Source organism: Eucalyptus grandis, chromosome 6 (assembly GCF_016545825.1).
Source record: "Eucalyptus grandis isolate ANBG69807.140 chromosome 6, ASM1654582v1, whole genome shotgun sequence".
NCBI classification, from domain to species: Eukaryota; Viridiplantae; Streptophyta; class Magnoliopsida; order Myrtales; family Myrtaceae; genus Eucalyptus; species Eucalyptus grandis.
The window spans coordinates 17,438,023-17,510,111 of NC_052617.1; the positions used below are offsets into that span (position 1 = coordinate 17,438,023).

The 72,089-nt window shown below is 38.6% G+C and overlaps 2 protein-coding genes and 1 pseudogene across 4 annotated transcripts; 1 reads left to right on the forward strand and 2 right to left on the reverse strand.

Moving 5' to 3' along the window:
* Window positions 1–7,953: 7,953 nt before the first annotated feature.
* LOC104437132 (formin-like protein 6) lies at window positions 7,954–22,401 on the forward strand. 3 transcript variants are annotated; one of them, XM_010050019.3, is made up of 17 exons: window positions 7,954–8,432; window positions 9,378–10,078; window positions 10,968–11,189; window positions 11,277–13,390; window positions 13,499–13,616; window positions 14,196–14,267; window positions 15,617–15,715; window positions 15,837–15,878; window positions 16,759–16,839; window positions 16,935–16,985; window positions 17,073–17,154; window positions 18,097–18,191; window positions 19,589–19,660; window positions 19,741–19,857; window positions 20,680–20,747; window positions 20,859–20,925; window positions 21,647–22,401. In XM_010050019.3, the coding sequence occupies exons 1-15, from the start codon at window positions 8,360–8,362 to the stop codon at window positions 20,695–20,697; spliced, it is 3,957 nt and encodes a 1,318-aa protein (XP_010048321.2). In that variant the 5' UTR covers window positions 7,954–8,359; the 3' UTR covers window positions 20,698–20,747; window positions 20,859–20,925; window positions 21,647–22,401. The 3 variants fall into 3 exon arrangements, with proteins under 3 accessions (XP_010048321.2, XP_039171926.1, XP_039171927.1); XM_039315992.1 differs by having other exon boundaries at window positions 16,935–17,154; XM_039315993.1 differs by lacking the exons at window positions 16,759–16,839; window positions 16,935–16,985; window positions 17,073–17,154; ... (4 more) ...; window positions 20,859–20,925; window positions 21,647–22,401 and having other exon boundaries at window positions 14,182–14,267; window positions 15,837–15,875.
* Window positions 22,402–26,707: 4,306 nt separating this feature from the next.
* LOC104439451 (probable WRKY transcription factor 40) lies at window positions 26,708–28,914 on the reverse strand. Its single transcript, XM_039315183.1, has 3 exons — window positions 27,808–28,914; window positions 27,553–27,669; window positions 26,708–27,406 (listed from the first exon to the last, which is right to left on the reverse strand). The coding sequence occupies exons 1-3, from the start codon at window positions 28,087–28,089 to the stop codon at window positions 27,035–27,037; spliced, it is 771 nt and encodes a 256-aa protein (XP_039171117.1). The 5' UTR covers window positions 28,090–28,914; the 3' UTR covers window positions 26,708–27,034.
* Window positions 28,915–44,932: 16,018 nt separating this feature from the next.
* Window positions 44,933–46,012, reverse strand: LOC104439452 (annotated as a pseudogene).
* Between the last annotated feature and the right edge of the window lie 26,077 nt (window positions 46,013–72,089).

The window sequence follows — 72,089 nt, forward strand, 5'->3', positions numbered from 1 at the left end:
TTTAATTTTTTTAAATTTTAAGTTTTTTAAATTTTAATTTTTTTAAATTTTAAGTTTTTTAAATTTTAATTTTTTTAAATTTTAATTTTTTTAAATTTTAAGTTTTTAAATTTTAAGTTTTTTAAATTTTAAGTTTTTTAAATTTTAAGTTTTTTGAATTTTAAGTTTTTTAATTTTAAGTTTTTTTAATTTTAAATTTTTTAATTTTAATTTTTTTAAATTTAAGTTTTTTTTTTTTAATTTTTTTTTTTTTTAAGTTTTTTTTTTATTTTAGAATATTATAAATAATATTAAGTTTAAATTTACTTTAATTCATTTTTATATTAATTATTTACATATCGACATAAAATGACGTCGTTTTTAGCATTTTCTCGCCACGTCGGCGTTGTTTTGCACCTAACTCGCTGGAAAATTGTCACGTCGGCCATTTGGCCGGATTTTGGCCGGAGTGGTACTTAAGTGTTCCACTTTACTCTGAAACCCGCACTTAAGTGTGCGCTTTTCTCAAGTTATGACACTTTCAAGTATCCTCCGTCTTGAGTTATGGCACTTGGAGTACACTATTTCCCTATTTTATGTATCTATTGAGTTCTTGTGACACTTGAATTTTCTCGATAGTCAAGTTGTAAGCATTTGCAATTCAAGATTTTCAATTGCGGCGAGTCTTGTTTCTTGACCAAAAAGTTAGCTAGGCGTCATTAGTATTATCATTCTGTATAGGTGTCGATTTAACATAGACATAAGAATTAGACCTTTAGATTTCAAATTTTCATAAAAATTGGACTGAGGCTGACTTTTTGGTCAAACCAAAGACAAAGAATCAACCTTCAAAAAATTATTAGAATTCCACTAGTTTTTAATTTTTTTTAGATATTCGATTTACGGACAGCGAAATTTAAGTATCTCAGACTGAATTTAAAAAATTTCAACCTATGAAGCCGGTCAATAATTTGGAACACGATACTTGACATCAGAAGATCTAATCACTTAACCGTACACTTCTCGTGATCACGCCAAGTGACGCAAGGACACGAAACCCTATATAAGGCCTATCATATTCTTTAGAGGTAATAAAGGTAGCGGCTAAGAGGGAGAACCCACCACATTTTGTAAAATTGAGAGGAAAGAAAATATGAAGAAGGGGATTATTAACATGATCCCACCTTTATAATCAAAAGGCCTTTTTCATGAGGGGGTCTCTTACGGACACAAAAGGGGAGAGGAAGAGAAAGGAGAAGATAGCTCTCGAGTTTTTTTTCCCTGCGGAACCCCACGCCCACCTCCTTCGTCTTGCTCGACTGGCCACCTCCACCGTCGCCGTACGATGACCACCAGTGAATAGCGTCCCTCAAATGATCTTCTCTCTCCCAATCCCCTGTTGCTCAGCCTTGTTTCGGTTAAGGATGGGCTGAGCTCGTTTCTTTTGGTTCCCACCCGATTTGTGTCCAACTAAGTCGATTCCTTTGGGGTTGAGCATTTAGCGTGTCAGTTTGGGTTTAGACCCGAGTTCCGATTCTAAAAATGGCCATGTCCTGCTACATAACCAGCCGCACATAACCTATTCGATGATGCCTCGATGAAGTTGTGATACATTTTCCGTGAAAGAGTTGCTTATATTAGTTTGCTGAAGTGTTCACCACTCGTTGAAATCACAATAGGAACCTTATTTTATAAAATCCAAATCCGAAACCGAGAATAACCCATGTATTTCTCTGTTCTGAACGTCACATTTCCATGGTGTTCAATGCTGCTACGTTCTTCTTGTCCTTTCTTTCTTTTTGTTTTGGTTGTGTCGTGGCTGAATGTGCGAGCGATGGACAGCTGGTGGTCAAAATGGTAGTCGATGCACAGAAGCCAAGTAGTATATGAACGTAGGCAGCAGTGACTGTGTGGTGATAGGTGAGACTTGACACTGGTTCGGTGTTCGAGTTGCCAGGATGATGGTAGCTGTCGGAGGTGAAGTTTGTTTTTAATTTCTTGACACCCAAAATTACCCTTACAATCACGAGAGACGAAAACAATCAAAATCATTCTCGCTGTCACATGCAGGCTGTAATTAACATCAACCAGCCCATGTAAGTCATGGAAACGAAGGATGGCCAAGGATTTCAAGAGTCCTTGGACTAGGTTTCGATGGACCCACAAGTGGAGATACACGATTCGATAATAAAAGAGTTGATTGCCACATATCCAAGTCAAGAGATGCCACTGAAGGCATATAATTTAGATGGAATTGATGTCAAGATTTAGGTGGGAACGGTTGATGCTTGAAAAGGCACACAAAGTCTAAGGATCACTTAAAACTTACTGGACAAGTCATGTGAGTATTGTCAAATAAGTCAAAAGATAACAAGATATGGATAAAACAGTTAAGCAAAGAACATAGAGTAACTTTTATGGATGAAGCAACCGACCATTGACGCTTACCAAATTGGCCTATAAATATCATAGGCAATCCAACAGAGAAGCACTCCCCCCCCCCCCCACCCCCACCCCCACCCCCTCTTTTCGGCAACACACAAAATTCTTTTATCTTACCATTTTAGTTATCTTAACCTAGATTAGTTTATCAATAACTTCAGATTTCCATCGTAAATTCAATTCTGGCAAATGTCTATATCCTAGGTAGTGCTATTGATTAAGTTCTAGTGTTGTCCTACTGTCTAGCATTGTCGATTGGATTCTAACGTTGTGTCCCCATATCTATCTAGGAACGATACTTACCGAGTGTTGTTTTCATTGTCCAGTGTAGTCAATTAGATTTTGATATTGTAACTGTCCAACGTTGTCACTCAGGTTTTGATGTTGTGTCCTCGAGCCCAATTAAGAGCGGTGCCTTCCCGATATTGTTGTTAATGTCCAATGTTGTCAAATCATCTTGGATATTGTATAAACTACTTTGATCTTAATGGGTTTTTATTAGTATGTTGAAGTGAATTTGGATGGAACTATTGATTAGATTTTGACATTAGTTATCATTAATTTCAAGCTTGTACTAAGCGATTCCATTAGATTCGGAATCATATATATATATTGCAATTAGTATTTGATCATCTCTACCAATACTAGCACAGAACCTAAGTCTCTTCTAATAAAAAATAAAATATAACACTCGGTGAAAATTATTTTGTTGCGGGATTCAAAATCCACAAAACACGGCAATATTTCAAGACGGTGGTGAGCGATTGTCTGGTGGTGCTCGTGATTCGGTGAAGGCCAAGAATGGCCGGGGACAGAGTCTGGTCTGGATCTCTCGTTCACGGCCTGGAGTGGCCAGAGGCATGAGCTATAGTGGAATAAGGGCATAAAGACGATAATAGGAGTGTGTTTGGGTTTATTTGGTTTAAGTGGGTCCAGGTTTGGAGTGGGCTTAGTTCCGGTTTTGAGGTGCTGCGTAGCCGAGTTGGGCTTTAGCACATGAGCCCATTCTCTCTTTTAGATCGTTTGTGTTTTACCTAGCCTAGGTCCGAGGCTCACAAAACTAGAGTTTAGCCCATTTTCTGAATTAAATAATTTAAAAAAAAAAATTAAAATTTTTAAAAATAATAATAGACAAATTCGAAAATAAAAAATATTAGAAAATTCTTAGAAATAGGCCTTTATTAGATTTTTAAGCTTTAGCACTAAATTTAGCTTAGTTTGATATGGTTTAGCCTTAGTTGACTTTTCTCTTGGAAATGAAGCTGAACTTAATTATTTTTCTTAAAAAAAAAAACTTAATTGGAATTTAGCTCATGGAGGATCATGTCGTAAGGCTTAAACATGACCATATGGATATATTATTCGCTTGATTTGTATTGAATTTTCTTTTCCGCATTTACTTTAAATTTATTCCAATACTTGAGTGTTTCTTTGTCGCACTACACTTAAATATATTAATTGTTCATTTCTTTTCTAGATTAGATTAGGATTAGTTTAAAAATAAGAGAAAACAAACCCACACAAACATATGCATGAATACTTAGTGGCTTTTAATATCTTTAGGATCATAATTAGTAAAAACAATGCATGATCACTTAGATAACAACCTTCCTAGTTGTAGGTATAAAAGGATGTTGATAGAAATATTAAGGTAATCAAATCCTTAAATTTAGAATCTCTGGTTCTGTAGGATATGAGGCAAACTTCCTATATCTCATTTAATTTCTAGCCAACCCCAAATGACTAGAGTCGGGTGCTGCAAAGGGGTGAGGAGGCAGTGGCGGTGGAGATCTAGTATTGCCGACCAAGAGGGCCCTTGGCCATTGTTGGTTGTCGACATTGAAGGAGGAGGAGTACAAGATGAGAAACCCTCATCCTTCGTCCGGGGGTGCTTGGCCCTTGTTGATCATGGGCATCGAAGGAGAAGGAGGACGAGATCAAAAACCTTGGGTTTCGTGAGGGTGGAGATCGGGCACCGCCAGACGAGGGGGCGCTCCGTTGTTGTTGATCATCGATGTCAAAGGAGGAGGAGGATGAGATCATAAACCCTAGGTTTCGTGAGAAAGAAGGCAAAAATGGCAGTTGAGTAACTGAGTAAGGAAAGAGGGGGAAAACAAGATTGGGCGAGAGCAAGGTAAGGATGAGAAAATCATTTTCCACAATTTTAGAAGGAGATTTTCCATTGACTTGAAAATACTTTCTTTGGCCACTCATTTTCTGCCTCCCGAACACCGGAAACTCTAGAAAATATTCTCTTTTGGAAGTTGTTTTCCACAAAACAAATGAACCTTAAGTCTTTTTAATCAATTTAGCATCATGATCCATGGGTGAATTGCTGAGAACATCGTGATAGCATAAACATCATTTTCATCATCCTAAGTGGCCGCATGACATTAACAATCGAATCAAAGTGACTTAGTATCACCCATTGAATGCCATTAAGAATCTCAATGGTTAGATTGATAATGTTTAGTTTCGACCAGAAGCATGGGCACAACGGAATGTCGTGCGTGGGGGCACGACAGGAAATAATCTCAACGGTTAGATCGATGTGAATAACCATGTCACCATGTCTCTGAGGATTGCGTCATTGTTCGTTGCTGTGTGTAGTTGAGCATGTTCCTCTAACATCATTTCCTCTCCAAGCCAAGAGGTGCGGATGACGGTCATTTCCACATTTCTGTCACTCTATCTTTGCCTATTGCCCCGTAATGATCCGTCCGCCTACTAAAGGTGGACTCTGTCAGTATGGTTGATGCTGGTGGTGTGATCATGGCATGAGCCACCATGGAACGAATAGGAAAGCAATGAAGCTTTGGCTTCCCACCATGGCAAAACATCAACTTTTCTTCCCCTACTTTTTCAATGGAGTCCTTGTTGGAAAAATAGAAGGGCAGAAGAAGAAACGTACTGGGGAAGAACACGTAACATTGTTTGTTATAACCAGAAAAATAATTTGAGAAAGTGATAACAAAATGAACATGAATTAGAGGTGAGATACGGCTAACCGAGTCCCTTAAAGATGATTAGTTCCATCTACGGTATTAAGTATATTCACGACTTCGTCTCCCAAGATAAAATACCTCGAATCCGTTGGTATTAGCACTATACGAACAGGACTTTATCGAACATTTCTTAAAACCGGCACACTTACATAAACTTGAAGAGAGGAGATGTGGGCGTTTTCGCATCTTCTTTGGAATGAAGATTTTGAAATCCATTTATAGAGTTTTTGATGAGTATGTCTTAAATTTTTTATGGGCTTGGGCCAACTTTAGGGCTTGGGGTCATTATAAATATTATTTTTCTAAAGTTATTAGGTCAAGAAGTTAAGACAAAAAGAGTCTTAGTTCTTCATAGCCAGATTTTGTATTCCTTGAATTTTTATGGTGGATTTTGCTTCTCTTCTCCTCATGATTTTTTCAACAAGGATTTTCCACATAAATCTAGTGTTCTTTTATTCTTCTTAATTTTAATTTTGTTATAGTTTCCACATATGCCATTACAATATGATATCAAAGCCCTGGGTTTTTTTTTTGTCCTTGATCTTTCTGGTTATTGCTTCAAGTTCAACTATGAAATTTTAATTGAGGAGTTTGATGGGAGCAACAGTTTCAACCTGCCATAGGTTCTTATGTTGGCCATTTTTATGTAGTAGGGTTTCAAGAAAACTCTAATTGGGTAAGGAAGAAATAAAAAAAACATGTCAGATGAAACATGGGAAGAATTGGATGAAAAGGCCGAGATTGCTATTCATTTGTGTCTCACGAATGAGGTTCTGTAGGAGACACTATATCAGAAAATAGCTACAGGTTTATGGAATAAATTAGGGAGTATTTTTTTTTTTTGACAAAATCCCTTACTAATCGTTTAAGAGTCAAGCAACAACTCTTCACTCTTCATATGGTTGAAGGTGCTTCTCTTAAATTTAATATTTCCGAGTTCAATGCTATTATATTTGAATTAAGAGTATTGACATATTGTTAGTTTCACTATCTTTCTCTTATAAGAATTTTAGAGAAACCTAATCTTTGTGTAATAGCTACCAATTTTTGCATAATTGTCAAAGTCTTTTAAAACAACCTATTCACCCTTCTTTAGGTTGTATTGTTAGCCCCAATATTTTAAATCTATTGCATTGGTGCTAATTCAATTCTAAATCTTTCAATTTGATCAATTTATACATAAATCTTTCATATTGGTACAGATTTAGTCCATCCGGCTAATTTAAGTTGGATTGCTGACATGGATATTTTTCTAGATTTAAAAAAAAATTTCTAAATTTTGTAAGCTTTTTTTTTTTTACTCTTTAGGCCGATAACATCACTGACCACAAGCAAAGGTTGGCAGGTTTGGGCAAGGGCCTTCATGCCATCGCCTAAATCTAGGTGAGGGTCGAGATGCCCTTGCTTGGTCTTGCAAGGGGCAGAGCCCTTGCGCGAAACTTGCTTGTGGCCAATGAGAGTTGTTTGGCGACCTCATTGGTCCACCATTGGGAAAAAAAAAAAAAAAGGAAAAGAAAAAAAAGAAAAGAAAAAAAGTAATAATAAATTCTAAAAAATAAAAGATTTATATTAAAAATTTTGGAAATAGTTCACATTAGCGTCATTTATATCATGTAGGATGACCAACAATTATGCAAGCAATTTGTGACCTAAATTGGAGGATGGACTAAATTGTTTGGTTTATAATTAAATTGATCTATACTTAGAACTGAATTGGTATTAATGTAATAATTTTAGATTTTTTTGGTATTTTTCTCGTTCAAATACACAAATCAAGTCAAATAATTCAATATTGTAACTATGTTTTAATTTTGTGTTTATTGAGTTTGGAATGTCCTTTAGAAACTTTCTTTTAAACTATATATCTTCTTCTTAACTTTTAAAGTCTAAACTTACAAATGAAGGTATAAATTTTTTTTCTATAAATATCCGATAAATTACTAAACAATTTATACAAACATTAAAAATACTTTCAAAAGTCAAAGAATGATTGCAACTTCTCCCATCGAGAAAGCCTTAGAAAGCTCTAAAAATTGTTGGTTTGGTCACTTCATGCGATCAGGATTAGACATGATGTGACAAGCGATACATGTCCGCTCTCAAAATATAAGAATTTAATGTAGAACTCATATGAACTAATGTGAATTTCAAATGAGGATGTCTCAAATATGATAGAAATTATCCATGGTGGAATCATGCAACAACAAATTGATGGGACGTGCCAATGCAGAAAAAAAGGGGGGGTGTGCTTGCATGTCCACAGAAAAGGTGATGTAATGCCTCCCGAGAGACAGAAAATGAAACACAGAAAAGGATACATCATTATCAGCCTCAACTGAGGAATAAACAGAAACGAAAGCAAGAAAACAAAGAACAACAAAGGGCCGGAAAAAGAGAGAAAAAACAATAGAACAGAAAGCAACGACGTCACACACTCGCATTACAGACAGGGACAAAGCTCGAATCTTTGTTCCCCGCATTCCCCTAACGACGTCCCTAATCTTCCCATGCCCGTATCACAGTTTCTCTCTCCTCTCTGAAAACTGAATGATATCCCCACCTGTCTCTCTCTCCACCCCCACCCTTCTCTCTCTTCTGGGTCTTTCACTTTCCATGGATTGAAAGCTAAGTCTCTCTCTCTCGCTGACGCGCGAAAGCGAAAGTGTGGATGCGAAGCCAAAAATTTGTACCCAGAAGAAGGAGTTTTAACCTTCAAAGACCCGGCAACAATCCATGCCACATGCCCCCTCCACCCGTTCGCAGTCCCTGCCTCCAAGGCCATCATTGTCGTGTCTCGACGTTCTCGTCTTGTCTCTGTCTCCGTGACATCGTTCCTGCGATCCGACTATATATTGCCGACATGGGTTTTCGTTTCTTGTGATATTTGGGCGTCTGAATGTGTTCTTTTCTTGGTTCATAGCCCTCGATAGGCAATGGGGTTGTTCAGGAAGTTCTTTTACAAGAAGCCGCCCGATGGGCTCTTGGAGATTTCTGAAAGAGTTTACGGTGAGCTTTTCTTTGTAGGGTGAATTATTGGTAGGTTTCACTTTTAGGAGCTTCTTTTCAGTTCATTTTAGACTGTTGGTTGTCGATGGATTGAAGTGGTGTTAAAGGAGATAGCTTGTATGGTAATTGTTAGTTGCTTCTTTTCCCGCTATCACCATCTTATTAGGTATTCGGAGAAGCTATTTTGTTTTGTGCACGTATCCGCCAGCGGTGGCAGAATCTGCTTGGTCTAATGAGACATATGTATTTGTGGAATGATAAGAAATTACCTTAAATTTGAGCCCATGGGACATGCCAATTGTTTACCACTGCCTGGGGAAAGAGTTTCTGTGATGGTTTTTATAACTGAAATGCATAAGGCTAATTCTTCCTTAATTTTGCTTTTTAAGTGCTGTTGGGGAACTGAGGGAGTCTAGTCTTGTGGACTACGGAAGTGCAGTTGTTCCTTTAACGGTGGATTCTTTGTTTGTCAGGAATTCAAATAAAATCTCGTGAAAAGGAATTACTCATGAGGTTGCAATTATGCATCATCTCTGGTCGAGTAGTTTCTTTTTGTGACTTTAAGGTGTAGAGATCAACTGTCTACGTATTCTACATGGATGATGCGTTCTAACGTAACTTGCGCTGAAAGGATTTCTACAATGAAAGGGTGTAGTTGTCTTGCCATGAATGGATTTCCTGCAACAAAGGACTGTTGCAGGCCCTCGCTTGATGTTCTTTTTTCCTATCCTTTTTAAGTAAATTCTAATCATTGTCAACATAGCTCACAGTTCTTTCTCCTCCATTTTTCTGAGATGTGCGTAACCTGCGGATTCACCATTGGTCCTCTAGGGAGTTGATTCATTTGTGTCCTGTTATCTTTTCAGATGTATCTTGCTTTTTATCATCTTCTCTAGGAAAAATATTCACCAGTCTTGTTCATTTATGGTGGAATTGTAACTGCAGTGTTTGATTACTGTTTTACCACTGATGCTTTGGAGGAGGATGAATATAAAGTATACATTGGAGGTGTAGTAAGTGAGCTCTGTGACCATTCCCCTGATGCCTCTTTCATGGTGTTCAATTTCCGGGAAGGAGAGAACCAAAGCCATATTGCCAAATTATTGTCTGAATATGATATGACTGTCATGGATTACCCTCGACATTATGAAGGTTGCCCCGTACTTACAATGGAGATGATCCATCACTTCTTAAGATCCTCCGAGAGCTGGTTGTTACTTGGGCAACAGAATGTGCTACTGATGCACTGTGAAAGAGGTGGGTGGCCAGTTTTGGCATTCATGTTGGCGGCACTTCTAATTTATAGGAAGCAATATACAGGAGAGCAGAAAACATTGGATATGGTTTACAAGCAAGCGCCTCGTGAACTCTTGCAACTGATGTCACCTCTCAATCCATTGCCTTCACAGTTGAGATATCTGCAGTATGTATCAAGAAGAAATGTTGGCTCAGAGTGGCCTCCACTGGATAGGGCTCTCACATTAGACTGCATTATACTAAGATTAATTCCTACTTTGGATGCTGAAGGGGGCTGCCGTCCCATCTTCAGGATATTTGGACAGGACCCATTTATGATCGCTGATAAAACTCCCAAAGTCCTGTTTTCGACACCAAAACGGAGCAAACTTGTTAGGCATTACAAGCAGGTAGCTTTGCTTTTATTCTGCTTCATGGAATAACCTTATATCATCATATTTCAGAATTCATCATCTACTATTATCGCTATGTCTTAATTTCCTTGTGCTTTGTTTGGATTCTCAAATCCTGCCTTAGACCCTAAAAATTGGATTGCAACCTCGCTTGTGGGAGAGCAGCTGATGCACCTGCACTATTACTGATACTTCTTCAATTTTTAAATGGCTTTCATGCTTCTCTTCTCTGCAGAAATTTTCTTTGAATTTTCTTCATGATGAGCAGCTAATTTGAACAAAAGGATTTGTTCATACGAAAATGGACAGTTCATGCTGAGTACATGCCAATCTATGATTAAACTCAGTTTCTTGTCTCTGATTTGCTATGGTCAAAATTATACATCATCTAGAGCCTATAGAGTCTTGCGAATAGCCTGGAGGTCACACCATTGTGACTTGGATGCCATACCTGGAAACAGCCTTTCTACAGAAGCAGGGGAAAGGCATACACTCAACCTCCCCAGACACAATGCAGGAGTCTCGTGCACTAAAACACCTTGTATTTAGAGTGGAGACAGAGTCAAAGAAAGTCTAAGTAACAGCATGATGGGAGCTTGAACTTGGAACTTCAAGAAAAACTGCTGTATCTCTAACTGCATGAATGTATACAACCATGTTGTGGTGGTCTTGGTTCAGATAATTGTTTCAGTCGTATCCATTTCCTCCCATGATGGTAGAGCCAATTTTATTTGCTTCAAGGCACTTTATGAGGGCCATTGGAGAGTCCTCAATCATTAATCTTTTTTCTTTTTAATTACATCAACTACATTAGTGCTGATCCATGCTTGCATTTCATAATAAAGTCAGCACAACATGAATGTAATATGCATATATCCCAATGCAGGCAGACTGTGAGCTAGTTAAAATTGATATCCATTGCTACATTCAAGGTGATGTTGTCCTTGAGTGTATTAGCCTGGATGATGATCTTGATCATGAAGAAATGATGTTCAGAGTGATGTTTAACACAGCTTTCATAAGGGCAAATATCTTGATGCTTAACCGTGATGAAATTGATGTGTTATGGAATTCCAAAGATCAGTATCCCAAGGATTTTAGAGCAGAGGTATGGCGTGTACCCTAAATTAATTATAAACTGATGCGAACTTGTTTTGCTTACAACAATTTGTGTTCTTTAATTTGATTTTGTTAGATTCTTTTCTCGGACATGGATGCTGCTTCTTCTCTTATCCCAGTTGAGTTGCCCAGTAATGAGGAGAAAGAAGGCCTGCCTGTGGAAGCATTTGCTAAAGTACGAGAAATTTTCAGCAGTGTGGACTGGACTGATCGAAAAGCAGATGTAGCACTTAATGTGCTCCACCAAATCCAGGCAACAAGTGTCCTTTCTGAAAACCTGAAAAGTGGTGGTGCTCAGTATGATATAACAAATTTGTTGTTGGACTCAAGTCCGATGAAGGAAACCAAAACGCAGAAAGAACCTGCAGACAGAAGTGGAGATGAAGCCCCTGTGAAACACTCAATGTCTCCTTCAGAACCATCTGAAGATGATCGTACAACTATCAAGAAAGTGGAAGCACAAGAAGAACAGGCCCTCAAGCAGAGACCCATCTCTACCTTGGAACCATCTCAAGATGCTGGCTTAATTGTTCAAAAGGTTGAGGTTAAAGAAACACAGGTTTCTGCCCAGCGACCTGATCCAGCAAAGCTTATTTCACAAAGATTATCTCGCAGTTCTCTGTCTGCTCCTGTTTTGAATGCTAATTTATTGCAAGGATCGTCTATTCCTGTGTCAAGGTATCATAGTGCACCTTCAGCTCTCGGCATTACAGCTTTGTTGCAAGACCATGCTGCCTCCCAGACTGATGAAATCATCGATCCATTGACAAAATCGTCTATCTCAGCTATTTCCTCTCCCATGTTAAGCATTTCTAGGCCAATGCATTCCCATACAGTGTTAAATCCACTTTTGCCACAACCATTACTGGTACTGCCACGGCAGCCACCTCTATCTAGTAATTCAGTTGGGCCACACACAGCTGTAGATAAGCTTTCTCAAAATGCTCAATTAACCATGGAATCAGAAGACTCCTTGCTAAGTGAAACCATTGGGCCAACCCTATCTCCATTAGATGACAATGCACTTGAGCATGGTGGTCGGTCATCAATTTTATCCAATCTTTCACCTCAATCCTCTTTATCAGGACCATTTGATTTTCCTGCTACCAAGATCTCATCTCTGCTTCCTTCTCCTCCTGTTCTGGCTTCTCCATCCCAAGTGGAATCTTTATCCAACATTGCAAAAAGCTTGTCTTCAAATGCCTCTTCTCCAACCCATGTCATTTCAACCGTTGCATCATTGATTGGCAATAACTCCTCTCCATCTCCTCCCCTTCCAGCATCTGAAGTTTCTGCATCAGCTGCTTCCCTCATTTCCAGGGTGCCCTCCACAAAGAGCTTGGCAGTTATTTCCAAGCCCCAATCCTTCCCCCACCCCCCCCCGCCCCCGCCCCCACCTCCATCTCCATCTCCATCTCCACATCCTCGTACTGCCTTGGGTTCTGGGTCTGCAGCTCTAGTGCCTCCACCTCCACCTCCACCTCCACCACCGCCGTGTACTGAACCTGCCTCAGGTTTCATGACTGCGCCTCCACATCCACCTCCGCTTCCTCCTAGTTCTGACCCTGTTTCTGGTTTCGTGACTACACCTCCACCTCCTTTTTCTCGTTCTGACCCTGCTTCAGGTTTTGTGAGTACACCTCCAGCACCTCCACCTACCCCTCCACTTCCTTCTTATTCTGGCAGAGCCTTAGGTTCTATGGCTGCGCCTCCTGTGCCTCTGCTTCCCTCTCCTCGATCTGCACCTCTGCCAGGTTCTATGGTTACACCTCCCCCTCCCCCACCTCAGTCTGGCTTTCTGCCAGGTTCAACTGTCACAGCTCCAGCAGCTCCACCTCTCTCTCCTCTGGGTTCTGGACCTGTGTCAGGTTCTATATCAACACCTTCAGCACCACCTCCTCCACCTCCTCCTGGTTTGACACAGAAAGCATCCATTTCTAAGAATTCTGCAACCATTCCACCACCCCCTCCACAACCTCTCACTGGAGGGAATATTGGACCTGTACCTGCAACTCCTAATCCTCCAACTCCACCATTTCACCCAAAGGGGCGGATTTTATCACGTTCAGGTCCAAGAAACCAGGTTCAACAAAAAAAAGCAAACCTGAAGCCTTATCATTGGTTAAAACTAACCAGGGCTATGCAGGGAAGCTTATGGGCGGAGGCACAAAAGTCAGATGATTCTTTAAAGTGAGAACTGTTCAATTTTCACTTTTCTTTTACCCATTAGCCAATTTCCATGCAGCCTTTATTCTTTTTTTCCCAAGGTTTTTATATCTATTTGTTAATCTTATACAGGGCTCCAGAGTTTGACATGTCAGAGATCGAAAGCCTTTTTTCAGTAGCTTCAACTTCAGATAGCACTCATGGAAAATCAAGTCGTGCTTCTGGACGTAAATCTGATAAAATTCAACTGGTACTTCTGCTTTTGCTGTCTTATTATGTAATTTCGAACATCTTTTCCATTGTTTGTATGTCTTATACCTACTACATCTGTTGGCCATACACTAATTGCTTGACTTCCTATTTGCTATTTGTTTTAAGTAACCATAACCAACCTCGTATCATCTTAAGTTCAAGCGGATCTCATTGACCTGATGTCTGCTGAATTTTGCTGATCCCTTTTTTTACAAGTTTTGCATGATGATTTTGAAGAAAATTCCCCTATTGTATCTGTTGGGTTGATGAGTATTGGTAATCTTGGATGGAAATGAGGCTACAGTAAGCTAAGATCATCTGCAGCTGCCAAATTGGCTGCGTGTTGGTTTGAGGAGGAACTAGATTCTTGGCAATTTTAACGTAACTTATAAGTTAAAATGTATCTTGGCAGCTGCCAATGCCACTGCCTTTATTGCCCAAAAAGAGATAATTCTTGTGTTATAGGATGGACACATATGTTTTATGGTCTTCTGCATATTTATTACTTTTTTACTATCTTGTCAGCGGTTTTTTGCTGGTAAGATTTCTGATGAAGTTAGAAGACTGTTTCTCACAGATTGATCTTCGGAGGGCATACAACTGTGAGATTATGCTTACAAAGGTCAAAGTTCCCTTGCCTGATTTGATGGTAAGCCAAATCTGAAATAATTAAGCAATTATTTGGAAGTCAAGAGCCTGGATGGGAAAAAGTGTTTCTGTGGAGTCTATTGGTGCCGTGATTTAGATATTTCCCTTCCATATGAAAAGGTGTTGTCATATCATAAGCTAATCATTACACTATCTGATATATGTCAAGAAGTTGAAAAGTTGGGCTGGAAATGTGTTTCTGTGAGAAATAAAGTTTATCTGATGAGGTGATGCTGTTATCAGGTTATCAAGGAAACTGATGGTTTTATCATCTTTCTGAGAAATGATGTGTTTCTGATCCCTTCTCCAGTTGTTAACTAAATGGGCTGCTTTTACTTGTATTCATGTGTGGCATCATAGCAGATTGAGATTAATTATATTATGATAAAGATCTGTAATCCATAAATTTTGAGTAATGTTCCATAATGGGCTGCCATGGTTTTATACAGGGAGATGACAATAAGATGACTTTTGCTTAATTGAATGGTGTAAATTTTAATACAGAACACATTCTGTTTGGCATGTAGCAGAATGTAGAGGGATACCAGGTGATGTTTACTCTTGGGAAGAAAACTGGGCTGGCAAAGTCTAACAAGGCAAGATAATATGACCTGAGTGGGAAAACTTACCTGAACATACTGAGAGAGAGAAAATTGGAATGGAATGCAAGATGATATTTTAACCCAATGACTTGAATGTCAACACGAACTGACGCGTATATAACTTGTTAAGACTAAAATTTTGACATTCAGTGTTAACAAAAATCGACACTAATAAGAAAGAACCTCTAGCACGGTAACTTAAATTATTGCCATCCTTACAGTAAACTTGATTGACACATCGCATTGTGCATTCCCATATAGGAGATTCTCACAGATCTTATGAAGGCAGTTTGAAGAAACAATAACTTCAACTTATGCTAAATTGCAGCTCTGAATTATGATTTTTTTCCCCTGAAAGGAAAGATAGATGTACCACAAACAGTGGAGTTTTTTGGTAATGCTGTGTTGACCCTGCCTGAGGTATGATGGATATTGGGTAGTATACTAAAATTCGTGACCATTTAGAACCATGGCTAGCAGAAGTTATTTTGCTAATAAAAAATTAGTGACTTGCCAATAGTTTGATTTGCATTGACACTGCTTTTGCTATCTAATTTGTGTAAACCAATAATGAACTGATGGAATTTACTTCAACCTTGGCTGAAAGTTGTATCAAATCTCATTTTGATTGACATGGCTGCTTCTCTTCCTAGATAGCTCTTATCAAAACTTAGCAAAATATGGTTACTGGAGGAATTTTCACGTGTCCTTTTCTCATTTGATGCACATGCATTCAAACGTCATGCAGAGTTTTGTCCTTGCCCTAGATGATTCAGCATTAGATGTGGATCAGGTCGATAACCTTATAAAGTTCTGCCCAACAAAAGAAGAGATTGAGTTACTCAAGGTACCTTATGATATATGTACTCTGTCAACATGATTCTCTCCTTTTTATCCTTGAAAATGAAGTTGTTGCATATTGATTATTTCGGTCATTTCTTTTATGGCTTATTGTTTTCCTATTCAAGGGTTATAATGGAGACAAGGAAGCCCTGGGCAAATGCGAGCAGGTTGGCAATTTTCATCGTCATTTGGCTAATTGTGATATGAGTAAACACAAGATCACAGCTTCATGTCCACTATTTATTGTTCTTCAAACTTTCTTCTTGCAAATATTTATAATGATTATAAGACACCATTCAGTATAAGGCTATAGCAAATCATTTTATTAAATGGAAATCACCTTTATACTGAAAACCACTGTTGAATGTGGATCTCCATGGTTGCAAATCTGGTAAAAGTCAAGTTCCTTGGCTATACCATTTTGCGTCATTTGATAATGCTTTCATATAAGGGGAATGTTGATGGCATTTCCCAAATATATATGGATTATATAACAAAGACTTTTGGAGAAAGGACATTTTAGATAGCAAAGCAGTTTAAAAAATCCAGAAGAAAAGGAAAGTGCTGTTCTGTTTCTACAGAACTGATTCTATTCATTCATTCATTCCTTTTCGTCCTTTCTCCATGTAGAATCCATATGATAGAAACAAGCACCGTACAAGATAATTCTTCCAAAACTGCCTTCCTTAAGATATTGTGATGATGAATGGCCTAGGATAGATCTTACCATACAGATCCGTATGGATCCATACTAAACAATACTATTGGCATGGGCTGTAGTTATAAATCATTTCGTTGTCAATATGGTGAATATTAATTGCTAATTGCAAACGCTTACTTGAAAATTGGAATCCTTGTCAAGCATTGATATTGGTATCCATCTCCTTACTTTTTGAAGATACTTTGGTATATTGATGATAAGTTGATTCCTTTCCTTTTTTGGTGGTTCTGGTTTTGTAGATGTTCATGATTGTGCAACAAACCTCTTGCATATATTCATGTAATAACAAATACTTTGGTTTCAACTGTCTTGTTTATTATTAACAGTTCTTCCTAGAATTGATGAAAGTTCCGCGAGTAGAGGCCAAGCTTAGGGTTTTCTCATTTAAGATACAATTTCATTCCCAGGTTAGATTCTTATTTGTGGCTTAGCTGTGCCACTCATTTACAAACTTTAGTTCTATACTCTTTCTAGCTTTGTTTGGTTTACTTCATCTTTCCAGGTTTCAGATCTGAGTAGTAGTTTGAATGTTGTGAATGCTGCATCGGAAGAGGCAAGCCTTTTCTCCTTCCATCTTCTATCTCTTCTAGCGAAAGCTTTAACAATTTGCATAAATATAACTCTTCTCCAATCTGATCAGATCAGGAACTCAGTCAAACTAAAGAGAATTATGCAGACAATTCTTTCCTTGGGCAATGCGTTAAACCAAGGAACTGCACGGGGTAAGCAAAATGTATAAGTTGATTCTTATTTTGTTAATCCTGCACTATATCAGAAACACTGCCAACCGCCTTGATTAAAAGCAAAGAAGCATTACCACTCATGCTTTAGTAGAAAGAAAAAAGCCTGAATTTGAACATCTAAATGATGATAAAAAGCATTACAACTTCGTGTTGTTAATTTCTCTGTTGCTTTGCCAAGAATTATTGAATACGTGGGTCTGTGTTTGGACTCATTGAAGGAAAAACAAGGCAATTTCAATAAACTTTGTAAAGCATTAGATGTATCCAATAATTACCTTACAGTATCAATAATGCAAAGTAAATTGACAACCCAATACTAAAATGATATAAAAAATAGTCTTCGATCAATGCAACTGCATGAGCAACTTGCTAGTGAAAATATATATAATTGGGGAGGCAAATAAGAGTCCAGGAAGATTTTCACTTGAAACTTTTTTCTAATACAATGTATAGATCTTCACTCAGAACCTTTTGTTTTGATACCACGTAAAATTCTGTGGAAGAAGAACCAAATTCTCTAAAAGCTTAAGAGTATGAAGGTATGGTTTTAATATTTTAATGTTGTAGTAACAGCCTTTGCTCTTCTCTCTTCTACTTTAAGTAAATTATTCTATTTGTCTTTTTGGTTCTCTTCGGTAGCTATGTGCAATAACAGCTCAAGTAATTGACCTTGTTAGTTTATTTTTCATGATTCATTACTCTGCCCAAGCAGTATTTCTCACATTAAAGTACATGGCATGTGAATCACTTATGTGTTTATGTGCTGAGCATGTGTCTATTGAGATTGATAGGGGAAGTGATCTTAACTTATTGATTAATTTGGCTCAACTTTATGGCATTATAGCTTTGTTTTGCATTATTTCTCTGAAATTCAGCTTCTACCTGCTAACAATTTTGTTGATATAATTCTGACTTGTGTAGGTTCTGCAATTGGATTCCGATTGGATAGCCTCCTTAAACTCACCGATACACGGGCCAAGAACAACAAGATAACTCTCATGCATTATCTTTGTAAGGTAGAACCCCTGGTATTCCCCTCATTTAACTGATATTTTTTTTACCCTTATTAGTTTCAAGTTCATTGACTTGAATGACATTTCCTGGAAGTGGTTGGGTTGGAGCAGTTAAAATTAACTAATGGAGTTAAAAAACTTGATTATTGTTTTCTTAGCTCTTTGCTTGAACTTTCCTGAGCTAGGCTGTGACCAATTAGATAAATAAGAGGTGATGCACAAGGCAAACATGCATCCTGTATTATGCATTAAGCTAAAGAGAGAGTGCTTCTGAAACACTTCAGCATAATACTTAAAAAGTTCTTACTAGAACAGAACTTTGTAATCAGTAAAAAAGATCGTGGAAAGATATTATGAGTATTGTGCCTCTCCATGTTTGCCTGTACCGAGAAGGTTTACTGAGATAGACCTGCACTGGCAGTGTTATTTTTTATGCTCAATGTAGTCAAATATTCATGATCAACTGGTCTGGGGGAACACCTTCCAAGTACGTCTTACAACGGAGGAACTCATGTATTATGAAATTGCAAGATTTTTTTTTCCATTCTTATTTGCCCTTTTGGTGGGAATTAGAGCATCACCATAATAATAATAATGAGAGATTTCTTAGAAGAAAACTATGGGGGTAGTACTGAGTACAGCTATGATGAAAGGTTATAAATTTATGAGAGAGTAATGCACTAAGAAATTTTACTAAGAACCTTTTTACTAAGTGTTGGTGCAATTTCTTATTGGCTGTTTAAAGAAGCCAATCATTCACTTCACTGGTCTTGCTAATTTCAATATCCACATGAAACTTGGCAAATCACTTAGTAAGTTTTGATAGAATTCGTAGTACATTTAGCATGATCCTTTACAGAAATAACAGGTTGATATAATTTTTTAAAGTGTTTCTGGTAGAGAGACAGCTTAGATCGACTAAATTAGCAGATGATATGCTTACATCTGCTTGTTTATACGGATTAGTGAGGAGAAATCTCATCCACCTATTGCATTTTTCTTTAATTAGTACTTCATTTGGGTAAATGTCAAATTACCCTTGCTATGTGCAAAATAAAGAAAAAGCGACATAATTCTATGAAGCTCAATTTTATTTAATTATAATGAGATGGTACTGCAAGAATCCCGATCATTGACAATAGAAAGCAGCTGATTTTAGTTTTTTCTTGCTTCATTACACATTGATATGTTCACGCTCTGGGTATTATCCAATGAACAAGAATATATTATCTCCTTTTGAACGGTCAATTTTCTTTGTACATCTCTGCGCTGGCTCCAATAAGGGTTATCTTAAATTCAGCTTCTGATGAACATAGTTTGAACTTTGCCCCCTTCCCTAATACTTTAGCTTGGTAAGTGCCATGGGCCTTGTTTTAATCAATTTGTTGGATAAACTTTAGGTGCTTGCGGAGAAGCTGCCAGAAGTTATAGACTTTCCCAAAGACCTTACACATCTAGAGGCTTCAACAAAGGTGCTTATTTGTTCCTCATTTCTAATGTAACAAAGTTGTATTTTGTGTTTGCATTAAAGGCAATAACTTGTAATTTGCAGATACAATTGAAGTTCTTGGCAGAAGAAATGCAAGCCATTAGTAAGGGGCTTGAAAAAGTTGTGCAGGAATTGGCTGCCTCTGAAAATGATGGACCTGTATCAAAAAACTTTTGTGAGGTTATTTTCTGCATCTGCTCATTCTGTCCTACTTGATTTTATGTGTGGGGTGGTCCTGAAGTGGAGTATTGGACAGCATGATGCATGTAAGTGGCATGATGCATCCTGGTCATATGTGCAATTTGCACCGAGTTTTGTCATCAATCTCCGGGATTTATTTTCCTCAATGTGGTAAGGCTAACAGGGGCATGCTGAAGGGCATCGTTGTTGGTGCAACGTATGCTAATATTGCAAGAGACCTAATTGGTTGTGATGTCATTCACTGAATCAGAGGTGCAACTTGTTTTCTTGACATGACATAGCTTATGTAATTTGACTATTGAACCAGTAATATCGATTGTGAACTTGATAACAGTAGCACGCTACATGTCCATCACATTAAGTGCAAATGTAATGACCAAAGTCATGTGATGAACTCTGGCTCTGTTCAATGCTCAGTAAAGTGAGTTTGACACTAGCCTACTTTTTACTAGTTCAGTGAAAATATGAGTTCCAGGAATGGTGTGTAGGTAAATGAAGACTATAAGATATCTTTTATTATCTCAAATTGGGTTTTAGGCTTCCAGATAGGTTAGAGCAATGGCAATAGACTATTGAACAAAATCCCATTGTATTGTTAAGGGAAGGAATTATAAGTAATATCCCAAGAACATTCACGTAGACCATCAATGGAAACTAACTATCGGTTTGTGCTTGAGTTATTTCTTTGTTTGATTTGAAAATGGAAAGAGAATCGTTTGCCATTTTAGGCATGTGTTGGTTTCTCGTCTTTGCTTTCGTTTCCTTGTACAGGACCTCACCTTTTTACATTGGAACCTTCAGAATCTGAAGAGTTTCTAGGAAATGCTGAGGCGGAGGTGAGGTCGTTGGCTTTGCTTTATTCGAGTGTGGTATGTATCTACATTGTTTGTTCAAAATGCTTATAGGTAATGATGTGGTATAATTGAGATGAATAATATTCATTGACAACTAAGTGAACTTGCATTTGTCAATCTTTTCAGGGTAGAAGTGCAGATGCATTGGCCCTCTATTTTGGGGAAGATCCAGCTCGTTGCCCATTTGAGCAAGGTTATTTTAATTTTCTGGTTTTACCGAGTGCCATTTTGCATCTCTAGTGCAAGCACTTTACTTTTTTTGAGCTCATATGTTGGGAGATTTGGGTTGGTCCATTGCAAACTTTGCCAAAGAGGACATGTTTGGATAAGAAGTGCACTTTTTATGTTACATAGCTTTGCAAGTATCTTTATTTTGCATAGAGCTATGGATCAATGGTAAAATAGCTTTAAAGCTTCAGTAATCAGTGAGGTTTCAGTATTTCTCCTGGAATTTGTCTGAGGAGAATGTGAGAAACTAGCATTTTACCAGTAGCTGCATAACTCTCAACTTTGTGTGATTTGCATCTGCACAATAAAATTTCAGGCTAAAGAGGTGGAAAAATTAATTTTATTAGGACATTTTTAAGGTAGATTTGTGACAGAAGGGCGTTTCGTTTTCCCCATCTGCATCTTGTTTCGGCAGATCAGGCAGAAAAATGATGTGTCAATCAAAAGAAATAATCTTCACACCATAATGATGTGTGCATTGGAAAGATATCTTGAGGATCCTTCAATGAATACTCTTTTGTTCTTTCCCCCGAAGAGCCTGAAATTTGATTTCTTGCATGCACTTCTTTATCATTCTTTCTGATTATAAACTTCCTTCATTTAGACACATGGCTGTCAAGTTTTGTGTCATCTAATATTCCTTCTTTAGCTTTTTTTCAATTTCAGCTTTCTTGAATTCTTTGCAGTTGTGTCGACTCTGCTCAATTTCGTCAGAACGTTTATACGGGCACATGACGAAAACTGCAAGCAGTTAGAACTTGAAAAGAGGAAAATGCAGAAAGAGGCTGAGACACCTAAAGTGAAGACGGGTGCTCTTGAGGCAGCTTGAAGTGTTGAAGATCATTTGAGGAATTGCAAAATGCAAAGTGAGGATGGGCGACCTTGGCAACTGCTTGGTCTGGACTTGGCATATTGAAAATAAGTGGTGTCTATCAAACTGTGACAGTGTGAAAGTGCATTCTCATCTCAAGGATTAGAAGATGCTTTTGCACTTGAGAGAGATTCTCAATACGTGTGCAAGGTGAATGGCTGGCAAGTATACATAGTGAAATGTGCAATCCGAACTGACATTCGTGGCAGATAGGAGTAGATCTGACAGCAAGAACAAGCCGTAGAGAAGACAAAAGTAGCTTCTCAGATTGACAGAAAACATGATCGCTTCCTGAGTAACAAGCTTATCAACGTAGCCATTTTGCTATGGTACCATTTGGGCGATACAGATCCGCCCGGTAAATAATAGTTAATTTGCTTCTCGATTGGCTCAACCACCATATATCTGATTTTGTTGTAAAAGTGTTAGCATCAGCAATGATCTTGTTCTTTATCCATTTTTTTGTTTGGTAATTCGTTTAGTGTCCATTCTGTGTATCAAGCAAATTTTGCCACGAGAATTTCATCAAATGGTGAATAGCCAAGCAAGTATGCAGTTTTGATCTTCGAACATTAGTTTCAAATGACTTCGTTTGGATGCCAAGTTTCAGAGTCATCTAAAAATCAGGTAGTTTTTGGATGATTGCTCCCTCTAATAATGAGGCATTGCTTGGGAATCCAATAGTGTTGGTACATTAGCTTAATTGGAGCTCCACATTGGGATCTGCGAAACGACGAAGCCAAGCTCAAGTCAACCATATGTAAGTTCACTGAAATATTCGTAGACAATCATCAGTTGTTGATGATGGATACAAAATAAAGGGATATAAATGTTGAGATTATAGTCCGTTTTTCTTTTGGTCTAGGCAATATTGTCCGTGGATTCAATCAACTCATTGATTCTTTTCTTACGCTGAAGCATCCGAGTAATTGATCTAATTGATCAGTTCAGGGAAATGAGACAATCGTGTGAGAAATATGCAAATTTGGAGAAAACAGAAATTGACCGCAGGAGCGAGCTATCTCTGCCCGTGTAATAAACGCGCAATCAGCGATCTCGAAAGCTTGGATCGATACAAGGAACCAGCACATGCTTGTCCTCAGCGAGCAAGGAAGAGCCGTATCTGCAAGGAATGATGCATGTGGCGACGTCCCTCATTCAAATTTTCAAGTAATTTCCGACGTCTCATTCAAGAAAAAACATGAAGGTTTAGACAAGGACCTTGCTTTGTTCTCGGTCAGTCTTTTCTCCTTGGAGGGGCTTGCGCTGATTGCCCGCGTTTCGTGTTCTCTCGGGCAAAAAACTGCAAAAAGTCCTGAGAAACCCAAAAGTCAAGAAGTCAAGCCATAGGAACGGGACCTCTCTCTCTCTCTCTCTCTCTCTCAAGGACAAGAACCAAGAAACAAGACGACGACCAGACCAAGAAGTGGGAAAGATGTGATCGTCGGTGAAGTCAACATATGCGGCTGATGCGCGTTTCTTTTCCTACAATGGTCAATGGAGAAACATCCTTGAGTTCCTTTTCCTTTTTTCGTTGGTTGTTGACTTCTTGGGGTTCTAGGCGGGACCAATCATGAAAGAGAGAATCGATGAGTGTCGTGTTGTTCTTGGCCATGCGTGACCGATCCGGCGAGATTCCAATTGGCTCCACGTCTCTTCGCTCCAAGTTTGTGGGGGATGTTTCCCTAGTGAAAAAGGGGTCCCCCTTGCCACTGTCCATCCACAGGAATACGACCCCTAGGAATGGCCACCGCCTGCCACGACCCCTCCGCCATGGACCTCGTGGTTGCACTTGTCGGATTGCCCTGTTTCTGGAGCCACATGCAAATACCAGCGTTCGAGGAAATTCCTAAGGTCGATCGATGTGACATGCACATTTGATGGTTAAGATTTGTTGACTGATTGGTTGTTTATTCATCGCTCGATGTCATTCAACGGCTAGAATCAATGTTCTTCTTTTTTCTTTTTGTTAATGTATGAGCTCTGTCAAATTTATAATACGTGTGAATATTCGGTCGCCATTGTCGTCTAACGAGATCAGTGGTGCTTGGGTCTAGAGAAAAAATGATTTCCCCATTGTCAGCAATACGTGAAGGAAATTCCAATAGGAGGAGGTAGGGAGGGATGTCACTTGAGCTCTTCCTTGGACTTCTATAAAAAGATCAAGGTAGAATTCTTCATCCTAACTAGATGAGAAAAGAAGATTCGATATTTTGTTGGGGAAGTTAGGTAATATCCCCAATAATTGTACAAATGATGTCTTTCAAATGGGTATATAAAGTCATGGAGATTTATTTATCTCATCTGTAAGTCCAACCAATAAGACAATATAGTTTCATTAAGGTATAAGTATATTGGAAGTCCTAAACTTTATCACGGAAGTGCAGTTGAGCTCTAAAATATACAAAGAGTTCAATTAATTCCAAAAACTTATCAAATTAGTATAATAAAGCTCTTCCATTAATTTTGTCTAACCTGACTAACAAATGCTGACAAGGTTGTTTTTTAAATATTTTTTTCTCTCCTACATAATGATTACATGGCTAAAACATTAAACATAAGATTAAAACGACATCATTTTTGACAAAAATATAATTTTTAATACAAAATTTGCTTAAATTAAATTGAAAATAAGCTACATTTAAAAATCTTACAAATTAAAAAAGAGAGGAAGAAGATGTGTGAAATCATAGGGCGAGGGCTTGCATCCCTCACCACTGTTGCCCCATCAAAGCCAAGAAAGGCCGACTAAAGTTGAAAAAGATGGTCAGCAAGGGTTGTCGAGCCTCAACCGGTGGTTGGCAAAGGCAAGGGGCGAAGGGATGAGGGGCAAGGACAAGGGGCGAAGGGATGAGTGGCAGGGGTTGCTGAGCCCCAGCCATTTGCCAGCAAAGGGTGGGGGTGGCCGGCCACCCTCATCGACCATAGGTGAGGAGGCTAAGGGCCTAGGCGAGGGTCGTCGGCCACTAGCTTGGGCCCTATTACCCCTACTAGCCATCCCTTACCGTCGATAACCTTCCTGAAAGTGAAAAGAAGTGCGCACAAAAAAAAAAAAAGAAAGCCGGTGGAGGGAGAAGAAAATGTGAGGAATAAAGAAATGTTAAGGGAAAAGAAAAATAAACCATTGGGTGTTGCCTTAGTTGTCACTCTTCCCATATGAGAAGGGGGAGATGAGGAGCTCGATTCCCTACCTACTTAGGTGGGGCTCGATGTAGAGAGATTTGAATAGAACAGAACAAAAAATAGGGAAAATAAAAATAATTGAAATGACAAATTGGAACATGTTGAATGAGTAGATAGAGGGCCGCGTCTCAACCATACATAGATCTCTCCAAAAGCACCGAAACTTCTTGTATAATATTAGATTAAGGGAAGATTACCAAATTGGTCATAAACATATTATATTGATGTTAATTTAAATCCCGAACTCTTCAACTTGCCCATGTATTCTAGAATGTTATCCAGGAATATAAACATAGTCCTCATCATTTCTGCCCAAAAATATTGATGTGACAGTCCAATCATTACCGATAGTCCTATGTAGCACAACCAATCTGATATGGATAATTTTTTTTAATGACATCATTTTGCTTAATTTTAAAATTTTAAAATTTTAAATTGTCTTTCTTTGTGATTCTTCTTCTTTCTTTCCTCCTCTCTTCTTTTCTCTCTCTATAAAATGACACAAATGGTCATTAAATTATTAATAGATGTGCAATGTGGTCCTTGCAATATAATTTATGAACTTTAGCTTAATGTGCAATATCATCTCTGAACTTTCAATTTATTTGATGTGATTCTTAAACTTTTGGTACATATTTAAAATAGTCCGCAGACTATATGAAAATATTCAATGTTGTCCATAAACTAAATTGATGGAAGGATAGCATTGGTTATTTTCATATAATTTAAAGACTGTTTTCAACATTTATCAAAAGTTTATGGACTACATTAAACAAGTTAAAAGTTCGTGGACGGCAATGCATATTGGGCTAATGTTCAAAGATAATATTGAATAATTCAATGACCACATTACATGTTGAATTAAAGTTTAGAGACTATTTGAATCATTATCCTTTCCCTCTAAATTCGTTATTGTAATCCACCCATGGCAATAGTCACCACCGTCCACCCTACTGCCATGTCCATGCCTTCTCAACCACATCCCGTCTAGTGCTCATCTCCACTGTGAGCCTGTTGCAATGCCACTATGGGCGATCACCCTTGACCGAACCACCTCTCTTTGTCTCTCTCTACCTAAAATCTGTGGCCTAGCCTCCAGGAGCTCTGATTGATGATGAATTGAGGTCATAGACCTTTGGCGAACATCTACTGAGGCCGATCTAAAGCTACCAGTCTCGGGCGACCTCGAATCACCTTGATTGGAGGCCGCGTAAGGAGAGAGGGAGGGAGAGAATGTGTGATGACACTTAATAGAGAGAGAAGAAACCGGTGGCAATACGGACAAAGGGTGTAGATCGGCATTGCGGCTGAGCAATCCATCACGAGGAAGAAGGAATGGGGAGGAGAGAAAGAAGATGAGTACTTACAATGAAAGAAAAGAAAAGAAAAAGAAACAGTTCTGAAAATTTGAAATTTTTAGCAAATGGCTTCACTTAAGTTCTTTATGATAGACATCAGTTGTGCTGTGTATGTGTATAGGACGATTGGCGAGAATTGAACCACCATATAGCATTTTCAAGCGAAAATTAGCTAGAATAATGTTAAAGATTACATTAACAAAATTGGAAAGTATAAGACTGTATTGACATTGATGTCATATGTTAAAGACCGACCTGATAATTTTCAATTAGATTAGTTTTGGTCATATATGCTTGCATGCGAGCTATTGTTATTGTAGTGAATAATGACAAACTTAAGAAGTAAAAATCCCCTCAAATAGATGTAGTATAAGAAGGTGAACGCTCCGTCGTCAAATCACCAGACAAGTTAACATGGAAGCTACTCAAATTCGACTAAACCTCTAAACGATCTAGTCGAGTACAAGTAGCTTGTATGCCGAACTCAAACTAAGCTCATACGCAGATTAACTTGCTTCTTTTGCCAATACTTAAAAGATGAGATGTTCGCGTCTTTAGTAAAAAACCCAACTATCACCACGATCCCACTGTCAAATTTAATCCTCGAACTATATGTAAATCATCCTCAATACACAACTCGGACAAATCAATGCCCTGTCTATTCACCACTTCCCGATCCGGGCTTGGTCAACTAATTTTCCCGATATCGCGGCGGCAAGTGCTGCTGTAAAATTGGGATCTGTTTTCAAGGAAGAGGCCATCTGCTGCACCAGAAACTGTTGAAATGCCGCGGTCACTTCTTCTTCTTGGCCCGTTTTTGCAGATAGAGTGTCACAACCCAAGCGAATCAAATCAGGAGTACTCCTAGGACTAGAAGATCTTGACTTCGAGGGCGATGGAATTGGACGGGTGCCCTGATTCAGTCCCTGTTTGTCAGAACCTAGTGGAATCGCAGGCTGAGATGGGCTCAGGTGGTTGTGTTCTCCTTCATATGTTGCCACAAGGACAGATGGGTCATGAACACTTCTTTGTACCTGAAGATGCAATAAAGCATGAGAGTAAGATTGAATTTGTTTGGCCACTTTTCATCGAACACAGGATTTCTTGATTTATTTTTGGATTGCGAGCGAGCGTGGTCTCCAGAATATAATTTCTAAGAAGTGTAACCGAGATGAGTTACCTTCTTTTTAACAGGGCAAGTTGGGGCAAAGGAACATCTGTAGTAAGCCCTCGGAGATGGGTTGTCTCTTGTGACCTTTTGACCATATTTCCTCCATTGATAACCATCCTTCACTACCTATAGCAAGTACAAATTCATAGAGGAAAAATAAATGGAAAAAGAATCAGTATGTTGGAAGTCACTTCGTACTTAGGGAAGATGAATCTCTTTATGCCAACTATAATCTAGAGAAACACAAAAGAACTAATATCTTACAAGGCTCATGTCGGACACATCAGTTTGGAAGTGGAGTTTAGTGATCATGGGTTTGAAGATGTCCTTTGGCTTCTTGCAGATCCGATCTTCCTCGTAACTGCAACTTTCTGCAGCGATATTAGCTTCATGCTTCCTCTTTCTTGATGCTCCGAGTTCACCGTCGGAGGTTTTATTCTCCAAGACGATCAATTGGTTCTGCAGGGTATTGTAGCTATCGTGCATAAGGGTCAGCATTTCGGTCAACTTCCTGTTCTCGTGGCTGACTCGGCGATACTCCTCCATTAGTGCACCAGCCTATACACAACAAAACAGATCATCTCTCAGGTTTTATTTTTTTGTATTCAAATATTCAGTTTTCAGAATAGGTCACAGGGCTTCTTCAACTTCGTTCTTTTAGGAATCGAGTCTTCTCTATTTTAAGTGAGGTCGGCCACCTACACTTTTCTTGAAGCGCAGGTTTAATTTGACTTTGCCTCTTACCATTTCATTTTCCCTCTTGTGCACTCTTGACTTCAACCGGAGTTGTCTAGAAGTACTAGAAAATTTCGGCTGGTGAACAGCAATACATAGTTGAAAATTTCGCCACGCACTTCGCGTGAAACGCTTATATTCATTTTAAAGGGCAAACATGTTGGTTCGCAGACACATTCTCAGCCACTCCAATAGCTGCCCTGAATTCCAATTTCAGTGACATTCTTATTAACAAAAGCAATCGTGTCATGACCACCGGCCGTTACAGCGTGGATGGTAGATCATTTGTCCTCCACCGAGGAGGCTAAGGTTCGAAACCCCTGCGAAGCAGGGAGGCTGAAGCGCTGTGTAGTGAGTTAAGCGTGGCGTCGGGGTGGTGGTTTCCCCGCTAGCGACACTTGGGGATTTACGTGGCGGCTGTCGGCCAAAATGATTCCTCCAGCGAGCAAAAAAAAAAAGCAATCGTGTCATGCAGATGACCCGAGATTTGGAGCGGAATTTGCCGCACAATTTTGACAGATCAAATCAAATACTCGAGAAGAGACTCTTAGCTCTCATTCTGGACGTTAACTGCGTACGTTAGCCATAAGATCTTCATATCATACTTTCTTAAAAATCTCTATCATTATTCGTGTCTTGATGAACTCACCTCATCTGGTCGCCCTCTTCGAGAGTTATCATTTTCCAGAACAATTTCCTTCTTCTGTTTTGAAAGAAGCGCGAAGAAGAAGACAAAGACTGTGAGCCGAATATCTAAAAATCTTTCATTACCTTTCACCAAAAAACAAACAGATCAGATTAATCGCTGCATATCTTCGGAAAGATAGGTTACCGGATACGATGTGTTAAGCTCTAGGGAAGTGTCCACTATCCAATTCGATCCCATCGGACTTGCACTCGACGCCTTCAAGAACCAGAAAAAAGAAAACCTGAAGTGATGAAGGTTTAGCTCAGAAATCTTCCAAACGGCAGATGAAGGTCCCGGACAGAACAATGGCGTTACAATTTATAGTGGACTTGTCGGGTGAGGGAAGAAGACAGAGAAAATAAAGAAATGAAAAAACAAGAAAGGTTTACACGTTAAGGGAGTTGCCGCGAAGTATCGTTTGGAATAGAAAATTCTAGAACGAGGCGGATTTTATGTTGTCGACCTCTGGAAAACCAAAAAAATAAGAAAAGAGTCAAGCTCAGGTCTGGACCCAAAAAAAAAAAATTAGCTGATTCCAAAATCAATCGGGGCCCAACAATGAAGTTTCCTTTTCGCGGCTTTGATTTATTTATTGACTTGACTTTTAGTTAGCTTCGACCAATAATTTGCACATTCTTTTACAGACATTTGGGCAATATGACCACTTGATTAAGCAAATTATATGTTCGGCCCATCCTGGATTTGCCCTGAGGGTAAGGGTGTTTCCAAGTTACACGCATAAGAAGAGGAGAGGTTTTGCACTAGGAATGTTCATCCGCTTCTAGATTATGGCTATTGTGTCATGATCTCGAGTTCAATTATCAATTCATTCTTTTTTATAATATAAACCGGAAAAATTGTTCAATCAATCCAAAAATTTTGGTTGTAAATGCTAATTCAGCCATAAACTCACAAAATTTAGTCCTAAAGTGCGCAAAATTCCAATGTGATTCTTCTAGCCAATTTTCACGAGAAATCGCGAGAGTGGTGAAAATTGACAAATTGTCATGCATGTAATATGTTTAGGACCAATAAAAAGAAGAGAAACAATATTATCACGTGTTTTCTAGTCCCTTTGCAAGGAGGGCTTGTCTGGGCCTAACATGTAATTTCTCAAAGTGTGAAAGGTATAAACCTAGGTATTTCTTGAGAATATTCAGCAGCACACTTGACGGCTTATACAAGATGTGGCGTGACACCTGCTTATATTTTTCGTCACGCGTTGCCGTGTTTATCCATTTTTCTGCCAATTCACATTAGGCGGTTGACCTTGGGTACGACCCAACCATTGGTCGACATACACAAAGTTGCCGCGGTTAAGATTTGGCTCAGGGTAAATTTGTTTCTCTCATTGCCGAATCTGATTTGTAATGTCACTCTAATCACTTACGCAACAATATTCATCATCTTGCCTAAAATAATTGATCATTTTATTCAATTAAAATTTATAACAAATTGTCTACACAGTTATTGCCAAAAGATTCGAAACCATGTATGTGGTATTTAAAGAGTAGCTTGCTCTCACAAATTAAGGTTCAGGGACCAAAGTGATCGTATATGAGTGATGACTAAGAGAGTGAAACACAGAGTTCAATCGATCGTTTGGCTTATGAATCCCTATGCAAGAACTTAGTAAATAACAAATTGATGAAATATGTTTATTTCTCTCTCATAAACATAGATCTCACGTTACCAATCAAGAGGATGAGTTAGATCTTTTAAAGTGCCAAAATAAGATTCACATATTTCTCATTTACTAACATTCCACATAAATTAGTTGATAGGACTGCTAGAGCATTATAAAAGCTTGATATACTTAGGTGAAAGAATAATAGGAACGGTTGCGTTTTTTTTTTTTTTAAATTCATATAGAAACCGAAATGCAAGTGACCTCTCTTGTTCTGAGTTGAGTGAGCTCTCGTTGTTCTAAAAATATAAACTATAAGAGAGTGACAATATTTAGGTATATTTATTTGAATGAATCAATTTCCCGTGAATCAATTTTCTAAACTTTTACTCGTTTGGTTTGTTAAAAGTCAATTAATGGCAACCATTTATGATTAATAAAAAAGTACATATTAAAGTTAGGAGAATGAATTTTCTAATCTAAAAATGGCAACAACATTTTCCTAAAATCAATATTCCTAGAAACAAACACTTCCTTATTTTTTATCTTATATATAAAAATGTGAAAAAGGGAAAAATGAAAGAAAAGAAGAAGAAGTTATTTCCAAGATAAGTAATCAGAATTGTGAACAATAATCTCCCACAAGTGAATCTAGAAAAAAATGATGCAACTCGAATCTTCGCAGAAAAAGATGGATATGGCGACACAAATGTGTATCGTCTGTTGAAGAGTCTGGAAGGCGCAACACGGTTTTCACTATCATTGCGATGTCAACTGAACCAAGACTGTTTCTAAAAGTTTCCATGTCTTGTTAGGAAGACATGGGAGGCAGTAACGTTGACAGCTTTGTTCCCGTTTCAAAGAGGTTTCGGGCCAGAGACTTTGTATTTGTGGAAATAAATGCCAGGCAGCGATGTTGACATGTTTTGCACCAACCGGCACTCACAATTTCTTACCTGAAAACCTCCAACCTAAATTTCGCTACAACATATAACTTGGAAAAGCTCGTAAGAGGTTTGTATCATACTATATCTTTTGGAGGTTGGTATATTCATCACGATGCTAGTGAATTCCTATACTCACTACCAAAATTTGAAAGAAGTAAGCAATTTACTAACTACACTTGAAAAATTTGGGGAAGGTTTGGAGACTAATTTAATAGGTCTTGGTAAATTCATTTTGGTGACAGGCAGGCCCCATTTTAACTGCTGGCACAGTTTAATGAAAATGGCTCTTTGAAAGAAATTGGTTTAGAATGTCGGTAAGCTCTTCTTAAAGTTGGTATTTGAGGTAGGGGTCTGGTAAATGATGGCAGAAGGGGCAATCGAGGAGGTGGACCTGCTGGTAAAGGCGAGGGGATCATGGCGGAGAGGCTGAGCGAGGAGATAGAGGTGCTGAGGGAGGGAGGGAACTGTTTAGGGTTTTAGATTTCCTGTTCTATGTATGTTTGATGTGTTTCGGGTTAGCTCACGTTGAACCAAACTGTGGAGATATCCATGCATTCTTACTTATTACTCGTACAGGAAGGAGACCCGATCCGAAAAGACATGAAATTTTTTGTTCGGTTCAGTTTAGGCCATTTTTTTTAACACCCCCATTTTACCTACACGACTTGTAAAATTTGAAAGAAGTTGGTAACAGTGTTGGTAGTTTTTGAACCACAATTGTAAAATTTTAAAAAGACGGTTACTCACAAATTTATTGAGATGCTTATGGGTAAAATTTTTATTAAAAATACTTGCAAAGTTTTGAAGAAATTGGTAAATTACTAATTTATTCATGAGTATTGATAATTTTTTAACTACACTTGTAAATTTTGAAATTAAACTTTCGATTAATTTGGAAGATGATAAATTCATGGTAGTGTTGACACGGCTATCTATGATTTTTCGACATTGGGGTTTTCTTTATTGGAAAGTATTAGAAGCTGGGAAATTGTGAAATAATGCTAAAACATCAATGAATATCGTGTGCAATTTGAATCTTCGCAATAGAAGTCAGGTCTGATGCGGATGCTTCATAGACATGTTTATTTATCTTCAGTATATTACGCCTTGAGACAATAGAAAATCTTCAAATGGGTTGGAGCCGACCAAGGAAAGCTGCGAGAGAAATTCGTGGATCGAACAAATTATCAGCTTGAAGATTGAAATCGTAGTCGAAAATTTAATTTTCAATGGGCGGCAATGGTTGAATTATGGATATGTTCGACCAAAAAAAAAAAAGAATTATGGATATGAACTTTGAAGTTTGACCAGTGTGAGAACCGTGGCCACTATCCAAGAGATATTAATAAGAAGGCATGAAAAGTCGGCAGGTCTAATTTCATGCGTCCGCTCTCCCTTTCAAAGACACGTTTTCTCGAACGGAGTGATACATTCCTTAGTTGGTAAGTAGGCCTTCTTTTATGAATTCTCTTTTACTATTTCTCAAGTTGGCTTGAAGTCCTAGACTGGCAATTAGATTTCCTTTTTTTAAAAAATAAAAAATAAAAATCTAGGCGTACATACGCAAAAACCCAACTACCTATAATTTCATAAAATATTATGCAAGCTGAATGAACTGGTCAAATGTAATCGCAATAGCTTCAGAATCCATCCGTGGTATTGTTAAGCCAAACCGTGGTCTCACGATCCAATTTAATGGGCCTTACCCTCCAATTCAATGACATATAGGTCTTGATTTATTATCCTCTAAATAGAAACCTTTCAGTGAGAACAAATTAATACAACGCAATCTTCTTCTTTCTAACCACTGGGGTTTGTCCCAGTAGCCATTCTTCTAATATAGAAGTGGGGTGAGGGGTTCGAATCCTCACATTCTCAGGAGGGGAGGCAAAAGTCTGAGAGTGAGGGTTATAATAGAAATACAGTAGGACTGACAAAAAAAAATCGTCTTCTTTCTAAATTTAAATCCTTTTTCTAAGACTAGAGACCATGTTCAAACTATAATTTAGAAAAAAAAAATTCTCTAATGAGTAAGTTAAGGATATTATGCAAACTCGTATAAAATTTTAAAGTATGGTATTATGTTTTGAATTCTGAGCATAAGAGATTATAAAGAATAAACTGCTTGAGGGCTAGCTATTTTATCTTTACTAGATGATCAGTTTTAAAGTAAAAATGGGTAAAAATGGTATTTTCCTCTTATCAAATGATAGAAATGTATACCATTTTGTAGTATGGTGCCTCTAAGTACAACAAAATTGCCTTTGCAAGGGATGAGCATGGTTATAGAGTAGAGTCTAAAACTTGAGAACTGGATTGGTGGAAACTTGTCCAATTCCAATCTCCAAGTATGCAAAATAGGTTCTAAATTCCAAAAATTGAGAGCTTGTTTCAACGGATAGATTCCAAGTTATAGATTGGTAGAACCAAGAATTCTAACTTGAAACTTGTAACTTAGAACTAGAATTTTTTTTTTTTTTTACCTATGTTTTCGTTTGATCCTACAGTGTCCTATATAATCTAATCTTTTATTTTATAATTGAGACTTTTACTTAATTAATATTTTATATATTTTCGTATATCTAAATATAAATAATGGTCAGTGAGTTGTAGTAGCAAGTGTGGTAATTAAATACGATAATTTGATACAATCATTCAATTTCTATATAGGTGAAACTCAAGTAAATCTTGGAATTGGCTCTAAAATTTATGACAGAATATGTTCTAAGTTTTTTAATATACATGGTAAATTCTAGATGTTTCGTTTCATTAAATAGGTTTTAGATTCTAGGAGGAACATGTATAGAACCAAGAATTTCTCACTCCTACATCAAATTAAGATGGCCATGTCAATCATTAGGTCAATTTCAAGCTACAAGTGCACGAGAGAACAAAGTAGACTTGATCATGCTAAAATTTTCACCATAATATATATTTTTCAAAAAGGAATAAATATACTAGAAGTTCTCAAATTTGCTTAAAGTACAATCAAGTCATAAAATTTGTTACATTGATATAATCAAGTCCTTTTGTTAATTTTGTTCAACTTGGCTGATGGAAATGCTGATAGAACTTCTAATATTTTCTCTCTCCTATGTGAGATGACAAGGCTAAAACGTCTTTTTGGTCAAAAAAATTTCTATACATATTTTATTTAAATTAAATAAAAACTAAGCTAAAAAAGATTTAGTTATGTTGTTGCCATTTTGCGAACAAAGAAGGATTGGTGATGGTAGGGGTCATTAGGCCTCGTCCAAGGGCTGGCGACCCTCTCTGATTGTAGGTGAGAGCCTATAGCCCAAATTTGGGTGAAACAAGGGCTCCCAGCCCTCGCTGCCTAGTTTCCAACTTTCCTTTTTTATTAAAAAGAAAAAAATCACATATTTTTTAATTTAATTTAAATATAAAAATCATATTTAGACCAAAACGACATTGTTTTAGCCTCGTATTTCATGTTTTATCCACGACATTGCCACATATAAGAAATAACATATTAAAGAACACCATGTTAGCATTTTCTATTGACAAAGTTGGATGGAGTTAATCAAATGACTTAATTGCACTAATTTGATAATTTTTAGAACTTAGTGTTAACCAAATGTCTTAATTGCACTAATTTGATATTTTTTAGAACTCGGTTGCTCTTTTTGCAAGTTTTAATATTTAATTTTGTCTTCGTGATAAGTTTTAGGATGTTTAGTAAGGAAATAATACTGAGCAGTAGGATCGGGAAAAAGAAGAAGAAGAAGCTAGAGTTGACTACGAGATTTGAGAGGTTTAGACGATCTTTCCTTCTGAGAAATTAGACATATAAGCAGCCCGATTTGTTCCTGTCCCAGAAGGCCCCATGAAAATCTCTTGAACTCAATATAAAAATGTGAATTATTCTTGTGACCGGTCCGAAAGGCAAGACAATGCACGGCTGGAACGGCTGTTGACGCACGAATTGATGACGAAGGCATTGATTTCGACGGGCACTTCCCAACTAATCTCTCCACGTCTTCATCTGCTGCTAATCGTGTTTAAAAAGTAATCAAAACTCAATTACAAAACAAATCTCACGATCATTCCACGCCCTCTCGCCAATATACACATATGAAGGATTCCTTTGCTGCCCTATAATCAAGACCTTTGCATTTGATGACGTCAATCTTCTGTCGCCTCTGGAACGAACCATGATGAATGCACATGACCTCATTATCGTTGCCTCTTATACTTCTATTGCACGTGAAGTTCAATTGCATTACAATTTCCTGAGGGACTCTTGCGTGCAGCTGCAAGCGCGTTTCTTGAGGAAACTGATTGGAAAAATCAAGAATCACGCACGTTGGAAGATGGCTAGTCTCTTTCATATCGACCTTAAAGAAGCTGATTGAGTAATCAAGTACTTTATATGTGAAATTACTTTCCCATCATAGATCGTGGTTTGAGGAGGCTAATGACAATAATAAAAGATGACTAGTGTCTTCAATAGTCTTCTTCTGTTGATTTTCTATTTCAGATCATTCGTGTCTTTAACATGTATTTTGGCTTAAGCATAATAATGCATTAAAGGACCTCAAAAAAAAAAAAAAAAAAAAAACCTAAATAGGAGACTTTGAACATGTTAATAAGTCAAGAAAATGACATTAATTTACGTGACAATGGTATTGGAAGATATGCTACTTTCCCATGTCACATCTTGGCGTGATTTGAGGTGTCCATGTTCTTTAATTATTGCGTGCAGCGCTCGCTATGTCGTGTTATACAAAAGTTGCTTTGCTGCTTTTCTTTAGGGCTAATTGACGGGAAATGAAGTCTTGGTCAAGTAAAATTATGGACTTTGCAAGGACTTTGCAATTGGGGTCAAGTCATGAGAACATTGCGCCATTTAAAAATAATTTTTCTGTTGATGTGACGAGGAAGTCACTAATCCCACCAACATCAATTGTCAGATTGAAAAGATATTGTACTTGCCACGATGCCACCTTTACAATTCAAACATTAAGAAAACCCTTGCCAACTTTTTTATATCAACGTTCTAACTATACATTGGACTTTGCGCATCTTTAAAACAATTCATTGAATTTTGATGCCACCTTTACAATTCAAACATTAAGAAAAACCCTTGCCAACTTTTTTATATCAACGTTCTAACTATACATTGGACTTTGCGCATCTTTAAAACAATTCATTGAATTTTGATTATAATAACGTAATGCATTTAATTTCTAGCTACGTCAAGGAAGTTTCTTTCAATTAAAAATGAAGATAACATAACCCTTAAATTTTTAAGGATCTTTTTCTTAGAAATTGATGCACTTTAATCAAAAGCGATTATTTTTTCCTAAATGAGTGATATAAAGCATTATCACGATCATGTGACATCTAATTAGCCCAAACCAAAAATATACAAATGATGAATCAACTTGAAAAGGAAAAATTAAGAAAATAAGTAAAATAGGGCATATCAACTCTCTGCTAGTGATAACATTTGAAATATGTCGACTCAGCCCAACTTTAGCCCCTTTACTATGGGATATAGATGGGTTATTCATAAGTTTTCGCAACTCTATCATAAATAATGGAATCATTTGAAAATTGACATTTTCGAACTTAGAAAGAAAAGATGTGTATTATCATGCCTTGAACTTTACCCTTACTACAAGAACATGATATCCATTACGTCAGGATTAATTTGTAACGTCCCAAGAGATGTCACTATCTCATTAATTTCATATTTTCATTAAAAACATATGAAAGCATGCAATCTCCATCATCCGATCAATAACAACAATGGATAGTAAGGAAAACATGCATATATACTACACAATTTATATGCTTTATATATATATGTTTCATGTAGGAGCCCATATTCCTAGGGCCATTCCAATTAGTCATCCCCATGCAAAAAGATATATGGGGGAGAGGTTACAAGATTCAGGGTAAGCCTATCTCCTTTAACGAGACCTAACCAAAAGCGGCTCCCCTACAAGGGCCTGCTACCTAAGCATCATCCACTGAATCGTCTAGCGGGCCAATGTTCTCCTCCAGTTTGGATGGACCATGGAACCCATGAAGGGGTGTGAAGAGATCTTCGTCGAACCAAGTGTACTAGGCTTAGTAGTTATGTGGAACGAGGTCGTGATACCCCTCATCAACCTAGATCGTGGTGGTAATCCTTCAAAAAGTAGCATTCTTCCTAAACCCATCCATGACGATGACCTCTATGCTCATGGGTACACCAAAATGCTTGAATTGGTGAGGCAGAAGATCTATACCTATTGGCCTGGAAAAAGTTGAATAATAATAAATGAGTTGAAAGCTCAATAAGTAAATAATCTAAATCTCATAGAGGTGGATGTTTCGCATCGAAACCTTACAATTACCTGATCCAAATATGTTGATAGCAGATCAATAGCAAAACCTATACTTTGCCTTAATTATGTACATGAGGGAACCTATTTTCTACCTAGACATCTGTCCTGTCAAAAACTACAAATATCCCTTACTGTTAGGCATGGCAACGTCTAGCATTACCCACCTAGATGGCATTCCATAAAGGAGCATCGGCTCGGCCTCTACCATGACTGGCATCCGTTGACGTTAGGCATCTGAACTTAATCAGGCATCGCCTCCCAAACTCCCATTGGGTGACGAGTTTCGATAATGACCACATGAGCACATACTTGGCCAAGAATACCTTGCTTTACGTTCAAATATTTCGTTTTCAAATAATAGACTTTGCCACCTTTCTTCATATTAAAAATCCTGGTAAAAATAATTGTACGTGGTCACATATTGAAAGGCGAATCGTCAAACGTGGTACGCTCCTATTTTAAAACTCCACAATTTTATATAGTGTATAAAAATTGGCATCAATAACTAGCACTTGGTATTTTTTTTAAATGCCCAAAAAATAGAGTTTTCCAATAATAATCGACAACTACCATCAAACAACCAATTGCACATAAAAGCCATCAAATTCACGTATAAATCCATCCATGAGAACGGGCGTAAAATTTCACGAAACAGCTAATCCGTCACTAATTACGAAATGAATAAACACAATTGAAACAACACACTAAAAAATTTGTTATCAGAATTCATCCAAACTTGGGCTACATTTTCATATAGAGGCGTCTTGTGAATCCATTAGAATTTGAAGAAAGTAGGAACATAACGGTAATCTTCTTACAAGATCAAGTCACAAAGAGATTGAGAACACACATGAAGAGAACCACTTTTCTTCTCTCTTTGCCACGCACGCTGCATTTTTTTTTTCCTTTTTGTCATCATTGCCTCTTTTTTTTTTTTTAATTATCTTTTTTCTTCTCTGGCATTCAAAGCTACTAGATCTCAATAGCTGATCTATGAGGTGTAGTTTTTAATCTAAAAGCAAAATGAAAAAAAAAAGATGAAAACGCCATTACTATAAAAAAAAGTTTGGCTTCATCGGCCAACACAGCTGATATATGAGGTGTAGTTTTTAATCTAAAAGCAAAATGAAGAAAAAAGACAAAAAAGCCATTACTATAAAAAAGTTTGGCTTCATCGGCCAACACAAATATGTTCATTGGAGTGATTCACCTAGGATATGATAGGATAAAATTTATTCTATTCAAAGTTATATTTAGTCCTCCAAACTTAAGTTGTTAGGTCAGGCCAATCACGAACATTGGAATATGTCTTAACATTTTAGGAAGAGTACTAGATCTCCACGTGCATGTTACATCTTGGGTGTATTTGTTTCACCAAAAAATTATTGATAATGGAAAATATTTTCTATTTCACTTGTTCAATGGTTTAGGGAAAGTGATTTACTTCTTGTCAAAAAGAAGAATTATTTTGCCCAATTTTAACTTCTTGTTTTCAATCCATGGACAAGGTTTTATGTAGATCAATTAGTTTTTCATCTCTTAGACACTGTAACTCAGAAAACAATAGCTCGAAAATAGTTTTCCTTTGAACAAATGGACTCCTATTTGAACTATCAAATCAACTTCCCATTTAGATCAAGAAAGTTCAAATCTCCAATCTGTGTTTGTTGTCAGGATTGGGATTGAGATAGGATTAGAATGGTGAGAGATTTGTTATATCCTATATCTTGTTTGATATTGTTCGGATATAATCTAAATTATGACTGAACAAATAATAATAAATAAATTGATAACTTGAAAAACAGAAAAAACCTAACCTACTTTGCGTACAAAGCTACCACCTGTGGTGGTCGCAGTTTCCGCCGACGACCACCCTGCGACCACCATGACGTGATTGCAAACCATGGATGGGGATTGGATCTAGCTCACAAGAGGACCTGTGAGCGACGACAACATATGGTGGTCGCTATAGCCGCAAGGTGCAACCGCTACTAGGGGTTGCCGAAAAAATTACGTAAATCTAGCCATCTAGCTCGCGACAGACAATGAAACTTTCAGGTGACCACCATTGACAACCATTGAGTGGTGGTCAAAAGCGGCATATGGTGGCCCCGTTAGTTTTCAAGGCATAGACTTAGCACTGTTCGTATATACTCTCTTATTTTTTTTACGCTTGTATAATTTTTAAATCAAGTCGAGTGGGATAACTTCTAGAGGTAGGGTAGATTATCTGGCTTTTTATTTTAACATGTCCTTGTTTACACTGTCCAAAATGTGTCGCCCAATGTCAGGTAAAATAAGTTTTATTCCATTAGGTCCTTATCCAGGTCAGCAAAAGCGCTCCTAAAGGATTGGTTTGGTGGTTAAACTCTTGATTTGAGCGTGGAAGATCCTAAGTTCAATTACCAAATCTTGCACATGGGGTAACGCTTAGGCCGCACCTACCATCCTATGGATGAAGCTTTTACCTAACATAAAGGACGGAGAGATTTCCATGTAATTGTTCAAGCCGAAAGATTTAAATATACCGTGTGTGAACAAAAAAAATTATAAATGAAGGATCCTAACTCAATTAAACATCGCTACCACCGGTTGTCGTCAATCTCCTCTGGCCAATAGAAAATTGGATACACAAATCAGATGATGTGATCGACACTGACATCACCATCCTCGCATCATTTAAATGACTTTATCTCTCTGTTTTATTACTTGCTTATTCTTGGGTTAACAAAGAATCCACCACAAAGTCTTGGTCGTGTCAAGATAATACTGAATACATTTCCACGAAATTTTAACAATGGTTTAGCTTGCTTCCTGGACTTCTCTTTGTAAAGTAGAAAAGTAAAGGAGTAATTGAGCGGCAATAACATAGTGATGTTCGTGATAACCAAGAAGTCTTCAAATTGAATCTGAGAAACGTCAAGTTCAAGACTTAGAGAGAGATTGCGGAGTGTGACCGGGGAAATCTCAAATGATGCTTAGATAGAATGTCAAGATCGAAAGCTTGTCCACTTTACATTATATATGCATTCCAGAGCGTCTATCAATCATGATGCAAGATTGACAAATGTGATGTTGAATCACATTGCCCACAACAATCAGAAAAGGCATCTACGATGTTTTCATGAGGATCCCATCGGAATTTTTTTTTTTTTGGTGGTCTCCGTTTTATATTTCATCGGATAATATAGATATGAAAAATGAAATGAAAAAGCAAAACCCTAACAGAGAGAGGGAGAGCTGTGAACATCGCCGACATTACGGTTGATGCCTGCGAACGAGGCACTCGACAATGGATGTTCTTGAGTGACACTGCTGTCGATGTTGCCCTAGTTCATCTGTCTTTCTACAGATGTGATCGTGCTTGAGCAGCATAATTTTTTGGCATTTCTTTTTCATTGGTTTATCCCAACTCTTAGACAGGTTTTTTTTTTTTTTTTTCCTATTAGGGGTATATGAAGTTTTATCAAATACCAAATAGAATAAAAGTTATCCCATCTATATAGCTCGAGGGAAAATTATTCAAAAAATCTTAAATTTATTACATTTTTGTTGATTCAATCTTAAAACTTTTAAAATTTACCAGTTAAATGCTAAATTTTTCCATGTGTTGCACTTCGCTGGAAATGTAGATATTGGCCGTTCTACGTGGTACAACTGGTAATGACGTAGATAATTTTTATAATATTTTAATATTATTTTTTCCTTTTTTCCTTTGATTGTTTTCAGTGCTTTCTGGCATCCTCTCCCGCGGCCGGCGGGGTCCACCATCCCCCCTTACCCGTTGTTGGACAACAACAACAAGAAACAAGACAAAGACCAGACCAAGAAGTGGGCAAGAAGTTACCGTTGGTGAAGTCAACACATGCGGCTTATGCGTGTTTCTTTTCCTACCATGGTCAGTGTAGAAACATCCTTGAATTCCTTTTCTATTTTGTTGGTTGTTGACTTCTTGTTCTGGGTGGGACCAATCAAGAAAGAGAGAATCAATCAGTGTCGTGTCGTTCTTGGCCGCGCTTGACCGACTCGATGCGCAATTCCAATTGGCGCAGCTGTCTCTTGCTCCAAGTCTGTGGGATGTTTCCTGAGAGAAAAAAAATAAGGCCCCATCACGACAATCCTTCCACAGGAATATAAACTCTAGGAATGGCCTCCGAATGCCGTGAACCCAAACCGTGGACCTTGTGGACGTACTATTCGGACACCGTGTTTCTAGAATTACATGAGAATCCAGACCTTCGAAGAAATTTCTAAGGTCGATGGATGTGACATGCACTTTCAAACATATGTTAACTAGTTGATTTTTTCGTCATGCAGTAATGTTCAATGGCTGACATTTAATGTCCAAGAATTATTTTCCTTCTTCTTCTTTCTTTCCAGGTATGAGCACTGTATTTCATAATACATGTGCGGATGTTTAGTCGCCATTGTCATCTCATGATAAACCCATATCGTGAGATCAGTGGTGCTCTTGTCGAGGACCCAAAAACATTTCCCCGTTGTCTGCGGAACGTGAAGGAAATTCCAATAAATGTAGAGAGGGATGCTGCTTTAACTCTTCCTTGGACTTCTATAAAAAGGTGAAGGTAGAATCCTCTATCCTAAGTAGATGATGAAAGAAGATTCCAAATTTTGTCGGGAAAGTTTGGTAATATCCCCTAATAATTGTGCAAATGATGTCTTTCAAATGGACTTCAATTTTTTTTTTCCTTTGCCTTGTCGTTTCCAATTTTCTTGGTCTTTATCAACCTACATCATTAGTCACCAACTTCATGAATGATTTTTAGTTCCACTAATAAATAGAGAATTTCATTTTTTTTTTTCAAGTGCGGAGTTTTTCATTTGAAAGTGAAAGGAAGCACACACGAAAAGGAAAAAAAAACAAAAAACAAAAGCTAGTGGTGGGAGAACTACATGTGACGAAATAAAGAAAGCACACAAAAATTGAAATTGTCAAATGAGCAGATAGCCATGCCTTTATGAGTTTGCAATCGGGGTCTACCCTACTTGAGAAGTGGATCGAACTGCCTTGAAAATAGGTTAGGTTCATAGTTCCAAGTGAAGACCCACTTGCAAACTAGATTGACTTTGGAACCAATTTGGGATGCAGTTTCATAAAGCTATAAAAAGTAATTAAGAAAAAGAGAAAACTCTAGTTTCTTTGTTTTTAACCTATTGGCTGAAGATTTATATAAATTTATTGCAAATTCAACTATGTTGTTTGTTTAGTTTTCAGGTGGTTAGAATTTGGAGCAATATTTATATGGATGAATGATGAATAGAGTTTTATAACATATGTTTTATATTAAGTGTTTGAATTTTTTATTGTATATAACTATGCATATATGACTACATATTCATCTTATGTATTGTTGCTTTCGACAAATAGGGACTTCTATTGTTCATCTTTTTACTTTGAAATGTTTTATTACTCATATTATTTTGCTATAGAAAAATGAAACCAAAATAATGAACAACAGAAAAGTAGGTTTTAGTGTAGCCCATAAAATTGGCTTGGAAAAATAAGGTAAGTTCTTGAGTCAATTCTCAGGCAAACAAAATAAGTTCTAGGTTCCAAAAATTGAGAACTGATTAAAACATGGTAAGTTTCAAGTTTTAGGTTTGAACCTATCCACTCTAGAACTAATCTCCCTTACATGCCTCAACCGTATATATCCCCAAAAACACCAGAACTACTCATATAATATTTGACTATGAGAAAATTACCAAATCAATCATAAATTTATTATATTGATATCAATTCAATTATAAACTTTTCAATTTATCAGTGTAATACTAAACATTATCAAGAAATTCTAATATAGTCAATCTAACCAATTTCTTTTTAAAAATACTGACTTGACGGTCTAATCATTGTCAATGTACATGGCATAAACAGTGTTTGCTACTACAACATCATCTTGCCTAATTTTTAAATTTAAAATTTTTCCTTTCTGTCTTTGTTACTTTTCTTCTTCTTTCTCTCCTTTCCTTTTCCTTTCTCTCCCTAATTGTCGAAGTCGTACTCCACCCATGGCTGTTGTCTCACCGTCCACCCTATTGCCATGTCCATGCCTTCTCAACGACATCCTGTCTACTGTTCATATATGCTGTGAGCCTGTTGCCATGCCACCATGGGCAAAAAGTCATGACCGAGCCACCTCCTATGAGCTCTGATTGATGACGATTTGAAGTCATTGACCTTTGACAACCATCGATTGAGGCCGATCTAAAGCCCCCAACATTGGGCAACCTCGAATAATCTTGATTGGAGGTCGCGTAAGGAGTTGGTCGGTCGAGAGAGAGAGAGAGGATGGGTAGGTGGTGGTGAGGGCGCTTGCAATGACAACGGCTTGGTGAGGCCAGTGGCACGACGAACCGATTGGCATTGCGGTTGAGTAATTCATCACGAGAAAGAATAAATAGGGGAGGAGAGAAAGAAGAACGGTAGTAATAATGAAAGCTAACAAAAAAATAAATCTGAAAATTTGAAACAATTAAGTAAATGACTCATTTTGCTTAAGTTCCCTAATGTCAGTTGTTGGTTGTGCCTCATAGGACGACTGGAGTTGATTAAATTGCTACATCAATATTTTTAGGTAAAAATTGATCAAAATAACTACATTGGAAGTATAGGTTTAGGATTTTGTTAACAAATCTAAAAAGTTTGAAACTGAATTTGGTTAAAAGCTTGCATACGTGCCATTGTTATTGTAGTTAATAATATGCAAGAAGTAAAAATCAACTCAAATGGATATAGTATAAGCAAGTGAACTCTCCGTCGTCAAATCGCCAGACAAGTTTAATATACAAGTTACTCAAATTCGACTAAACCTCTGAACGATCTTCTCGAGTATAAGTAGCTTATTTGCCGAACTCAAACGAAGCTCATGAGCAGATCAACTTGCTTCCACATCCAATACACAAAAAGTAGCTCATATGCTGACCATCGTCATGATCTGGCCGTCAAATTCAAGGCTCGACCTATACGTAAATTATGCTAAATAGACAACTCCAACGATGCCCTGTCCAATCACCACCACTCCATCCGGGCTTGGTCGAATATCTTTCCCGATATCACAGCTGTGAAAGCTGCCGTGAAATTGGGGTCTCTTTTAAAGGAAGAGGCCATCTGCTCTTCCAGAGACTGTTGAAATGCTGCCGCCTCTTCTGTTTCTTGGCCCCTTTTTGCAGATAGTGTGTCAAAGCCCAGCCGTATCAAATCAGGAGTACTCCTAGGACTAGAAGATGTCGACTTTGAGGGCAATGGAATTGGAGGGGCGCCCAGATTCAGTCCCTGTTCGTCAGAACCTAGTGAAATCGCTAACTGACACGGGCTCAGGTGGTTGTGTTCTCCTTCATATGTGGCCACTAGGACAGATGGGTCATCAACAGTTCTTTGTACCTGAAGATGCAAATAAAGCATGAGGGTGAGATTGAATTCGTTTGGCCTACTTTTCATTGTACATGCGATTTCCTGATTTTTTGGACTGTGATCGAGTGTGGTCTCCAGAGTATAATTTCTAAGAAGTCTAACCAAGCTGAGTTACCTTCTTTTTAACAGGGCAACCTGGGGCAAAGGAACATTTGAAGTAAGCTGTTGGAGATGGGTTGTCTCTTCTAACCTTTTGACCATATTTCCTCCAGTGATAATCCTTCACTACCTGTAGCAAGTGCAATATCGTAAAGCAACAATAAATGGAAAAAGAATCAACATGTTGGGAATCACTTCGTACTGAGTAAAGATAAATTTCTTTATGCCAACTATAGGCTAGAGAAACACCAAAAAAGAAAAAGAAAAAAAGGAAGTTCTGAGTTGAAACTAAGATCTTACAAGGCTAATGTCGGGCGCATCAGTTTGGGAGTGGATTTTGGAGATCTTGGGTTTGAAGCTGTCCTTTGGCGTCTTGAAGATTTGATCTTCCTCGTAACTGCAACTTTCTGTGGTGACATTAGCTTCATGCTTCCTCTTTCTTCATGCACCAAGTTCACTCTTATTTCGCAAGACAATCAAATGGTTGTGCAGCACATTGTAGCTCTCGTGCATAAGGGTCAGCATTTCGGTCAAGTTCCTGTTCTCGTGGCTAACTCGTTGATAATCCTTAACCAGTGCACCAGCCTATACACAACAAAACAGATCATCTCTTAGGTTTGATCTTTGTATTCAAATACTCCAGTTTTCAGAATCGGTCTCAGGGCTTCTTGTTTTTTTAAAAAGAAAAGAAAGTAAATGTAAGAATATATTGAGCTTTAACCAACTATACAAAAGATCTGGCGCCAAAAACTTTCACTCATAGTGACAACAAGTCAGAACGAGTAGAAGGGAATCGAAGTAAAAGAAAGCCAGCGACAAACAAGGCAGCAGACAAAACAAAGAAACAGCCTAACCCATAGGTACAAAGAACAGCAAAAGATCCGCCACTAAGGCAGGAAGGAAGAAGAAAGCAATGGCAGCCTTCAAAGTAAGGAGATCCACTGCAACTCCGCACAACAAACGAAAACTAGCCAGCCACCGAGTGGACAGATCCAAACAGTGGCACAAACCAACCCTCCGAAGTCACCAGCATCGCAAACAGAAGCTTCCAGCAGCAAAACACTAGGAATGTAGCAAACCCAATCCTCCAATGTAGCTCCAAGCTCGGAAATAGCACCAGCGAAGCAATGCATCAGGAACAACAACCAAGGCAACAAAGGCATCCAACACTAATTAGTAAGGACTAGGGCTGTAGAAGAGAAAACGGAGCGGTCGACACCCCACCTACGTTGGAGCCTCCTATTTCTTGGGATTATCCACCACATTCCTGAAGGTCAAAGCCTTGTCCCTGACCACTTTGATGAGATGGTTTTTCAAAGCCAACACCACCAGCTCTTCTCCCTAAAAATAATATTATTTCTCTTCTTTCATATCAAATGGCACATGGCACCAAAGGAGAACCGGGCAATACAGTGGAAGAAATCCTTACCTAAAAGGAACTTCAAAGCCCATTGGAGATTCCCTGACCAAGACCTATTTCACCATGGAAGATTGCATCTAGCAGCCCAGAAAAAAGCAAGAGAAGCCGAGATGCAACAACCAAAGAAAAGGAGGTTGATAGAGTCGGGCCTAGAGTTACAAAAGGCGCACAACGCACTATCAAGTCTACCATAAGAGAGGAGGAGAACCTGGGTAGGTAGACAGTTTCTAGTAATCAGCTAGAGGTTGAATTGAAATCTCGGAGTGATTGAATTGTTTCAAATAAGCGAGGCCCAAGGGACATAGTCCTTCATCCTCCTAATGGCTTCCCAAGCTAAGGCAACGAGAAGACACCGAAGAGTTCCCAAGCTAGGTAAACCGATTAGGGGTTTGAGATAGTGTAGGGAAGGAAAAATCCCACGTCTCTAAGAAGGTCTTGATGGCGTGACCAAAAGGGGAGAAAAGGTCCGCCATCGTCGTTTGCCTAGAGAGCCCCGAGCTACAAATAAGAGAGTCCGAAATAAATAAGTTCAATGGGCCTCTCGAGTGCCAATGGTCAAACCGTAAAGACATTGATAAGCCATGACCAACTCTCCAAAGAAAGGATAATCGAAACTCCCTCCTTAGCTACAGGATCTTCTTCCAAGCCCACAAACAAAAGGTTGATTTGCTGGCCACCCGATTTTTTTTTCTTTTTAAGAAGGTGGAGTGAATCTATTTACACTACAACGATTCTTTGTTTGTAAACAGAATCCAAATATACTTGAGCATGTCATCTTTATTGCAATCACGCAACCTGCGAATACCTAGTCTACCCTTATCCTTCGAGACACACATCTTCCCGGAGACCTTAGCCCCACCAACACCAAGGCCAGGGCCTTTCTAGAGGAATTGTCTCAAAATTTGTTCTATGCGGTCTAACACATAACAAGGAATGATAAACACACTAGCCCAAAAAGCTTGGATAGAGTGAAAGACAAACCTAATCAATTGGAGTTGTCTTGTGAAGGAGAGGAACCGTTGGGCCTAGGATTGGACCCTGGATGTGATACAGTCAATAAGGGCAATGCAATCCGTCTTCCTAAGCCTCGAGGAGATAATGGGCACCCTAGATATCGCATCGGCAACTTCCCTTCCTGTAAGCCAAGGGCTAGAAGAATATGATTCTATAAGGAGGAGGATCCACCCACAAGAAAAACCTCACTTTTGTTTATATTTGGCCTCATCCCACTCCAGTATGAGAAGGTATCAAGGCCTCCTTTTAAAAGAGAAACGATGCCAAATCTGCTGACGAAAAGGAAGACATCATTAGCGAAGAAAAGGTGGGATAAGTTCAAAGCTTTGCACCTCCAAAAATATTGAATTCCGGTAGCCTAGTGCGAGAGCTCAAAACCCCAGATAAAACCTCCATCACCAATGTAAATAGATAGGGAGACATAGGGTCCCATTGCCAAAGGCCTCGGCCACCAGAGAAAAACCCATGCAACTCCCTATTAATCGAAATGGAATACTTCGGAGTATGTACACAAACCATGATGCGCCGAATCATCCACTTAGGGAAACCAAAAGTTGTAAGAGTTAGCTCAAGGAAATCTCAATCAACCGTATCATATGCTTTCTAGAAATCCACCTTAATTGCACACTTGGGCAAATAAGGGTCGAGGTGGAAACCGGCAAAGAGTTCTGGGCGAAAGAATATTATCCCTGATTCTCCTATCCTTGACAAAAGCATTATGGGAGGGGCTTATTAAGTCATAAAGAACAGCAACTACTCGGTTAGCCAGAATCTTGGTGATAACTTTATAAATGGTATTGTAGTAAGCAATGGGCCTAAAATCGAAAATTGCACATGCATTGGAAACTTTAGGCACCAAAGCTAGAATAATGTTGCCTATCTCCCGTAAGAGATGGCCTGAGGTGAAGAAATTCTTCACAGCCCTAGAACCAACGGCCCTACTATCTCCCAATTACTTTTGAAGAACTCAACACTAAACCCATTCGGTCAAGGTGCCTTGCCTCGAGCTAGAGAAAAGAGGGTATCGCGGATCTTGAAATAAAAAATCGGATGAGAGAGGGCACTAACCTACTCACTAATAAGTGGACACCAAATGACCTCCTGTAGCTCTTGCAAAGAAGGCCTTGAAGGGGCGGCCTGTGGTGCCAAAAGGTCTCTAAAATAGGAGACGAAGACTTGCTACACCATTTTTTGGTTCCGTGACCAGGGAGCCGGAGGAATCCATAACAGAGAGGATCGTGTTCCTTAGTTATCTTTTGTTGACGGAATGGTGGAAGAACTTGGTATTCCGATCTTCATCCTGAAGCCACCTGACTCTGGATATTTGCCTATAAAAGGACTTCCTAACTTCGCAGTCCACAAAGGTTCGACGCCGAGACTTCTCCGGTTCTACAAGAGCATCACTAGTCGGGTCCCGTTGGAGGCCAATATGGGTAAGCAAAGAGCATTCATCACTTCTACTGTCCTCTCAAAAATATTGGAGAACAACTCTCTGTTGAGCAACTTAAGACAGCCTTTAAAGGCCTTCAGCTTGCAAATTAGTTTATACATGGGAACACCTTCTACTGGGCACTCCCATACTTGCTTGACAATAGAATGGAAAGCCGAGTGCTTTGTCCAAAAGTAAAAACTTGAAAGGTTTCCTCCCATGAATCGATTGCATCACTCGACAGCCATGGGGGTGTGATCGAGATACCTGTGGGGAGGAAAGAAGCTTCCGAGAATGAGAAATCCAACCTCCATTTCGTGTTCACCATTACCCAATCTATCTTCCTTAGCTTACGACTAGCTCCAGAGGAAGTGGACCAGGTGAAATGAAGACCAACATACTTGAGATCTTCTAGCTCTGTTTGAGCTAAGCATTGGCTGAACTCATCAAAGTAGGGAATCCAAGTATCTGAACTACTAATTCGATCAGACGGGTCTTTGATGGCGTTGAAATTGCCAGCCACATGCTAGGCCAAATCCCGCAAGAGGTTATTCTTTTGGACGAGATCTGCCTAAAGAGGCCGTCGGCCTATAAAGGTATGTTTGCCATAGATCACGAAATGCAGCAAACCAAACCGAACAAAAGAAACTTTAGGCTTCCATGAACTCGCCCGAGCATTAATAGAGGAGGCTTCAAAACTAACCAACTCAAGGTTCCAACTAACCCAAATTCTACCCCGAGGGAAAATTCATAATTAACTAACCAATTCCACCCCGTCAACGAGTTCGAAGAGATGGATTGGAAGAGAAACTCCGGGACTTTAGTATCAAGGAGCCCAACAAAACAAAGATTATTTGAAGAGATCAAACTCTTGACTTCAACCCGCCTTGATGAGGTCAATGAGACCGCTAATGTTCCAAAAGCTATATACATTCATTCCCAAAAAGAGCAAGGAAGGAGGGTTACCTCTTCTTGGTAGACTTACATCAACTGGATGTTGGAGCAGGTAGAGCAGAAGGGGGCGGATCCGGGTGGAGAGTCAGCAACTTGTTTTACATGGTTTCAGGCTTTGCAAGAATAGGAGGGGCTCTCGGAGAAGAGGGACACGGAGAGAGCTGGTTTTCATCATCCAAGCTGCTGAAGACGCTCGCTGAGCCACCGAAATAATCACCTGAGCTAGCCGGGGCTATGGAAGTGCCGGTAGGGTCAACCCTGTCCTCAACCGAGATAGAACGAGCATCATCTAACTTTGGAAGGTTCCTCGAACTTGACTGGGCCTTACAAGAAGAAGTATTAGACATAACCTTCCCGGAGACGGAATCATTCGGTTTCGGGACTTGCCCACCTACATTGGGAGGTGTCGGACTAGATAGAGCAGTAACCTTCACCATGAGAGGCTTTTTCTTATTTCCCTTTACTTGCTTCCACCTTGGCTCAACTCTTAGAGGAGGCTCTGCAATCGCCGGAGCAGGGAGATGACCTACTTCAGGAGCAACAAGATTGTCCATGGATTGGACTTGCTTCCGTCCAACATCAAAGCAACTAGCATTAGACCTGCTATCGTGTAGGGGACATAAATCCCTCCCACCCACAACCTGACTCCTATTGGCATCCACAGCACCAAGAGCTTCAACCACACCACTAGCTGGGGCCAAGGCCTATTCCCGAGGAGCAGGACACGCCAACAGAACTGGCTGGGCAACAACTTCAGTAGTTGAAAGATTGAAGGGCGCTACACACTTACGGCCGAAAGTGCCACAGCTTGGGCATGCAATTGGCCTCCACTCATACTCCATGACCATTGAACAAGATTCACCATGATGGACAACTTCAAGAGCCTCGCACTTTGGTTGCTTAGCTAAGATTTCAACACAAACTTTGGCAAAGGCGAGCATCTTCATTTGCTTAGTATGCAAGTCGATATAAAGTGGTTTTCCAACCACACTAGCAACGGTGCTGATCCCCTGTGAAGACCAGAAAGCAAGGGGGAAGATTCCTTAGCCTAATCCACACCAGAATAGTCAAAAGACCATCCTTCTTAAGTTCTAGTGTGGGTTTCCATTGTTGCAAGATTAATGGAACTCTTGCAACCGTGAGAGCCCTCCTTTCAAGACCTTCCTATGGAAATCACCATCGGGAACATGGAAGAAATAGAACCACCCTTGGCCATTTGCCATCACTTCCACCAGTTTCGGACCCCAAACATTCTTAAGGGTTGTTTCGATTAGTTTGAAAGGTAGCTTTCTCCCAATAAAATAGCCCACAAGGCATTCATGCCACTTAGGATCAGCAGCTTCCAGAATATTAGCAGACAATTCAACAATAGGTTTATTATTCACAAAGGAAGGAGGAATGAATTCCAGGTTATATCCCTTCGCTGGAACACTCGCGACACTAGCCCAAGAACAGGCAAGAGGGGCTTTCGAATCCCTTCTTTGATGATCTCTTGGTTGAGGGTGTATAGAGCTCGGCCTAGCTCGGCTTCTACCTCTAGGCCCAGTAGGGGCTTGCGGGGGACGGGCCACCTGCCACCTTTTCATCACCAACAGAAGACAAATGGGCTTGGGCGGAGGGGGACGAGCTTCTACCACTAGGACCATCCCCAATGTTGTGGGCCAACACTAATTTGCTAGCCATCACAGTAGAGAAACTAGCGAAGCAAAAACCCACAGAAGACTGCACAAACCCTAAACCAGCAGGAGCATTGCAGCATAAAGAGAATGTACCAGGGCGATCGCTTTTGAGGGCTTGAAGGGGGTTGCCAGATGGTCCTTCCCTCCAAAAATCAGCCTCAACCACCGGTCAAAGTTTCGGGAATCAGCTGCGCACCATAGAGCAAGAACATTGCAAAAATCGCCACTCTAGAGAGCATCCGTGAACAATAAATCGGGGAGGAACAAATGGCAAAGTTTATCTCAAGGCTTTTTCAACTTCATTTTCTTTAGAAATCGATTCTTCTTTATTTTAAATGAGGCCGGTCAGCTACACTTTTCTGGAAGCATAGGTTTAATTAGACTTTGCCTTTTACCATTTCATTTTCCTCTATTGTGCACTCTTAACTTCAACCGGAGTTTTCTAGAAGTAATTGAAATATAGGCTGGTGAACAGCAATACATAGCTGGAAATTTTGCCACGCAATTTGTGGGAAACGCTCATGTCCATTATAGCGGTTGAATATGTTGTTCACGAGGCACATTCTAGGCTACTCTAATTGATTCCTTGGATTCCAATTTCAGTGACATTGTTATTAACAAAAGCAATCGTGTCGTGCTGATGCCCAAGATTTGGAGTGGAATTTGCAATAAAATTTTGACGCTCAAATCATATACTCGAGAGGAGACTCTTAGCTCTCATTTTGGATGTTCACTTCAAATGTTAGCCATAAGATCTTCATATGTCATAATTATCTTTAGCATCATTGGTATGTCTTGATGCAACTTCTATTGTAGATGAACTCACCTCATGCTTAACAACCGGCTCTTACGGTTGCCCTCCTTGAGAGTTATCATTTTCTGAAACAATTTTCTTCTTTTAATTTGAAAGAACCCGAAGAAAAAGGCAATGGCTTTGAGCTGAACATCTACAGATCTTTCATTTTTTTTCACCAGTGTTTCGCCGGTTTTGGATCCTACATCGAAGTATCTTTCACTAAGGGTTATAATTTGGTTTTTATTAGAGGATACTTAGGTTTTGTGCTAGTATTGGATAGCAATGGTCAAATGCCAATGGAGCAATATGTTATATAGTTCTAAATCTTATAAAGTCGCTTAATATGAGGTCAAAATCAATAATAACCAATATCGAAATCCAATTAAAAGTTTGATCCAAATTCAATTTAATATACTAATGAAAATCCATTAAAATCAAAGTGGTTTGTACAATGTTGAAGCTGGTTCGACAACATTGGATATTAACAAAAACATCTAGGAAGCACGCTTTGCTTCAAATGAGTTTTGAGGACATAACGTCAAAACCTAATCAATGACGCTGGACATTGGGAGTGACACCTAGTAGACACTACTCCTAGGTGAATATAAGGACACAATGTTGGAATTTAATCGACAACATTGAATGGTGGTAACAACACGTAGTAGACATTGCTCCTAGATGGATATGAGGACATAACGTCAAAATTTAATCGATGATGTTGGACAGTAAGTTAGTATTGAAAACTAATCAACAGCACTACCTAGGATATAAACACTCACCGGAATTGAAATTATGACGGGAATCTTAAACTGCAGCTAAACTAGACTAGGCTAAGATAAAAAGGTAAGACAAACAGTAGTTTGTGTGTTGTTCCTAGGGGGGCTCTATGTTGAATTGCCTGTGGTATTTATAGGTCATTTTGATAACTGTAGATGGTCAATTGCTTCCTTCTTAAAAGTCATTCCGCATTCCTTATTGAACTGCCTTATCCATATCTTGTTGCTTTTTGACCCGTTCAACGATGGTCTCATGGCTTATTGAGCAAGCATTAACCGCTCCTTTAATTTTGGTGCCCTTTTAAGCATCAATTGTTCCTGCCCAAATTTTGCAATCAATTCCATCTAGAAACTATGTCTTCAATAGCGTCTCTTGGCTTGGACACGAGACAATCAACTGCTTTATTATCGAATCATGTATCTCTGTTCGTAAGTCCATTGAAATCCAGCCCAATGACTCTTGAAATCCCTAGCCATCCTTTGTTTCCATGACTACCCTAGGCTAGGCTGGTGTAAATCGCAGCCCGCACATGTCAGCGAGGATGATTTCAAAGGCTTTTATCCCTCATGATTCGCACGTAATAGCAGGGGTATTTTTGGGTGTTAACAACCATAAAACAAACAGATATGATTAGTCACTACATATCTTTGCAAATATAGGTTCATCTCGCCGGATATGATGTCTTAAGCTCTAGGGAAGTGTCCACTATGCAATTCGATTGCAATGGAGTTGTACTTCACGCCGTCAATTACGAGAGAAAGGAAGCCTGAAGTGATGAAGTTTTAACTCAGAAATCTTCCAAAACATTAGATGAAGGGACGGACACAAATATGGTGTTGCAATTTATAGTGAAAAAGACAGCAAATAAAAAAAATGAAAAAACAAGAAAGGTTGACACGTTAAGAGAATTGCCGCGAAGTATCGTTCATAATAGAATTCTTGAACGGCACATTTTATGTCGGTATTCGTCGACATCAAGGAAACCGGAAAATAATGATGAGAAGAAGAAAACCAAGAGAAGAGTCAAACTCAGGTCTGGACCGAAAGAATTATTCTACTTGATTCCAGAATCAAACGGACCCAATGAAGAAGTAGCTCTTTTGCAGCTTGGATTTATTTATTGACTTGACTTTTAATGGTTTGGTAGACTTGGAGCAGTAATTTGTACATTCTTTTAGATAAACTTAGGCAATATAAGACCACTTAAATAAGCGAATTATATGTTCGATTTATCTTGGTTTTTCCCCAAGGGTAAGGGTGTTTCCCAATCATGCGCATAAGAAGCGGAGAGGTTTCGCACTAGGAATGTTCATGCGATTCTAGATTATGGCAATTGTGTGATGATCTGAAGTTCATTTGACAGTCCTTTATCTTGTACATATGCTAATTTAGTCAGTCCTAAACTTAATGTATATATATGCTAATTCAATAAAATTTTCAATCTTCTAAATTTAATCCTAAACATCTGTGCAAAATTCTAATATGGTCCATAGCTAACAATGACTTGTTTGAAAGGACTATATTTGAATTTTATGCGAAGGTTTGGGCCTAAATTGGCAAAATTGAATAGATTAGGATTGGATTAATATTTGTATAATAGGTTTGGATTAGTTCAATTAAAAAAAGAAAAAAGAGAAACAACATTATCACGTGTTCTCATGTCCGTTCGAACAGGAGGGCTCATTGGGGCCCGACAAGGTCACGGATGATCTGTTACTCATGGCGTGAAAGGTATAAACCTAGATTTTTCCTTACAAGATTCATCAGCACACTCGAGGGCTTGTACAAGATGCGGCGTGACGCCTGCTTATCTGTTTTTATGCCCATTCACATTAGGTTTTGACCAAGGGTTGGACTCACCCTTTGGTCGACATACACGATGTTGCTGCTGTTGAAATTTGGCTTAGGATAAATTTGCTTCTCTCTTTGCAAATTTAACTTGTAAGTTCGCTCCAATCACTAAGCCCACAATATTCACCATCTTGCCTAAAATAATTCATTATACTATTCGAGATTTGTTATTGAATTGGATAACAAATTGACTCCTGCTATTTGAGATTTGTTGGCAGAAATACAGCGCAAGTGCCATAACTTGGCACCGAGGATGGCACCGGGGACACTTTGTTGGAGAAATCTTTAAAATGGTACACTTGAGTGCCAGTTTTGAAGTTAAATGGGACACTAAGTGCCACTCCGGAAGATCCGGCCAAATGGCTTACGTGGCGACTTTCCGAGCTTGGTCCAAAACGGCGTCGTTTTGCACGCCGATGTGGCGGAGAAAATGCAAAAACGACACCGTTTCGTGTCTACGTGTAAATAATAATATAAAAATTAATTAAATTACATTTAAAATATTCAAAAATAAGAAAAAAATTTAAAAATAAGAAAATTTTAAAATTTTTATAAAATTAAGAAAAATTTTAAAAAATTTTAAAATTAAGAAAAATTAAAAATTAAAAAAAATTAAAAAAATTAAAAGGGGGTGGGGGAGGTCGAACGGGCGGCTCCCTCGCCGTCGCCGGAAGGGCCGGCGGCGACGGAGGGGGAGGTTGGCCGGGGGTCGCCGGCCCCGGCCCGACCTACGGCGAGGGCCGCGAGCCCTCGCCGGATCGCGGCGAGGGCCGCGACCCTCGCCCTAGATCCGGGCGAGGGCTCGCGGCCCTCGCCGCCGTTCGGCCAGCCCCGGCCAGGGCCCGGCGACCCGGTCGACCCTCCCACTCCGTCGCCCGCCCTTCCCGGCGGCGGTGGGGAGGCGGTGAGGGCCCGCGACCCCTCGCCGGATGGGCGAGGGCTCGCGGGCCCTCGCCCGATCCTGCCGGCCGGGAAGGGCCGCGACGGAGTGGGGAGGGTCGGCCGGGTTCGCGGGCCACGGCCGGGGGCCGAGGCCGGCGACCCCGCCGACCCTCCCCTCCATTGCCGGCCCTTCCGGCGACGGTGGGGAGGCGGCGGCGCGAGGGAGCCGCCCCGTTCGACCTCCCCCTCCCCCTTTTTTTTTAAATTTTTTAAATCTTTTAAATTTTAAATTTTCTTAATTTTTAAAATTTCTTAATTTTTAAAAAATTTCTTAATTTTTAAAAAATTTCTTAATTTTTTTAATTTTTTAATTTTAATTTTTTTAATTTTTGAATTTTTAAATCTAATTTAGTTAATTTATATATTATGATTTACACGTAGACACGAAACGGCGTCATTTTTGCGTTTTCTCCACTACGTCGACGTCAAAACGATGCCGTTTTGGACCAAACTCGCCGAAAAATTGCCACGTTAGCCATTTGGCGGATTTTCACGGAGTGGCACTAGTGTCCCATTTTACTCCGATATTGGCACTTAGGTGTACCATTTTAAAGTTATGACACTTAAGTGTCCCTCCGCCATGCTGTTATGGCACTCCGTGTCCCAACCTCGAGATTTGTTAGTGAATTCCTTCATTTATGTTGCCATAACCATCTTGTAAATTGACTCTAGGATTATGGAAAACCATTTAAGGACTTAAAGACTAGCTTGTTCTTACGAATTAAAGTTCAAGGACCATAGTGTAATATATGAGTCATAGCTAAGAGAGTGAAACAGAAAGTTCAATCAATCATTTGGCTTTTGAATCCTTGCGCAAGAACTTAGTAAATAACAAACCATGAAATATGATCATTTATTTCACATAAACATAGATCTTCAAATCACTAATAAATAGACCCCAAAAAAAAAAATCCCTAATAAAAAGGATGAGTAAGCTTTTTCAAAGTGCCAAAATAAGGATTCACATATTTCCCATGTACGAACATTCCCCCTAACATAGTCGATAGGACTATTGAAGCTTTATACATGCTCAATAAATGAGGGCTCAGCCCTGAGCTGCTTTCTTCCTCTCTTAACTTTATTTATTTATTTATTTTAATTATTTTTTATAAATTAGTTTAATTAATTTTTATATTAAAATTCAAATCTACGCCAAAACGATGTCGTTTTACGGTTCTTTGCTGAGTCAGCTCTCTAGCGAGCCACATAAGTGAGAAAAATAATAAAAAATTACCACGTAAGATTTCTGACAAGCTTCACCGGAAGCAGTACTTAAGTGTCTCACTCTTCAAAAAAGTGCACTTAAATGTTATTTTCCTAACTTTGGGCACTTAAATGTTATTTTCCTAACTTTGGGCACTTAAATGTTATTTTCCTAACTTTTGGCACTTAAATGTTATTTTCCTAACTTTTGGCACTTAAGTGTCCTTTTTGTCAAGTTTTGGTACTTGGGGTGTACTTCTTCCATGAAAAAATAATGTGAATTGCTACCTTATAAAAAAGGAAAACCCATATAGACATGAATATGCAAGAAACAAGCCTCAAAATCTCTCGACTCTGAGCTAAGCTAGCTGTCTTTGTTCTAAAACTTCAAACTATAAGAGAAGGACACATCATTTAGGATGTTAGATCTAAATATCTCTTAGATCATGATTCTGATTCTGAGCATATGTTTGATTCTAGTTATCTTTTAGATCTTAATTCTGATTGATTGTAATCTCTATTATAATATTATGTTACTATAAATAGGCTCATGTGTAGTTTAATGAAACATATAGAGAATTCCACAACATTATTTTCCACTTTACATTTATCATGGTATTAGAGCCATTATAGATTAAAAGCCCCATTGAGTCCATTACAAGGAGGTGTCTGTAGGAACATATAAATCTGTTGCCTGGTGTCCGTTTTTGGTTAATCCACTGCTGCTGAGTCCTGTATTGCAACCTTCTATTGTTTCTTTCACAAAATCAACATCACCACTGGACTCACCGCCTTCAAAAAGCCAGACCTTGAAATTTCATCGCCATTCGCCACCCATATAGGCTCTCATGTGCAGTCACGCGCCACCATATTTTCGGATTCAACGACCCTGACACATTTCGGTGCTGTTCTGACATATGTCATACCATAATTTGGCAACGCAACACCACCATTCGCCTCTACTTCGCATGGGGAGTGAGGATCTGGGAAGATAGTCGTCGTCTAATGTTTCACACGCCGCCGCAAGCTTCTGCGAGTGGTCTTCACTCGCCACGTGCATCTCACATGATCCATCAAGCCAGCCTCAAAGTGACGTCATCTGCCATGTCATGAACATGTCATCTGCCACGCATCAACATGCGATCTACCACGTAATCAACACGTCATTTGCCACATCATCTGACATGCGATTGCTACATCATCTTTCACGTCAGCCTCTGCCCTTGACTATTGGCCCTATGTTCACCATCGTTGAGTTCCATTGACTAGTGTTGACTTCTGTTGACCAGCGTTGATCTAATCGGTCCACCTATTTTGACATCCTAAATCTTTCAATGCCTTAATTTTTGCATATTAGCTCTTGAAGTATCGATATTTCTTGAACTTAATATATAATCTTCTAGGTTTATACTAGTTTATTGCACATTATGGAAAAATTGGAAGTTTCAATACCCATTTAGACCATTTTGAATGATCCTGATTATATTTTATGGGCTCAAGAAATATCAAGTTTTTTGAAAGGACGTCGACTTTGGCGCTATGTCACTGGTGCTATTGGTGAACCTACTCAAACTATTGGTGAAATTGTGGACAAATTTAGGGAACACTTGGAGGACTGGGATAGTAAAAACCATCAAATTCTTACATGGTTTCGAAACACTTCAATTCCCTCGATCACACTTCAATTTAGTAGTCTTAATATGGCCAAGGAAGCTTGGGATTTACTTGCCAGCCGATATTCTACTATAGATATTTCCCATCAATATCAACTATTAGGGGAATCTACATCGCATGCATCAAGAGGCAAGTCAGTCCATTAATGATTTTTTTATCATCAATGCATGCTATATGGGATCAACTAGCATTATTTAAACTACAATGGGATGCAAATTCCAATGCTTGTAAGTTCACTGAATATCACAATCACATGTGTGTCATGTAATTTTTGCTAGCACTTAACGATGAATTTGAACTTGTGTGAGCTTCCCTTCTACATCGAGATCCACTTCCCTGTCTTGAAGCAATTGTCTCAGAGTTGTTGACTAAAGAGACTAGACTTGCTACCTTGAAGGTGCAATGCTTTGCATTTCTTGCTACTCCCAGTTCTTCCTCCTCACGCAGACAATATTGCAACAACTATCATTGATATGGTCATATTGCATCCTACGGAGGCAAATAATTGATCTTGGTACAAAGGTCCACCTCAACCTACATGTCAATCTTCTCACTTTTGTCACCATTGATGGTTCCACCAAAGACTCGTTCGTTACTCTATCATCGTAGGATCTTCGTTCTATTTTTCTCAAGAATCTAGTAATTTGAGCCTCTCTATCTGTAGCACTTCTGCTCTGTCAATCACTCCAGCTACTCCTGATTCGTGGTTCTTTGATTCTGCCTACTGTAATCACATGACTTTTTATTCCAATTTATTTAAGTAAAAATCATTTGCTTCACAAGTACCTACTATTCTTAAAACCAATAACTTGCAGATTATAGTTAGTCATACAGGGAACATTTCAACATCATAATTATACTTACCTGACACCTTCTTAGTTCCTAAAATCATAAAGGCCATGGCACATTTCTGGTGCCCTAAGACATCCATTTTTATGTTTGGTGGGTTTGAGCTAATCCCAACTCTGGAAGAATACAACATCATCATTGGAATGTCTCTCTCGAGAGTAAGCTTGTTAGACCACAAATAGGTATAGACTTGTTGTGTGGGTTAGTGTGACTTTTAAGAACTGAAGTTCATGTTATGAGGCAAATTCTTAAAACTAACCACAATACTTGCCCAATAAGCGTTTTTGACTACTTGTTTTGAAAATCAACCCGTGACCCTAAAAATTGAGATTTTCCTCCTAGCCTTTTTTTGGTTCATCATTTTCCCCCATAAAAAATGCCATTGAAAATGCTAGTAAGGACACCTAAGGGGGTGAATAGGTGTTCTAGGAAGTTTTACAAGATTTAATAGATTAACTCATCTTGTGAGGATAATAGACTGAATATGTAAAAGACTATAAATAGTTATATAAAGTGATGAATCAAAGTAAAGAGTTCAGGGAAAGAGAATTGTGACACAAACTTTATAATGGTTCGGCTTAGATCAAGCCTACGTCCATTCTCCATCGCACCGACACCTACTGGCTAGATTTCACTAAGAATCAAAAGAGTTTTTACAGCCTCAAGTCCTTGATTCCACAGTGTAAAAACTCTACCACACTTCCTCAAGGTTTTACAAGTGTTTGATCTCTCTTTTGAGTACAACTTAAGCTCAGCAATTGAAATAGCAAATAACTAAGAGCTTCAGACTTTAGAATTTTTCTTTCACACACACACTCGAATAACTTGAGCGTCTTCCTTATATACTCATTCATACCTTTATAACCGTTAGCACTTTCCAAAAAAATTCTTCCAATCTACCTGTTTGACATAATCAATCCAAGTTTCCATAAGTAGAACCTTCCAAGTATATTTCGCTTTTCAACGGATCTTGATTATCCGAATTGATTCCAATAAGAATAATTGATCTTAATGTGCTATCTTCAGCTGTAAGAACTTCTATAAACCATACGAACTGAATCTTTAAAGATAAACTCGCATTTGGATAAGTCTTCTCTTCGTTGGTCTAGAAACTGCCAGTGTAGGTTGACTTTGAGTCTTGAGTCTTGCAGTCTTCAGACTTTGACGACAAAGTCTGGAGTTCATCAGACTTTAACAGTTGAGTCTTGAAGTCTTTAAACTACATTGATGGAAACGTTTAGTCAACTTCAAAATAAGAGAGTTTTCTCCAACAATCTCCCTCTTTTTTATGATGACAAAACTTTCCTGCAGATTTGAATACTTTTGACCTGCAAAACAAAACTTAAGCAAAGCAAGATATCTCATAAAAGATGAGTAGATTTGGACATGAATAGTAACGATTCTACAATCACAAAACATGTTAGTCCTACAAAATAACTATCCTTCCATAATCATTGTCACAACCTAAGTTACTGTAAGTATCAAAAATCAAATCAAATAGTCTAAAAGTCCAATTCACAACCAAACAAAGATAAGTTCAAAGGTAAAATAACCCAAACCAAATCAAATCTGCATCAAACTTCTCCCCTTTTTGTCAACAACAAAAAGTGGAGAATAAATACAAAGAGTTGTTTGAAAATAGTGGGGTTTGAGTCAAGGTTGTTTGGGCAGGTGAACAAGTTGGAATTCTCCCATAGAGCTCACTTTGTCTTCTCAAACTTCCTAATAGTCTCCTTCGCCTGCTAGAAATCTTCACTCTTCACATGATCTTGCACTTGAGTCTTTAGGGTAAGTAACGGATCTTGCAATGAAACAAAAGTAGCTAAGAAAGCCTTTTAAGATCTTTTATCTCATAGTTCAAACCATATTGACCATTCTTTAAATCCAGCAGAACATCCATTATACGTGAAAAATCCGTTGAATGAGTTAATGAGGCAGGTCCAACCGAATTGATTCATGGAGTTCTGAGATTGGAGGGATCTTCAGCATTTTGTCTACTATGAGGTGGAGTGAATTCCACAAATTCTGGTTCTGGATGGAGAGAGGCATATACATCCTTTGGATGCGCTGCAGAGAATAGGCGAAGAAATACCTCATTTTCCGCATCTCCCCTTGTTTGTGTGCCTTTAGGAGGAGAAGTAGATTCTTCTTCCTGTCCAGCTTCAGCAAGAGAGTGATGTTGTTCTTTTGCTTTCTCACCAAAAGTAGTTCCATCCCTTGTCTTTTCGAGTTGCTTGACAAGGATACAACCAAAGTAGGCTCAAAAGTGTCATCTCGAGCCTCTTCTTCCTCTCCTTCTCTTCTTCCTTCTTCCTCTTCTGCTTCTTCTCCTCTTCTTTCCTCTTCCTCTTCTTCTCCTCTTCTTTCCTCATCTCTTCTCTCGTCTCTTCTCTAGTTTCGCGAAAGTTGACAAAACTAATCAAGTAACTTAAGGCTGAAAGAGTCATCTCGTCCCTATCTTCTTCATCTTGCAAGATGAGAGTTCTCTTCTTCTTTGCTGGAGCATCCATGGGCTCCTTACCTTTCCCTTTGGCTATTGTAGAGTCTTGTTTCGTCTTGATGGGAGACTTCTCCTTCATGCACTCCAATACCCTATTAAGCTCTTTCGGATGCATTTTGGTGACCATTTTAAATCCAATCACCATCGGAGTGATGTTTGTCAAACATAAATGTGCGGGAATGTGAATTTTAAAATATCTAAAAAGGTGCGTGATAAGAGCGAATAAGGGAGTTGTCCCTTATCTTTTACCATTGTCCTGTACATATCAAACGGGATGGTGTGAGGCAGAGAAAATTTTCAACCAACATTGATAGCATACATCAGCTTTGCTTTGGAATGAGAGACATCAGTCTTTGATGTAGATTTTGGATAGATGCAGTTAATCACAATTTTGTGTAGCAAAATGTTTGAGGCATTCATCCTCGAATAAGAGATCTTACGATAAACATCCTTGTCTCATACCAATTCCAAAGTAGCATGAGCAAATGACACATTAATTGGTTGGAAACACCCTCTTTCCACCCCAATTATGTCAGCCAATGTGTCAATATCCACCAAAAACTTCTTATCCCTTACCGTGAAAGAGAAACTATTCGTATCCAAAAAGGATAAATTTGAATAAAAGTATGCTGTTAGTTTAGGATATGCAATTGTAGATTCATAACAAAATTCTCCATTTGAAGAAATGCAAACTTCTCTCATGATTTACTCTAATTGAATCGAGAAAATCAAAGTCAACACTCCTAGGGTTCATCACCCCTCTTTTCGATTTAGATAAATTTTCTTGTGCTCCTTAGAGCGGAAAATGCTCGCTCCATCATTGACAGCATTAATAGCCACTCCCATTCTAGGCTGAAAATGTGCGAACATTCGTTTATCATCATCCTCGTTCTTGTGGTTGATTAGCGGTACCAAAACGTGGGTCACTTGGAAAATTGGCAAAGGTTCTTTCAGCCGTCCCTTTCTTTGCAACTCCTAACTTTTCCATTTCTCGTAAAAGTAAGGTTTCATTTTTTAATCCTCTTTCTCTAAGAAACTCGTCAATCAAAGACATCGTAATACCTCATGCCTTCAACTTAGAGTAAAATGAGAAAGCAATATTAGGTCTCGAGCGTTCTTACAAGTTCAATTTCTTCCACTATTTCTTCTTCCGGTTGAGGTGCTGGAAGAGATTGACAATGTTGAGAATATTGTTGCTTACTTTGTTGTTGTTGATGAGGAGAATCTTCTTCCTCAGTCAAGTCGAAGTGAGTAGGACTCTTTGGTATGTGACGTGGTCCCTTGCTTGCAATTCTTGAAGACTTTCTCGAAGACATTGTCACTTCAAGGGAGGAATTCTCAAACTTGCTCGAAAAGGTGAGAACTTTTGGGTTAATCAAGAGTAAAAGTGAAAGCAAATGGGAGTTTAGAATGTTAGGGTTTGAGAGTGAGAACGGAGAAGATGAATTTCAACAATATATAAAGCAAGTGAAGCGAGGCAAACAAATCGTCATAAAAATGCCTTTCCAAAAATGAATAACTTCATTTTTGAAAATAAATAACTGCCTTTTGAAAATGAGTAACTTCCTTTTGAAAATGCCATAAATTCAAAAACTTTGGAAAGATAATTTCTATCAATTAGCGATTAAAGAGAATGTACCTTTTCAAGTCTTTAACCAAAAATTAAATTGCTAGTATCGAAATAACTTACAGTCGTAACTCTTGGTCTTTTGAGTTTAAACACTTTCAAACTTTACCTCTAAGTCTGAGCACCTTTAGACTTTACTGGATAAGAGATGTGATGTTGATCCGATCTAATAGACTCAAATAGGTTTTTCTATTGTGGTTTTGTAAATATGTTCGCCGGTTGATTCTTTGAATCAATGAACTAATAATAACTTCTCCATTTTGAACATGATCTCTAATAGAGTGATGTTGAATTTCTATGTGCTTTGCCCTTGAATGAAGAATTGGAATCTTTGTGAGATTAATTGCGCTAGTGTTGTCACATTTGATCTCGGTGCATGAGTCTTCGATTCCAAAGTCTCTCAATTGTTGTTTTATCTATAAGATTTGAGAACAGCAACTCTCAAAAAAGCCATACTCCGCTCTGCTGTTGAAAGAGCTACAATACTTTGCTTTCTTGAGAACCAAGATATTATCTTATTTCCCAGCAATTGACACGTGCCGTAAGTACTCTTTCTATCAACTCGCAACCTGCTAAATTTGCGTTTGAATATCTAAGGAGAGTAAAGTATCATTCTTTGGGATACCATAGACCTAAATTTGAAGTAGTTGCAACGTATTTGATGATTCGTTTTGCAGCACTTAGATGAGATTCTTTGGGATCTGATTGAACCAATAATGCTCCTGTAAAGCTTTTGGTCAAATTTTTTTCCTCCTTCGTCTTTGTCCAACTTCGAAGAACTTGACATTGGTATCTCTATCTTTTTGCAATTCTCAAATCCGAACTTTTTAACGAGATCTTTTGCATATTTTTCTTGGTGAATGAAAATTCTTTCATTTAATTGTTTCACTTGTAATCCGAGAAAGATAGTTCACCTATCATGCTCATCTCAAATTCATCCCACATAGACTTAAAAAAAACTTCTTGCACGAGGTTTTCGTTAGGTGATTGTTTTACCTTCTCTTTTAATAAACAAGGTAGTATCCACTTTTGCTTTAACAAAAAATGCTTTTCAAGAAAATAGCAATATTTTCTGGTGTTTGCTAAAAATCTGAAAATAAATTGAGATTATATACATATATATTTTTAAATTGACTTTTTAATTTTCTTTTTCTTTTTCGTTCTTCTTCTGCCATCTTCAAGGAGGCTCCACCTCTAGATTGGCAAGATTGAGCTCTGCTTCATGCTTGTGAGCTCTAGTCTCATCGGATCGAGAGGCTTGAGTGTCGCCAAATTGCCAATCTCAATTGGTCGTTGATAGTAAGAAAAAGGAGGAAGGAAGAAAAAGAATTATAATATTGATTTTAAAATAATTTTATAAAGCTGAAGTGGGAGAGAGACTGTGTAGAGTTCTTGTAGAAATTGAGTTTTAAACTCAATCTATTTAGATTCATCTATTTTAAACTTCAAATTTTTTTTAACTCATTTAAAAAAGGCTCCTCAACATTGAAATGATCCATTTAAGACTACCCTTGACAAGATGTTGTTGAGGATTTACCCTTGGTGGGAAAAATGCTGGGACTTGGTAAATGGGGCACTTTTTAGTTTTTACGGTCTGATAATTGGGCAACTTTTACGGCACCGCGACTGTATCGAATTATCATAGACATTCCATCGGAATCAGAAATTTACTGTAAGTGCGAGATTGAAGTGGAACCCTGACCAAATTCAGGTCTAATTAGCGCCAAACGCCCATACCGAAACCCAGGAGAGAGACCGGCCGTCCTTTGTGAATCCACTCTATAGCTTGTCATTTAATAATGGGGGTAAAGAAAAAAAGAAAAAAAAAAACAAGAGATCTCCATTGCAGGCATGCACTCGTGACATATCGATGCACGCTTTGGTGCAGTTATTTAATGTTCTTGATTATGATGGTCAGGGCAAATAATGATGCCCAACAGCCTCGCGCCCGTACAGAAACCCAAAAAGGGATCCACTCTTTACAGCTAGTCATCCTGTTGTGGGGTTAAAGAAAGAAAGATCTCTATATCTGGGCATTTTTGCAATGATGCCCCATTGACGTACGTTCTGGTGCATTGATTCATTTTTTTGCTACATAGTTGTTGTAATTATGGTTAATGGATCAACGAATGCCAATAAATTAAGATACGCGTCTTTTCTATTCACGTATCTCTTTTGGATTCATGAATTTCTTAAACTTTTCCGTCATGTATCTATTGAATTCATGAATTTTCTAGATCCATGTATCTTTTAGTTTATGTATTTATTGAGTTCACAATCTCTTTGAATTCACGTATCTCCTGGATTCGTGAATCTCTTGAATTCATGTATCTCTTGATTCAGAATTTCGTGATACATGCGCCTATTTAATTCATGTATCTCTTTTGTACATGAACTAAAAATATCTATAAATAGATGGGAGCATAAGAGCTTCGTAATGGTTTTTTGGTTTTTCCGACTCGATTCCAAAAGGCTCGATACACTTTTCTACTCTTCTGAATTTTTCGAAAAGGCGCGCTTGGTTCAATTGAACGGTTCGGGAGTCAGCCCCGCATAGTGCTAATCCAAACGAGGTTCGATATGTTGTATCTTGAGGCATAGTTCGTGAATCATGCGAGCACCATTGGCGGGAACTAATTGCCTTAAGGAGATTCGGATATCCGTACCTCACCTCCAATTTCATGTTCGATTTAAATAAACAGTTTGTGTTTTATTTTTGGATTATATTCCAACAATCTTAAGGCAATTAATCACTCACCGTTTGTTGTTCTTGTCGATTATTGAGATGGCTGGAAACAACCAAGTGCCCTTCAATGTCCCGAATGTTTCGGAGACGTTCCTATGGTCGATTCGACCGATGCTATGGAAGATGTTCAACCTCGAGGTCTGAATTTGTAGCAGCCAATGCTACGGGCCCTGGGCCAACACCAATTTTGGTGGTGCGGGTACAAGTCATATGACTGGTATACCTGGGACTGTTTTTGAGCACGGTATAGGCCAAATGGCTTTTGGCTCAAGCTCGGAGGATGGTTCAACGAACCTTGCCTACCGTGATGGCAACGCTCCAAGATTCACGCTAATGAGAAACCGGAGAAATTTACCTGAGTGGGCTTTAAAAGGGCGGGAAGATGTACTTCTATTTGACCATGCTCAATGCGACGAAATATTTATCGGAGGTGTGCCCGATAATTAGTCCAAATGAGCAAGATGTCACGACGCTGGTGCGTTGGAGGCTTGGAAGCATGGGGACTTCTTATGCCGAAATTATATCCTTAACTTAGTGAATTCTCTTTATAATGTTTATTGTAATATTGAATCTGCTAAAACAAGTTATGGGAGTCCTTAGAGAAAAATACAAAACGAGGATACTTTGGCACCAAGAAATTTGTGGTTGCCAAATTCTTGGACTACAAGATGGTGGATTCTAAATGTCATGAGTCGGGTTCAAGAATTGCAATTAATTCTGAGTGACATTCGGGCCGAGGAATGATACTTAGTGAATCATTCCAAGTGGCAGCCATGATTGAGAAACTACCTCCGGCTGGTCGACTTCAAAAATTATTTGAAGCACAAACGGAAGGAGATGAGCCTTGAAGATCTCATTTTGCGCCTCAGGATCGAGGAAGACAATAGAAGGAGTGCGAATACTTCTTCTGAGCCAAAGGCCAACGTTGTGGAATCTTCCAAATCCAAGCAAGATAGAAAAAGGAAGATGTCTTTTCAAGGAAAAGGCAAGCAAAAGGAGCAGTTCCAAAAATTCCAAGGGAAGTGTTTTATATGCAACAAGCCCGGCCATCGTGCTAAGGATTGCAAGAAGCGCCCGAAAAAAGGCAAGAACGAAGGTGCAACCCAGCAACTGACTTTGGACAGAGCATGACAATATTGAGAGACTGCCTGCTGTGGTAATGTCTCGAAGCATCTCGTGTCGAACACTAATGGTGGTGGCTAGACACGGGTGCCACAAATCATATCAATGCGGAGATAAACACATGTTCTCATCTTATGAGAAAGCTGAAGAAGATGAGAAGCTTTATATGGCTAACTCGCATCAGCAAAGATCACTAAGAGGAAAGGTGATCCTGAAGTTTTTATCTCAAGGAGGTCGCCCGCTGAATGTCTTTGCATGTACAGAGATATTCGGAAAATCTAATTTCTGGCCCTATACTTGTCAAGAAGGGTTTCAAAGTTGTATTTGAATCTGACAAGTTTGTACTTTCAAAAGGAGGGATGTATGTGGGGAAAGGGTACTTATGTAATGACCCGTTTAAGGCCAATGTGGCTGTCATTGATGTAAACTCAAAGTATGTGTGCCCAAAGACTATTAATAAAGAAAAGTCTTCGTTTACACCTTGTGTGTCTCTTATCTATGGCATGGTAGATTAGGACATGTAAACTATGGTACAATGAAAAGAATAGCAAACTTGGGATTAATTCCAAGATTTGAGTTAGATGCTCGTTACAAGTGTGAGACTTGTGTTGAGGCCAAGTTTGCCAAGAAACCTTCAAATCCATTGAAAGAACAAGTGAACCTCTACAATTAATCCATAGTGATCTATGTGATTTAAAGTTTGTAGAAAGTAGAGGTGGAAAGAAGTACTTCATCACATTTGTGGATGATTGTACTAGATTTTGCTATGTTTATTTACTAACTAGCAAAGATGAGACTATGAGCATGTTTGTCAAGTATAAAACTGGAAGTTGAAAATCAACTTGATAAACGAATCAAAGTGCTTAGGTCTGGATAGAGGAGGAGAATGCGCCTTCAATCAATTTGAAAGAGTTTTGTGCTAGTCATGGAATAATTCTCCAAACGATCTGCACCTTATACTCCACAACAAAATGGAGTTGCTGAACGATTGAACAGACACTAAAGGAGATGGCTAACGCCATTCTTTTGGAGTTCAGTTTACCTCGAGAACTTGTGGGGAAGCAGTTTTAACTGCAAATTATATTCTTAATAAAATACCCCACAAAAGACAGGTAAAACTCCATACGAGTTATGGAATGGAAAGTTGCCATCCTACAATTTTCTAAAAGTGTGGGGTGCTTGGCCAAGGTGGCAATTCCTCCTCCAAACAAACTCGGTTGGGACCTAAAACGGTGGATTGCATATTCATCGGTTATGCTCAAAATAGTAGCGCATATAGATTTTTGGTTCATAAATCTGAAAATGCGGAAATTCATGTTAATACAATCCTAGAATCAAGGGATGCTGAATTTTTGAGGATATATATCCTGCAAAAGAAATCAAGGAGAACTTTCTCGAAAAGGCTTAGAGAATCGAGAATCGAGAATGATGAAGTTGTGGCCAAAGAAGCCGAACTTCGAGGAGTAAAGGTCTCGAATCGAAAAATCTTTCGGACCTGATTTTCTAACATACATGTTAGAAGGTGAGCCCCAAACATATAAAGAGGCAATGTCATCTCCGATGCTCCTTCTCGAAAGAAGCTGTTGACAATGAAATCCATTCTATCCTAAGTAACCATACTTGGGAATTGGTTGATCTTCCACCTGAAATAAACCAATTGGATGTAAATGGATTTTCAAGAAAAAACTAAAGCTGATGGTTCCATTGATAAGTACAAAGCTCGGCTTGTAGCCAAAGGGTTTAGACAAAAAGAGGGTCTTGACTACTTTGATACTTATTCACTGTCACAAGAATAACATCGTAAGGATGTTGATTGCTATAGCTTCGCTATACAATTTGCAAATACATCAAATGGATGTGAAAAATGCATTCTTAAATGGTGATCTCGATGAGGAGATTTATATTGAACAACCTGAAGGGTTCAAGGTCAAAGGACAAGAACACAAAGTATGTAGACTTGTCAAATTATTGTATGGACTTAAACAAGCTCCTAAGCAATGTCATGAGAAATTTGACCAGGTAATGATTCAAAATGGGTATAAAATCAATGAGTGTGACAAATGTGTGTACACTAAATCTACTACAGTTGGATATGTACTTATTTGTCTATATGTTGATGACTTGTTAATTTTTGGAGATAACATTGAGGTCATCAAAATCACCAAGAACATTCTCAAGAAGAACTTTGAGATGAAAGATTTAGGTGTTGCAGATGTTATACTCGGCATCAAAATTGTAAAGAATTCTGATGGCTTAGGTTTAACACAATCTCATTACATTGAAAAGGTATTTGAGAGATTTAAAGGATTCGGCATTAAAGATGCAAACAATCCTTTTCTTCCACACCTAACTTTAAGAAAGAACACCGGAAATAGTGTTAGACAAACTAGAATACTCTCAAGTAATCGGCAGCATCATGTATATCATGAATTGCACTAGACCCGATATTGCGTACTCGGTAAACAAACCGAGTAGATATACCAAGAACCCAGGTCATGAGCATTGGAATGCTTTGATGAGAGTATTAGGATATTTGAAAAGGACAAAAGACTATGTTCTACAATATGGCAAATATCCAAATTTGTTTTGGAAGGTTATTGTGATGCAAAGCCGGATTTCGATTCTCGATGAATCGAAATCGACTAGCGGATATGTGTTCACGCTAGGAGGTGCTGCGGTGTCATGGAAATCCTCTAAACAAACTCTAATAACACGCTCTACAATGGAATCGAGTTTGTTGCTTTGGATAAAGTCGCTGAAGAAACGAAATGGCTTCGACATTTTTAGAAGATGTTCCAATGTGGCCAAAACCTATGCCTCGAATTTGCATACACCGTGACAATCAAGCGGCAATTGCAAGGGCACATAATGTGATTTATAACGGTAAGTCTAGACATATTCGTCGTAGACATAACACCGTAAGGCAGTTGCTCTCAAATGGAATAATTTCTTTAGACTTTGTAAAGTCAAAGGAAAATATTGCGGATCCGCTGACAAAGGGTTTGTCAAGAGAGCGATAAACTGGCATCGAGGGAATGGGTTTAAAAGCCTTAACCCAATAAAGAGATTCCGGGGTGGAAACCTAACCTATGCGATTGGAGATCCCATGGACTAGGTTCAATAGGACAACGCAAATTTTGGAAACTCTAGTGTGAGCACTTTGTCTCCCATTCCTATGATGCAACAAAGTGCTTTCCTACGGCGTTATCAAGGGTACGCTATGCGTTTAATGATTCCTATAACTTTGGATGTAACATCCAAGTAAGATATGGTAGGATATCTTTAATAGGAATGCACCTATATGCGTGGAGGCCGACTCTATGAAAATCTTTAAAGGCTAGATTTTCTAAAGCACGCACGAATCCCGAGAGGTTCGGGGCCGAAAGAACGAACACAACCGAGAACCAATCTTGAATTGGAAATACTCCGTGTGAGGTTTATTGTCTAGGCTTACACAAACAACCTGGCGATTCAAGGCTTAGTCCATCGACTAGTTAAGTAAGTCCGATAAGCTTTCACTAAAGAAGGTTCAAAGCGAAAGCTACCTTTCTTGATGCGGTTTTTATTTCAACAGGCATGCTCAGATTCCTTCGAGTCAAAAATGTTTTGTTGATCCATTAATGTGGGGATTGTTGTAATTATGGTTAATGGATCAACGAATGCCAATAAATTAAGATACGTCTTTTTCTATTCACGTATCTCTTTTGGATTCATGAATTTCTTAAACTTTTCCGTTCATGTATCTATTGAATTCATGAATTTTCTAGATCCATGTATCTTTTAGTTTATGTATTTATTGAGTTCACGAATCTCTTGAATTCACGTATCTCCGGATTCGTGAATCTCTTGAATTCATGTATCTCTTGATTCATGAATTTCGTGGATACATGCCAAGCCTATTTAATTCATGTATCTCTTTTGTACATGAACTAAAAATATCTATAAATAGATGGGAGCATAAGAGCTTCGAGAATGGTTTTTGGTTTTTCTTTCTGATTCCAAAAAGGCTCGATACACTTTTCTACTCTTCTGAATTTTCTGAGTGTCTTTGGTTCAATTGAACGGTTCGACTG

Excerpts from the sequence above, each read along its gene's own strand:
- LOC104437132 (XM_039315992.1), top strand. The coding sequence starts at position 8,360 with ATGGGGTTGTTCAGGAAGTTCTTTTACAAGAAGCCGCCCGATGGGCTC. Across the intron at positions 17,155-18,096 it reads AAACCAAGGAACTGCACGGG|GTTCTGCAATTGGATTCCGA; the intron begins GTAAGCAAAATG and ends TGACTTGTGTAG. Across the intron at positions 19,661-19,740 it reads ATCTAGAGGCTTCAACAAAG|ATACAATTGAAGTTCTTGGC; the intron begins GTGCTTATTTGT and ends TGTAATTTGCAG.
- LOC104439451 (XM_039315183.1), bottom strand. The coding sequence starts at position 28,089 with ATGGAGGAGTATCGCCGAGTCAGCCACGAGAACAGGAAGTTGACCGAA. Across the intron at positions 27,670-27,807 it reads ATGTGTCCGACATGAGCCTT|GTAGTGAAGGATGGTTATCA; the intron begins GTAAGATATTAG and ends TACTTGCTATAG. Across the intron at positions 27,407-27,552 it reads CTTGCCCTGTTAAAAAGAAG|GTACAAAGAAGTGTTCATGA; the intron begins GTAACTCATCTC and ends TTGCATCTTCAG.